The sequence below is a fragment of the Rousettus aegyptiacus genome, unplaced genomic scaffold (assembly GCF_014176215.1).
Source record: "Rousettus aegyptiacus isolate mRouAeg1 unplaced genomic scaffold, mRouAeg1.p scaffold_m13_p_15, whole genome shotgun sequence".
Classification (NCBI taxonomy): domain Eukaryota; kingdom Metazoa; phylum Chordata; class Mammalia; order Chiroptera; family Pteropodidae; genus Rousettus; species Rousettus aegyptiacus.
This window is the reverse complement of record NW_023416290.1, coordinates 28,083,198-28,144,145: the sequence shown is the minus strand read 5'-3', so window position 1 is coordinate 28,144,145 and position 60,948 is coordinate 28,083,198. Positions and strand designations below refer to the sequence as shown.

At 34.8% G+C, this 60,948-nt stretch overlaps 2 protein-coding genes and 1 pseudogene across 11 annotated transcripts; 1 reads left to right on the top strand and 2 right to left on the bottom strand.

The window, feature by feature from the left end:
* The first annotated feature begins 1,287 nt into the window (after nt 1-1,287).
* RBM12B (RNA binding motif protein 12B) lies at nt 1,288-30,677 on the top strand. Of its 10 annotated transcripts, none has more exons than XM_036232871.1 (4): nt 1,288-1,439; nt 3,454-3,570; nt 4,729-4,776; nt 5,326-10,203. In XM_036232871.1, exon 4 carries the CDS (start codon nt 5,354-5,356, stop codon nt 8,057-8,059), a length of 2,706 nt encoding a protein of 901 aa, XP_036088764.1. In that variant the 5' UTR covers nt 1,288-1,439; nt 3,454-3,570; nt 4,729-4,776; nt 5,326-5,353; the 3' UTR covers nt 8,060-10,203. The 10 variants fall into 10 exon arrangements, 9 of the variants coding, with proteins under 9 accessions (XP_036088764.1, XP_016008719.1, XP_036088765.1 ...); XM_036232872.1 differs by having other exon boundaries at nt 1,289-1,439; nt 3,459-3,570; XM_016153237.2 differs by lacking the exon at nt 3,454-3,570 and having other exon boundaries at nt 1,289-1,439.
* Nucleotides 11,301-35,908, bottom strand: CIBAR1 (CBY1 interacting BAR domain containing 1). The gene is made up of 9 exons (XM_016153239.2): nt 35,762-35,908; nt 35,034-35,268; nt 32,767-32,835; nt 31,783-31,884; nt 29,178-29,183; nt 27,901-28,005; nt 19,002-19,115; nt 14,081-14,200; nt 11,301-12,515 (listed from the first exon to the last, which is right to left on the bottom strand). Exons 1-9 carry the CDS (start codon nt 35,785-35,787, stop codon nt 12,426-12,428), a joined length of 867 nt encoding a protein of 288 aa, XP_016008725.1. The 5' UTR covers nt 35,788-35,908; the 3' UTR covers nt 11,301-12,425.
* A 15,421-nt stretch (nt 35,909-51,329) lies between these two features.
* Nucleotides 51,330-51,448, bottom strand: LOC118612252 (annotated as a pseudogene).
* Nucleotides 51,449-60,948: the final 9,500 nt, after the last annotated feature.

The window sequence follows — 60,948 nt, the reverse complement described above, 5'->3', positions numbered from 1 at the left end:
ATTTCTCTTATTCGTAAAATAGGAAAAATAATAGTACCTACCTCCAAATGTAGTAAGAATGAGACACTGCGTAGGGCCTGGCACATAATAAACCCTCAATAAATGTTAGCTTTTAAGTTTAGGTTCCTAAACTTCCAAGGCTAGGGCCAAACCCTGTACTGCGGGGTATAATCAAGGTAAATGGTACTTAGTCAATGAGCCTAGCTCCACAAGGTGACATCCTCTGCTTGACTATGGATCACTTTGACATTTGAAACAAGTCACTAATACTTAAAAAGGCTCAGATACTTACACGTAGAGTCATTCAACATTTCCAGCACCCCTAAGAGGTAGGTATTGTTATCATCTCCATTTTACAGATGAGGAACAGGCATAGAGAGGCTAAGTTATTTGCCCGAGTGGGTAAATGGTGGCTCTCACTCCAGGAACTACCTGTTATCCAGTCGTTAAACTGCCTCTTCGTTCTCACAATCATATCATTAAATTAAAGAATCGGTATTCTGCAGCGAGTGAGGGTTTGGAAATTCATTTTTCTTATCTGTAACTGTTTTAAAGGTGTGGTTTCTTCTTAGTGAGTTTGAATCCACCTATGCATATGTAGTTATAAACGTGATAGGCTGCTTTGTTATTTGCGAATAATAAAGTAAAATTAAACACAGGGTTGTTCACCAGCTATTACAGAGCAGGCATTACAAAACATGCCTGTAATTATGCTTTCCACTTCCCAATTTTCATGATTGGCCTATCTGGTCTCCCGTTTCAAAACACCAGAAAGTAGGAATAACAAATATATATAGGCACTTCTGCATAAAATTATTAATGTCTATGAAAATGAATAAGTATGCATTCACTAAGCGCTCTGGGGATTGGCATTTTATCCGTGGCCTTTTAGAGTTTACAAAGATCCTTTCATAAGATGCTTACACTACATAGTAACTGTAGCGCTGTAAAGACAAAGAAAACGCCAACTTTTCCCTTTTACATCTCTTCTCTCAACTCCTGGAAATGATGAACGTCTGTCCAGCATTCTAAGGCAGTTACTTATTGAAGCTTCTCAATACAGAAACCGGCACACGCCAAATTTTGTGCAGGAATCACTCCTTTAACAGCGGAGGCGACTGGGTTGGCTGGAACCTGAGCATGCGCAGAAGCTGAGCTAAGCCGGGGCGGGCTGGCACCTCCCTTTCCCGCTGACTACGGGAAGTGGGTGAGCGTCAGGGCGCGTGCGCAAACGTTGCCGCGGCGCCTGGGTGGGGGTGGAGGGTTACGTCTGGAGAGCGCATGGGCAAACTGTACGTCCGTTTGTCCGGAGCGGAGGGGAGAGTGGGCGCCATCTTCTTCTAGGCTCACTGAGGGGTCTCTCTATTTGTTCTGGGGAGGCTGCTGCGACGAGGATTGCCCCCTGCCCCTGGTCTTGTGTGTCCGACTCTGCAGCAGTGGTGTGTGTTTATTGCCAAGTGCGAAGCAGTTACCCTTGGGGCGTCGGAGGTGGGAAGGGGTTGGTGACGGGGACGGAAGAACAGGGAAAGGCGGGGCTGGCGGTCGCGCCGGGAGCTAGCATAGCTTCTGCCGTTAGGGCACCCTCTTTCCTTGCGAAACACCGACACTCCCGTCAGCCTCCATGTGCTGTTGTGTGCGCGCTTCCCAGTTTTCTTGAGAGAAGATCTCGAAGGATTTCATAGGTATTTTTTTCTCTTTGCTATGTCATCGTAGTCAGTGGTGGCAAGAAGGCGCTGAAGGCCCGGCTTTTTAGGCTTGAGAGGGACCAAAGTGTTAAAGTTAGATTTGGGAGCAGTTCACCCTGTGGCGAGGTAGGGTGGAATGTTTGCCCTTGGGACGGCGTAACGGAAAGGCACGGATGTTGGGCGGTCCAGGTTAATTTGAAAGCTGATTTTGGCTGAAGGTGTGGCGACAGCATCGGATCGCACGTAGCAACTTTGGCTTGGCGTGAAAAAAGCAATCTCTGACCCCTGGGAGTCTGGACAAAGGCTTTGGGGTATTGAAGCGAAGCCTTCGGATGATCCCCGTTTGAGAATGATGGATGTTATGGGAAATCCTGTGCCGTGTGGAATCGTCTTCATTTACAGTTCCTCTTGGGGACTATGCCTCTATGTCGTCATACCTTTGGTTTTCATTTTAACCATCTACATTATAAGGATGAAACGCAGGTCGTCATAAAGAATAATTGTGGACTGGGGTAGATTATTTTCTGCAGGGGAAACTCACATTTAGAATTTGAATGTGCTTCATCATAACTAGGTTTTCAGAAATAGTCGCAGTTTTCGCTCTCTCACCTTGTCTGGAAATGACCTGTTATTCGCTAGTTAAAATCAGATGGATCTGAAAAAATATGTATTTAAATTTAGCCTCCTCCCAATTTCCATCTCAGGCTTGATTAGAATATGGACATTTCAGTATTGATTGGTGATAATGGTGATGAAGTGGTATGAACTGGTTAAAATTGCAGCAAAATTATTTAAAACGCGTTTATTTCAGTGACTTACCCTTGAGTGCTTTTAAGGACCTATTTTCATAGGTCAGAGGTTATAATTTATCACTGTCTTTAAACCAAGTCATAATAAATTCATAAGTAGAAAATTTTAAAGTGCAGAGTACTTTAGAGTATTTTGTATGTTTAGCTTTTTGTGTAATGTTCTAAGAATATAACTTCTGGGGGATTTGCTTAAGGAAATAACAGGGCAACCACAGGAAAGTGCTCATTTTTGAGAGCTGGGCTTTTATAGGTGGTCTCCTACGTGTGTTATTGTATAGAGGTAAATGGCACGTTACCCTACTATCTCAAGAGCAAACAAGTTTGTTATATTTAACTTTGGCAAATTAGAACAGAACTTTAATTTAGTCTTTTTGAATTGGCATTCATGAGATTTGTACTCATGGAACTTAATTACAATGTTTTTAACTTAGGATAAGTTACTATAATTTGACATAAAATTATTCCTTGAAACATCCCTAACTTTTTTTGTAGATACATTTATGTTCTCAGGGTAAATTTCTTTTAAATTAAAAAAAAAAAAAAAACTAGAAAGGAAAAATGAGGTATATCTTAAATGCTGCTTTCGAAAAAATTTTAAAAGTAAAAAAAGAGCTAAGTTAATTTGCATAGGAAGGAGTCTTGGAACTTTACTGTGGACAACTATTCCCGAAGTCATTTATAGTTTTTGTTAAAGTGTTGGTGTGACTATTTGTTGAAGAAACTAGGTGTGTACTTGATTTTTTTGGTACTGTGCAGATTTTTTTTAATAGACTTTTTTAGAGCAGTTTTTTAGGTTCGCAGCATATATTGAGCAGGTGATAGAGATTTCCCATATCCCCCCTGCCCTTACATACACTGTGCAAATATTTTAAGAGTAAACCTAATTAATATTTTTAATATTAATTTGGCATTGATAATTTAGTAAAGAATGTGCCAAGTAATTTCTTGATATCTCTTAGTTTAGCTTGTAGTTCAAAAAGTTTAATCCATGGACCACTTTTCAAAGGAAAATAAACCTTGCAGACCTCAAAGAATATGTCTTCAGACCCCACCTTGTGGAAGAGTGGTACCTAAGTGTAAGTACTAAATTAAAGCAACATTTACAAACTAAAAACATAATTTATTATTAATTTGGCAAGTCTTAATTTGGTAAGACTATTAAATATTGTTAGTTCAGGTATCTTTGAAAGTGTTAGATGTGAATTTCCTTAAAGAGATTTTTCAGTAGTTAATACTGATAGTCCTTGAACTTCCAAATTAATATATTTCTATTATATCTACTATATCTTTACTTTTCTACGTCGTAATTTGGGTTTCCTCAGTAGAACCCAGAACAGTTGTTTGAAATGGAATAAACTTATTAGCATAAGAAGAGTCTCTTTTTAGCTAAACAGTTCTGTTTGGCTTGAGATGAATTTTAATAGTAATTGTCTTTTAATAAAGGGTTTACTGAGTAGTAGTTGAGTTTACGAAAGGAGTAATAGTTGAGATTAGGGATATATTAGTGTTTGCCTGCCTTATATTGGAGTCAGGAGATTTGGTTCCATGTTTGGAAGTATGAACTGTATATTTAGAACTTAAAATTGCTTCCAAATGGTAGCCATTGTTTGGATTTTGCTTTAAAAAATGGTTTTTGAATTTGAAACATTAGTGTTCCTTTATTTTATCATTTGAATGGTTGCCTTTATAATTTAATTTGGTCTTATATTTTGAAAGGGAGGAGACTTGTAAGAGTTGAACATGAGTTAGGTGCTTGGTCTTTTCATGGGTGGAAGTTGTAGAAAGTTTTTGGGAATTGTTTGGTGTTTTTAAATGTCATTTTACTTGTAGAAGAGTTTTTTTTTTTTTTTTTAAGTGGGTGTTAAGTTTATATACATTTAAATGCACAGATCTTAAATGTAGAATTCATTTAGCTTTGATAAATTTATACATCCATGTAACCAACACTTTAATCAAAATATATCACATTTCTGTCACCCCTTTCTTTGTACCATTTCCAATTAAGTTTAGTTTATAGAAAGTTTTTTGTTTTTAAATAATTTGCAGATGTCTGCACAGAAGGATGATTCATTTCCCCTAGGAACAAAGAAGACCATTTTGTAATGCCCATAGTTGTGTTTCCTTATATTGCTTCACTTTTAATAGGTAATTCTGAGGTGAATATCCTAATCTGGCGTTGTTTAAGATCAATTACAGGGTCTGAGGATTAATTATATTTCATTTTCTTTCCACAGTTAAGTTGCTTTTACAGAATTAACAGGTCTCCAAGAAATAAAAAAAAGGTAAGATATCCAGAGCTTAAGGCTTTTCACAGAGGCTTGACAAAAAAAAAATGTGAAGTAGAATAGTACATCTTAGGTACACATGGCTTCTGTACTTTACGACTGGCCAGTGATGCACTAGTGGTAAGCAATTTATTATGAGCAAAAATTATAGAGATGGCTTTTATAACTATGCAAAAGTCATTGTGGTAAAATCCACAAAGTTCTCTCTTGTGTTTCAGTAGAAGATATGTTTCTTAGTGAGTCTGAAAATAGTTTGGTCTTGTTGTGAAGCAGTACTTGGTAGACTTACAAAGAAGATTTGATATTTCTGTTGTCCATACTGTATAGGATAGGTGATATGAAAATGTATCTTCATAGTGGTTGGTTTATTTGTATATTTAGATGGGAGAAAGTTTATTGTTTTTTTTTGAGAATTAGATACAGTCATTATTTTTTGAACTTGTATTTTGTTTTCGTTTATAAATGCTGAAGAAGGTAGGAACCAAGTAATTATTAAGCTTACTTCAAATATAAGACTTGCTATTATGTGTACCTTTTTGTCTGCAGGTCATTATTGCTGTGGTTTGAGCTCAGCATGGCTGTAGTCATCCGTTTACTGGGGCTTCCTTTTATTGCGGGGCCTGTGGATATTCGTCACTTCTTCACGGGATTGACTATTCCTGATGGAGGAGTGCATATAATTGGAGGGGATGTTGGGGAGGCTTTTATTATTTTTGCAACAGATGAAGATGCAAGACGTGCCATAAGTCGTTCAGGAGGGTTTATCAAGGATTCATCTGTAGAGCTCTTTCTTAGCAGTAAGGCAGAAATGCAGAAGACTATAGAAATGAAAAGAACTGATCGCATAGGAAGAGAGCGACCAGGATCTGGGGCATCTGAGGTTGGCTGCTTATCTGATTTCGTTGAGGGTATTAAAGAAGCAGCAAGTAATTCTGGATATGGCTCTCTGATTAATCAAGATTCTGGGTTTCATACTAATGGTACAGGACATGGTGATTTGAGGCCAAGAAAGACACGGCCATTGAAGGCAGAGAATCCTTACTTGTTTCTACGCGGTTTACCTTACTTAGTAAATGAAAATGATGTACGTGTCTTTTTCTCTGGTTTGTGTGTGGATGGAGTAATTTTCTTAAAACATCATGATGGCCGAAATAATGGTGATGCCATAGTAAAATTTGCTTCATGTCTTGATGCTTCGGGAGGTCTTAAATGTCATAGAAGTTTTATGGGTTCAAGATTTATAGAAGTAATGCAAGGCTCAGAACAACAGTGGATTGAGTTTGGTGGTAGTGCAATTAAGGAGGGTGAAATTCCTTTGAGAAATGAAGAACATTCTCCACTAAGAGGAATAAGTGATAGACATTTTCGGAAACGATCTCATTCAAAATCTCCCAGAAGAACACGTTCTCGTTCCCCTCTTGGATTTTATGTTCACTTAAAAAATCTGTCCCTAAGTATTAACAAGAGAGACTTAAAAAATTTCTTTAAAGATACTGATCTGACTAATGAACAGATTAGGTTTTTATATAAGGATGAAAGAAGAACAAGATATGCATTTGTGATGTTTAAGACTCTGAAAGACTACAACACTGCTCTGGGTTTACATAAGACTGTTTTACAATATCGTCCAGTTCTTGTTGATCCAGTTTCTAGAAAACAAATGCTGAAGTTCATTGAATGTTATGAAAAGAAAAGACCAGCATCAATAGAGAAAGAGAGGCTCAGACATGTTTCACAAAAATACTCTCAAGGCTACTCTGGCCAAAAACTGTGCATATATATAAGAAATTTTCCATTTGATGTTACAAAAGTTGAAGTTCAGAAGTTCTTTGCAGACTTTCCTCTTGCGGAGGATGACATTTACTTGCTTTATGATGACAAAGGAGTTGGTTTGGGTGAAGCACTGGTGAAATTCAAATCAGAAGAACAGGCCATGAAAGCAGAACGTTTAAACCGACGAAGATTCTTGGGGACAGAAGTATTGTTAAGACTTATATCTGAGGCACAGATGCAGGAGTTTGGTGTAAACTTACTGCCCACCAAGAGAATGCAAGACTATTCACAGTCGTGTAATAGAGATGACCGTTCCCATTCATTTGACTCAAATGATCTACCAGTATACACAGTGGGCCTTTCTGAAAACTTTAAACATCAGCAAGAGGACTTGAGGCAACTGGACAACTTCAGGCATACCCAGGGGGATTTCCGTCAGCCTGATAGGCGCCCTCCAGAAAACTTTAGACATTCCCCAGAGGACTTCAGGCACCCTTGGGAGGAACATTTCCGGAGGCCTACTGAAGAGGACTTCAGATGCCCCTGGGAGGAGGACTGGAGGCGGCCTCCCAAGGAGGACTTTAGGCGACCCTCTGAAGAGGACTGGCGGTGGCCCCCGGAGGAGGACTGGAGGCGGCCATCTGAGGAAGATTGGAGACGGCCCCATGAGGATGACTTCAGGCGGCTTCCCCAGGCAGAATGGAGGCGACCACCAAAGGAGGACTTCAGGCGACTTTCACAGGAAGACTTCAGGAGACCTCCCGAGGACTTCAGGCATTCTCCTGAGGATTTCAGGTGCTCTCCTGAGGAGGACTTCAGGCGGCTGCCTCCCGAGCACTTCCGGAGGCCACCCCAGGAACATTTCCGGAGGCTGCCTCAGGAGCATTTCAGGCGCCCCCTAGAGGAAGATTTCAGGCACCCACCGGATGAAGATTTCAGGGGTCCTCCAGATGAAGACTTTAGGCACCCTCCTGATAAGGACTTCAGGAGACCTCAGGAGGAAGATTTTAGATCACCTTCTGATGAGGACTTTAGGCAGCTCCCGGAGGAAGACGTCAGAGAAACTCTGGAGGAGGACCCTAGACTTCCTGAGGATTTTAGACCTCCTGGTGAGGAATTTAGGAGCCCACCTGATTTTAGAAGTCATCGCCCTTTTGTGAATTTTTGTCGCCCAGAGGGTGGCAAGTTTGATTTTGGAAAGCGTAATATGGGAAGTTTTCCTGAGGGGAGATTTATGCCTGATCCAAAATTAAATTGTAGTTCAGGTAGAGTAACACCTATTAAGATAATGAATCTTCCATTTAAAGCTAATGTTAATGAAATTCTAGACTTTTTCCATGGTTATAGAATCATACCCGATTCAGTTTCGATACAGTATAATGAGCAAGGATTACCTACAGGAGAAGCCATTGTTGCTATGATAAGCTATAATGAAGCTATGGCTGCTATTAAAGATCTAAATGATAGACCAGTTGGCCCGCGCAAAGTGAAGTTAATTTTGCTCTAGAGGGCTTCTAAATTCAGAGTTACTTACCCACAGTATTGGTGCAGTAAAATGCATTTATGTTTTTATAAAAGTGTTTATTTTTAATTATCCATGAAAAGAAACATTTAAAATTTGACCTGTGAATAGAACAAATGTAAATAGTAGAATGTGAATCTAGTTTTCTTTTGCTTGCAAATTGCCATTTACTTTTTCTAATTTAAAATCATATGTGCTTTTTGACCGTGGGGGAGAGGACTAATTCCCTGAGTGCATTAATTTTTGTTGATGTCATGGGTAAACCTCAAGACCTGTATAAAGTAGAGCTGTATTTGGGAAAGATGAATTTTATATTCACTTTTGTTTGCATTCTGTAGTCTACATCTTTTACTCAAAAATGTATATGGAAATGGTCAGCAACTGATTGTTCAGGTTTAGCATTTTCATTGCTAACTGCCTGCAGAATTAATGCCCTCTTCCTTGTCTGAGATATTACTGTGTTAAGCCTCTCATTAATAATAGTTCAAAATGAACTGACTGTGAAGTTGAAATTTACTTATGTAAAAGGCTTAGGAGATTCTTAGTTTCTATGTTCATAATTTGCTAAGTTTTATAAAAATAAAAAAAATTGCAACTGAATAGACCAACTAATTAACTTGTATTTGTATAAAAAGAAAAAATAATTACAGCTTTTGTGAAGTTTTTCAACAGCTACGTTAACCAATACTTTTTACATACAGGAGGGACCAAACATTCTATAATACTAGTGTAGAGTGCTATGTATAGTTCAATGATTTCTCTTCACTATCTCATCAACCAAAGTGATAAGATTAACTCAAAATACTTAAAAGACCAAAAATAATTTAGGTGCAGGGAGACTTTCATGCTTATGCTGGGAACACCTGATAAATGGATGAATATAGTTTGTATTTCTAGGAAGAATTTATGGCGATTTTTTATTAGGTTCTCATTTTTTTAATTTCAAAAACTTATCAAAAGACTCGGCATCTAAATATGGAATTTTTGTGAGACTGAATTTGATTTGATATTCAACATTTAGTGTAGACATTTTGCAAATAATTGGATTTGATTTTCTGTACTCATAATGACTAACAGATATTGGGCCCTTACTATGTGCTAGGAAGTACAAGCGCCTTACATGCATGATCTCAATATTTTCTAAGAACCATAGAGTCATGGAGCCACTTTCAACCCCCAGCTAACCACTGACTTTATTTAGTTCATGCTCTTAACACTTTGCCTACTTTGTTAAATGGTATTTTAATTTTAGTAAGACCATGCTAAAAATATTTTAAAGAATGAGTTCTATTGTTTTCCATTGTTTTAAAAATAGCATTAAGAATAAAATTAATATTTTCAATCATTGTTAAAAGTAAATTAAAAATCTTTATATCCAAGGTTTGTCTTGGATACTAACATTTATATATTGGGTTCTAATTTAAAGTTGTTCATTTTATCAAACATGATTTGACTTTGGTTTTTTATGGTTATATAAAACAAAGTTAATTTTTTTCAATTCTGTGATCCAGAGATTTCCCATATTGAGCAAATAACTATAAAATTTGAATTTATATACAGTAGTTGTCAGCTAATAGAATATTGCAGAACTAGAATACTTTGTAAGCCAATTAGTACTATAAGTATTTTGGATTAATCTTTAGTGATTAAAAGAAATCTAAGAAGCCAAGTTTACGTGCTTGTTTTTAACAATAGCGAATATCCAGCTTGCTAGTAGAATGAGTAAACTGGTAAATTTGGTTCAAAAACACATCAGTAAGGCTCTTTATAAAGTTATAAATAGAATGATAAATATCCAAACCAAGCATAATGAACAAAATAGGAAGAAATGATATTTTTAAATGCTCAAAGGTTATATAGATGATTCATTTTGATCAGCGTTCTTGAGGAATGTATGGAAGAGAACACTTCTTAAATATAAATAAACGCTAAGATGAAGCTTAAAAAGAAATAGTAATGTAGAACTAGGCTGGGGTGGTGTAGATAAGAGGCTAACAATAGTAAAAACAAACTTTGTCTTTTAATTGTAAATGTATAATTACTGAATTGATATGAATAGCTAATTTTATTCTGTAATCAGTTTCATATATTTTTAAAAACTTTTTTAAATAAAAAGTTTATTATACAAAGCTGGCTTCTACTGGTTGGGAGCCATTTTTTCATATCTCTTCCCAACTCTGCCTTGAGTGATATCTTGTTGATAACCGAAATTGACCATGGTGGAGTATTACACCATGGAAATTGGCAAATGCAACAAATCAGGGTGTTTTCTACCCCAGCCAGTTTACGAGCACACCACCAATTTCAAACACATTAAAGAGAATAGAGTACTAAATCCTCCTATACCTATGATCCAGCTTCAATAATTATAGCCAGTTGTTTCCTTTCTCCTACTACCAGATGTATCGGGTACACTAGGGACATACTGGTTCAATTTAATACCCAGTGCCATTTTAATTAAACATTTTTGTCTATATGGTATGTGAAAAACGCAGATCATGACTTAATCTCATAAACAAAAATAGGTAAGAATCATTAAGAGTGCATTTTTATCGCTAAGAAAACTGTCAAGAGTAGTGTTTCTTGGTCCATGTATCACCAATAGGTAGTGACCCTGTCACCTCTATTTTTGTATTCAGTATTAGCTGTCATTTATGAACTGTGTTACTATGTATGATCTGTAGTTATATATGAGTTAAATATATTATTTAATCCCAGTAACTAAAATAACTTTAAACCTATTTTAGAGATAAGAAATGGAGGCCTTATAGGCTAAGTGACTGGTCATAGGTTTTTTTTTTTTTTAAATCTGTTTTTACATTTTTAAAGTAGTTACATTTTAAATGGTTATTTAAATACTTATGTAATACCTTGATTTTGTCTCTGCACACTTATTGTAAAAATATTTACTGTCTAGCCTTTTAAAAAGTTTGCCAACCTACGTTTGGTCTGAAAAACAACTTTGATGAAAGTATTATCATGTATAGTATTCCTTTTGTCCTCAGAATATTTCTTGGAGGAAGGGAGAGCATACATTTTATATCAGAATTATTTGCTGATTGCTTTACATCAGATATGCTTTGATTGAACACATAACGGCAACAGATGACAGATGCACAAGAGAACTGAGTTGTTATAAACAGCAAAAGAAATATTTTAACTTTTTTTCTCCAAACTTTAATGCCAAATTTAAATACCAAGAAAATAAATATGCAATGATATCCTGTTTCTTAAGAATATCAATTTATTTAGGATTTTAAAATGTTTTGAATATTTTACTTAAAAAGTACTGAAGTAATTTCATCAGTTAGGACTGTTCTCAGGAAACAGTGCTTTGTTAAGAACAGAACCATAAGTAACAAAGTCAAAAAGCTTTCTAGAAAGTTTTTATTTTTCTGTTATGAATAATTGCTTTTTGTTATTTTCCCAGATGATTTTATAAATTTCCTAATTTTTACATGCCTGACTGGGATCCATGAACTAAAGTACAGTTCCGCATCCAAAGAAACAAAAGCATCAGACATACTGAAAAGCTCTGATTAAATTCTTTTACATTTTCAGGCATAAGTGACTACACATTTATTAGGTGGTAATTTGGTAAATCTTTTACAGATTTTTATATATGGCTTCCATGATGTTTTCTTAGCTATAATTCCACCAAATTATAGCTTTCCAAAAGTTGTATTGTGTATAGCTTTAGCATGATAGCAGTTTTGTTTTAAAACCAGAAACAGGCTGAATGTAGCTTTCTTTTTAAAGGTAAAATTTACACTTATAGTTGTAAAACACTGATGACCTAGGTTCCCATTACTTTTAATCAAGAGATTATATTCTTGTCGAAAAGTAAATTGAGGTATTAAATGATGAAATTTCAGGTTGTAGTAAAAGTGAAAAAAGGAAAAAAAGACTTGTCTTTTTGATTAAGGCTTATGGAATAGAATTTATATTTAATCAGAATGACTATTCCAGGACTCTTTTCTGGTAATGAAAGCATGGTGTCTTAACCTAAAATAAGCAAGTGAAATTATTAAATGTTTTTTTTTGTCATCTACATTTGCAACCTCAACTAGGTATGGCACGCTAATATGAAATACTTTTGAAATACATAATTTTTTTTAAAAAAATGGAACCTATACAAACATCACATACTGTTAGGACGTTTAAATGAATGATGTGTAATATTTTTTAAAGACTTCATTTTTGTCAACATAAATTTCCTTTAATTCCCATTTCCAATAGGATTCCATTTTGAGGTTTAATATATCAACCAGTATAAAGTCTCACAATTCAGTAATTCTGTATTTCAAGTAATTTAAAATAAAAATGGAAATGCGAAGATTACTTAAGAAAACTAATTTTCTTCTTCTGTTACATCTAAGTCTTCATCCTCTTCATCATCATCTTCTGGTTGTTGATCCTTTCTTAATCGACAGGTGGATACCTGTTAAACATATTTTAAAATATCCTAACTTAAAAAATATTTTTAAATGTTTGGTATCTTTTTAGTATGCCCTTACAGAGAAGGGCACATAGAACAGCTATTCCAGAAAAATATCCATCAGTATTCATTTTTAGTAATGAAAATTCCCTATGAATTACTGTATTTTAAGGTAGAAAAGAGTTAAAAGGTTTTCCACTCATTTATCATGTTATTTTTGAGTAAAAATGTGAAATTAACCATTTGATTCCAGTTGGATACCAGTACTTCTATAACATACTTTCAGAGAAAAGTATAGTCTCAATATATTATAAATGCCAAAATATTTTAATTCTTGGGTCACAAAAACATGTTTGAATGAGTGATCAAAAGGATGGCAAAAACAAGCATATTTCAACTAGGCTTTGAGAATAGTGTGATTTAAATGGAATGAGTTCAGAATCTGACTGAATTCACCACTGACTTACTAGTGGGTCACCTTGTTTCAAACCTTTCTGAGGGTGATATACCTCCCAGGGGACATGTGGCAATGTCTGGAGACAGAATTTCTAATTGTCACGATGGGGGTTGGGGGCGTGGATGTGTTTGTGTTACTGGCATCTTGTCAGTAGTGAGGAGTGAAGCTGCTCAACATCTTTACAATGCACAAAACAGTATTCTTTCCCACCAAATGATATGGCCCAATGTCAATAGTGCTGAGGTGGAGAAACCCTGGGATAATGTATTCTAAAGTGCTATACAGACGTTAGCTAACTTAGGTAATATCATTAGCTCTAAATAGTCAAACAAAACTTTGTGGGGATGCATAAAGCAGTAAATACATGCTTAGAGGAGAGTCAAATGAAAATAGAAGGTGTTGGGCCAAATTTAAAATATTTTGAAAATATTTTGCTCGATTTTAAATTTCTGAAGGCAAGATATGTAAAATGACATAAGCTCTCTAGTTCAGGAGTTGGCAAGTTATGGCCCAGTTTTTTTTTTTTTAAAGTTTTATTATAACACATCCATAATGATTTTTTAATGTATTTATGGCTGCTTTTTTGGGACTGACCATATAGCCTGTAAAATCTGGTACTTTTCTCTGTCGTTCCTTAGAGAAAAAGGTTGTTGATCCTTCTCTGTTCTAGGTACTAGGTAACTGAGACTTTCTGAATATAGAAGAAATGAGAAAATTGGCTTTTTACCTAAAGATCTGTGCTTTTGGATCTATGATAATGTTCAGGAAAAGCCCTTTTTAGGTATAATTTCCAACAAGTTGTGACAGTGGGACTTTAAGCAGTTTTGACTTCAGAATCTATGCTCTTTATCTTATACCAAAGAACAAATATAGAATATAGAATAGCATTTGCCTGTCCTTTCCACCTTTGTTCTTAAGTGTTCTGCTACAGAGAGTAATGTTGTAAGAAATATATTAACAGAGCCACACCTAGTGCAGTCTAATATTTTACCTAAGATCGTAAGAGAGGGTAAGTTATATGAAGTCATATGACTCAAGGGAAACATTTTTAGTACTAAACAATTCCAAAAGCACCAGCACAAAATTCTTTAAATTATGGTTTCTAGCTCACCTGTCCTGTTCCAGATACACACTTAGCTGGCAGTGATCTCTGGAGAGGCGACTTTGAATTTGCTCTTACAATATCTAAACGAGATGAATAATCTGGTGGATACAGAGAATTTCGGAAAACCTATTGCAATGACAAAACAACATTATAGATACTAAACAATGGAAATCTAGAAAGCCATGTTAAATTCCTTAGTTAAGAGCTTTTAAAGCACTTCCTATCCCCAGACAAAATTTCAATTTTTTATTGTAAATTTAAAACAACAATTAAAAAATACAAAAATATTTTAAGTTGTAAAGAGAAAAGCTAAAAAATTTGAACCATGTAAAACATTGATGGGTCCTGAAACAATCACTTGCGAGTATGTCCTGGGGAAATGTGAAAGTTCCTACCCTTGAATAGGCAAGTTAGTAGTGGGCTGCAGGTCACATCTTTGATTCTGTTCTGCCTATCCACAACTTCACTGCAGTACTTTTTATAGTACATCACATAAGAGTAAACAGGAGCCACTATGTAGATTCCAAGCTCACTAGGATCTGGAATGTCATTACTTTTCAGTTCTTTTTCCTTAAAGCAAGCAGTAGTTCCAGACCTTACCACTTTAACCTCCCTGGCTTCTCTGTCCATTTCTCTTACATAGAGACTAATAGGTAAGGTTATCAGATGTGAATTTCCTCAGCTTCCTTCCCTTTTTTCCCTCAACTATTAATGCCATCTTTTTCATTTTTTTTTAAGTTAATATCATTTTGACTCTTTCCAAGGTGCATTTTTCCTTTTTCCAAAACTTAAACTAACAAAAGCTTGCTTTCTCTACAGGTTCCCTCCCCCAGCAAACAAACTCAGGATACTTATTTTTTATTTCAAGGTATAAATTTACTTAGAAAACTTCTCAAATATTCTACTTCATCTCCATTTATTTGTCAATAAACTACAGTTAGGTTTTCACGTTCCACTGAAATTGCTCTTGCCAAAAATCACCAGTCTTTTTGTCTTCATCTTGTCCTGAAACAGTTCATGCATGCTATCACTAATACTTTTCATGTGCTAGCTGCCCTATTTCTTCGCATCTCCGTTTTTTACTGCTTACAGTGTAAATATTTTTAAAAGGTTTCCCTTAGGCACTTTTCCTTTTTTGACACCCTCTATGAAAGATCTTATCTACACAGTTTAATGGCTACCTTTCAATCAATTCTCTGTAGACTCTCTTCTAATAGCCGCATTTATGCACCCAACTAATTTCTGTTCTAGGTCAGCGCTGTCCAACAGAACTTTTCTGAGATGACAAAAATTCTTGCTGTTCTGTGCTATCCAAAAAGGCCACATAAGGCTTCTGAGCCCTTGAAATGTGGTTCCTTTAACTGAGGAACTAAACTTCATTTCAGTTTAACCTTAAATACTCACATATGCCTAATGGTTACCATACTGGACAGTATAGCTCTAGATTTCACCTTTGTAATCAAAGACATTACCATATATTTAGTAGACTGAGCTAGAAGCCTGGGCATTCTCCCTAAATTTCTCACCTGGGTTACTTCTATTTTAATTTTTGACTCTACATTTTTCTTTATAGCTTACATGGAATTATCTTACTAAAGACCAAAATATAATTCCTATACCAAAAAACTTTGTGGTTCCTAATTACCCAGAAGCCTTAGGTGACGACACCTAAGAGGCTTAAGATAACCAAACCTACCCATCACTCTTAACTTTTAGTCTATAGACCTATATGAACATGTTATACTCTAGAGCTAGGTGCCCTGTTTTATCTTTGCAACTTTTCCTAGCTTAAGATAAATCAATGATAAATCAATGATGTTAACATGAACTTAATCCCTATGTTTTTTGGGAAAAAAGGAGACCTAGACTTAAGGATGCCTCTACACATTTCTTTAAATCTCAGAAAACTATGGGACACAAAGTAGTCAAGGGATGAAATTTAACAAGAGGCAAGACTTATGTTTTAGGGCAATTCAGGCACGAGGGTTAGGTTATTTAGCAAGTTACTAAGGACCCAACTATGTTCTGGTGCCAGATGAGAAACACTGGCATGCTGGTATGATAAAAAACTTGCATGACTTATTAACCAACTGGTATTTGGAAGGGATATGTTTTTGTTAGAACAGCATTCCTTTTTTAACTTTTCTAGCAAAACAAAAGTAGGAAGTAGAAGACAACATACAGCCCTTGAGATAAAAGTTTAAACAAGTTAAATATTAAAATTAGTCTTACCAAAAAAACAGATTTACAGGAATATTAATTTATTGGCAATAATACATTTTCCAGTATGGTCCAAGATCTCTTCTAGGAGTGTCTCAAGATCTGAATATGCTCCGAAGTTACTACTGCAGAGAAAATGGGCCTGACTATACTGGACAGTATATTGTAATTTTTTGTGTGTGAAGAACAAATAAGGTAAGATGGATTGTGATATAGCTAGATGCCTAACTGCAGAAAATTAGGTGCTGCCACAATGTCTCAGCAGTTCTCATAAAGCATGGACTACTTAAGAAGAAAAGCAAGTTATTTCTTTGTTCCTCTCTGCACACTTTAGTTGTTTCCAAGAAACCTTATATTTAAAGGATCCTTTCTCTTCTTGGTACCTGTTTGATATAATTTTACTTCCCCTGGTCCTACAAGTCTCCCCAGATTATTCTCTCTTCTCCACAATTTCTGTATGGTTTATGCCTATAATTCATTATGCTTCAGACCTCTGTATATCTGTATGCTCTAACTGAAAGTTGTTGCCAGGTATCCCTCAAGCTTCTAATTAAGAAATCATTCTTTGATTCTTTAGACTATTTAGAATCCTCCATTCACATTACACTTACAGTATACTGTATTTTTTCTCTGTGTGACTGGTCACATTATAAAACTTTAATAGTTATACATTTTTTTTTTTTTTAATTGTCTGAGCTCCCGGTAGACTTCAGTTTCTGCTTTGACAAGTTGGACTATTTCCAACTTATAATGCTAAACCCTCAGCACTTAGAATGGTGCCTGGCACATGATAGGTACTCAATAAATAATTGTTGAATGAACATTTTATAAGGTAAGTACTATAAGTATCTCCATGTTAGAGGCGATGATGCTAAAGTGTGAGGAAGTTAACTTGCTCAATATTTTCCACCTAGAAAGTGGGGAAATTGATACTCAAAAACACATCTACCATATAGCACTGAGATCTTTAGTTTTTTCTATGATTCTCCTTCCACAAGCTACCTATCTAGCTGATTAAGAATAGTGGTAAAAAAAAAGTTGGAAGTAGTGTGACAAAAAAGATATCTAGGACCTCTGGAATAAGAAAATTTTGGGGTTCAAAGGGTTTGCAGGAGCTTTAGTGTCAGTTAAATGGCATGTCATGGGTATTAGAAAAAGAAGAATGAAAATACTTGTAAAGGGGACTCTAGTCTTATAGGAAAAGTGGGAGATGAATTTTTAACATGGTAATCAATGCACTTATTGTTTCTGCAGGAAATGGTTCAGGTCACTTATCAAGAACCACACTTCCAGCAGTAGAGTGTAGAGAGGATAAAAACAGTGTCTTTAGTCAGTCTTCTGGGTTTGGCTCCCAGCTATGTTACTTACTAGCTAAGGGAACCTCTGGGAAGTTTCATAACTTTACTGTGCCTGTTTTCTCACCCACAGAAACAAAGACAATAAGTATTTTTTACCGAAGTTGATGGGAGGATTTAAATAACAGTCAAAGTGAATAGATCAGTGGCTGGTCTAAAGCAAATGCTATATAAACATTTGCTATTTTATTTTACAAATGACAGATAATAGCTAAATCTATTTTTTAAACAATAGGACATGAAAAGGAGTGAAAATTAAACAGTTTTATTTGGAAGGGATGGACACTTAGGAAGCTATCTATTGAGAAACAGTAAATAGAAATATGATCATGTAGGCATAACTGATATAAAACTGAGACAGATTTTGGCACTGGACTAAAACATGTACTTTCATTTTACTCAAGATGGTTTTACTATATTAAGTTTCCAAGAACCAGTGGAGTAGTGGGGAGAGAATACCCAAGGGATCTCTTTGTGGCTAGTTAGTGGGAAAAAAAATAATTGGGGAGATCTTTGAAATTGCCAAATGGAAGGCACTCTCAAATTCTATCACTTGTTAATACAGAATCATGGTTATATCTTGAGAATACATGGCCTTTTTCACTTTATGTATGACGTATCTCTTGAATTTTTATCTATTTCAGCAAAAATATACTTTTGTTGCCCCCCCCACCTGCTTTTGAAGTAAGAGGGTAGGATATTTACCCTTCAGATATGTTTACTGGAGCCAAGCTTTAATATTTAATTGCTCTAATGTTAGCTGGCCAATCAGATTTATTTGCATTTAACTACCAGTACAAAGCAAGCCTTATATATAAAACTACATTTATTTCATATTTTATTGATTAAGTCACACAAAACTGGTTAGATTCTAATTGTGCTATTTACTAGCTAAGTGACCATGGGCAAGTTATTTAAAGATTTTACACCTGTTTCTGTAGTTGCCAAAATGAAAAGAATAACAGCACCCACCTCATAGGATTGTGCGGAGTTGAGAAATTGCACATAAAGCTTTGGGTATGGTGCATGGCATAAACACTCAAATGTTAGCTCAAATTGATGAATGTTATTTTTAGCACACTTAAGTGACATGTCAAAATGATACATTTCATGTAAAGGCTTTATTCTTATTGTATTTTACTGGCTATTAATAAATTAACTCTTGGAACTTTAATGTGGTTAATTTGAAAAGTTAAAAAATAAATAGAAAATCATGAAGTTCAGTTATTTGGGACTGCACACAATAACAACCATTGTAGTGTTCCAGTTTAAGATATTTTTAACCAAACAAATGCTCTGTTTTAAGTATTTACATATTAATAGAAGAACTGAGTTTAGATAGACAGTCCTACCTCTAAATCTTCTTCTTCATCAATCTTTTGTATATTTTGGTAGGCAGCAGTGTAGACCTCTAAAGCTTTGCCGTGAAATAACATTTCAATAGTGATAAATTCTGAAAATATAGTCTAAAAAACAAATATTGGAATTTAAATAATCATAAAAATTGTCTGGTGAATGTTATAAAGATATTCTTTACTTTAGTCTTGCCATTTTATGAAACGCAAAGGTATCTGTTTTTCTGCAAGGCAAATGAAGTATAGAAGATAGAATAAAAATAATTGCAAAGACCTTCTGCAGCTAAACCTTCAAATTATACAAAATATTTCCTATCTCTCCATTTACTTCCTATTATTTTAGTCAGTTTTACTTATACCTTACAATTGACATCTGTGATAAAAAAAAAAAGATCTGAATAAAATATATGACATTATGTACTCTGTTTAACCTGTGCCTGTAAGTATTAGATAAAACAGTTCATTTCTGAAGCTGGTATTTTAGCAATTCCAACTGATATTTAAACAATAGAATGTTTTTTAGACAGGAATTATATCCAATCATATTTCTGGCTATATGTTACTTATATTCTCAAACCACAAAGGAATTACTTGATGATAATTATATTCCTATCACTAATAACAGCAGCATACATTTGCATAGAACTTTCTAGCTTATAAATATATGATGTGATTATTGTTCCTCAGCCAGAATGTTCAAGCTTGGATCTGATTCTTCATAAGTTATAACTCTTGCTCATACTATGTTTTTCTTACTGGAAAGAATAATTTTCTTCACAAATAAACTGCAGGTAATCTCTAAGCATGATGACAACTTACGACAAGGAAGATCATGAACAAAGAGAATGAATGAAGGTGTGCATGTTGATCTAGCAGAAGATAATCAGTAGTTAGGGAAAGGATACAAACCGGACAAGTTTTTAATTAAATAGGATCTTACCCTTTTGTTATTTTGTCCCTTTATCAAATGAAAAATGAGAGCATTAATGTAGAAGTGGGCAGATATGAACAAGGTAGAAAACAATCAACCATTGTACTTAAGCAAGATAGAAGAGATGGGTTAGGCTAGAAGGCAAGAGTTAAATACATATTTCTGTCATTCCCACTCTTCTGTTAACCAGCCAGACACAGTAGTGTTCCTTCATTTTGGAAAAGAGCCATACAGATATCCCTCAGTGTCCTGTAACTTTTTTCTCCATCTCCATTCTACCTTAAAGGTTAGAAAAATATTTAAGGGAGTCTTAACAGGCTTCTGATCACTACTCAATGGAAACAGATCTGTAGTTGAAAGTAACCCTCCAGGGGTAAAAGCACATGTGTCAGTTTGACTGCAAAGATTGGGCTCTAGATTAAGAGATTATAACATTATGACTAACAATTACCCTTTCTGTTACTTCATACAGGTTACAGAGGGCTCTGGTATCCTGGTCTAGTAACTTTACAATAAACAGCATTATGCCAAGATATAATTTTGGATTTCACACCAAGAATCTCCAAATACCCAGGAATATGTTAGAGGTGAAATGGCTTTTGACTAGGGTTGAGACTTAATCTCTTAGTTGTCAGTCTTCATAAGGTAGTTGGCTAGCTAGAAAGGGGTCAGGTGCCCTTTAGGAGCATGGAGAGAAGAAAACAGAGGAAAACAGAATTGGGAGTCAATGACAAGCTCAAACACTAAGGACCCCTACTTGGTTCTTGGTCTGCTGCTCATTTTAGGTAATAGGAGCAATCAAGCACAGGCTTACATCTTTCCTGTGAATCTTAAATTTAAGATTCTCTACCTTTAATAAACTATATAAATATAGTATAGACATAGTTTGACTTTATTTTTATTGAAGGCTGTAACAGAAATTTTTGTTTTTCAATTACTTAGGATTTAATTAGAATTGTAGAGTCTAAGGCCATGCTACCCTGTACAAGCCGGATCCTGTCTGATCTGGGAAGCTAAGCAGGGTAGGGCCTAGTTAGTACTTGGATGGGACACTACCTAGGAAGACCATGTACTGTAGGTGTAAAAAATAAGGGATTGTAAACTGACAAGGTCCTTGCAATCTGTGAGGTCAACCAAGGGTTGCCTCGCCTAAAAATCAATCAATTAAAATTGTAGTATAAGCCCTTAGACTTGTTTAAGGTAAGTACCCAGGGAACTGGTAAATATACATTTAAAATGTCAAACAATCAACTCTTAAAATTTTTCTTTCTTAGAGGATTTAGAGACCATCTGTTTACTTATGTGGATTTCTTTACAGGCATACCTCGTTTTATTGCACTTTGCTTTCTTGTGCCTCACAGACAGTGCATTTTTTTCTTTATATAAATTGAAGGTAAGACCCTCTACCAGCAAAAAGATTACAACTCACTGAAGGCTCAGATGATGGTTAGCATTTTTTAGCAATAAAGTATTTTTTAATTATGTTTTAGACATAATGCTATTGCACTTATTGGAATACAGCATAGTGTAAACATTAATATGCGCTGAGAAACCAAAAATTCATGTGACTTGCTTTATTGCAATAGTCACTTTATTGCAGTGGTCTGGAAACACACCACTGTACTTAGGTATGCCTGAGGTATGCCTGTACTTAGGGGGAGACAAAAGAGGTATTTGTCTTTATAAAATCACCTGAGAAATAAAAAAGCCTCAAGTAAGGTATTAAGTTTAAATGAAATAAATTGAGTATTATCTCCTATGTTTAAACATTTCTACAAATAGACATTCTAAATCTTTAATAGACCATCACACTATTTAATAACTAGTGAGATCCAAACAGTTACAATCTAATTACACCTAAATTTGTTGGTTTACACTTAATTCAAATCTGTTCCACTTCGATAACTTTGTGAATATGCAAAAATTACAAAACAAAAATTTTCAAATATTTGAATAATTATTAAATTCCTGATGGTCAAAATCTCTGATGAATATGATGTCATCTCTAACAATTTTTTAATACTAGCATCTTGTTGGTGTTATATTCCCCAGAGCTGATAAGCCCTGAAAAATATGTAGATGTGTCTGTCACTAAAAAATTAACATTGTGTATTTACATTCTCATTTTAAAAGACAGTGACCAACTTTGAGTTTGTTAGCACTTTCCAACCTCAAAATTTAATTTCAGTTAGTGATAAAAAAAAAAAAAAGTACTTTAAACAGTATCTTTAATCATTAAATGGCTATTATTTACTACTTGCAAGGTGGGGGTGATATCAAATTTTCTGATACTTTGGTTTAGTCCTTTATAGTTTGACCTTTTATTTCTTAACAAAACTTATATTATACACCTCTATAAGACTGTTTATTTTTCTGTGAAGAACAGTGATGGGGAATTTGTGGCACTACTAAACTAGAATCCTAGACTTAGAATTTTTGACCCAAGAGCCATGAAGCCTTAAGATTATCACAGAGAAGAATTATATCTCTGAGGATAGTGAGGAGGGAAAACTGCCAATTATACTCTTTTATTTCTAACCAGAATTTCATAAAACCAAAAACAGGTAAAAGGAGAATAATTTCAAGGAACAATAATGCTAGGTGATAACTGGTATAAGAAAAAACATGGAAAGCATTGTTTCTGTAATAAAATAGTTTCAGTGAGTCAGTCACTAGAAAGGTGGTAGAACTTCCTAGGGCCCTATCATATTTAGTAATAATTTTCTATAAATATAGCTAACTTTCAATGATCTCATGTAATCTGCTTATTTGGAATGGGTCAGTATGGTCAGGGACAGAGGCATTTTGAGTTACTTTTTCTCTCCCCTTTTCATTTTTATTTTGTGATAGTAGAAGGCATATACTTTTTATTGGTGGGGGTGGGGCAGAGCTAATCTGAAATTCTTTACCCATCTGCAAGTATTCTGCAAAGCAGGATGGTTAAGAATATAGGCTCTGGATTAAGATAAACCTTGGATCAAATTATGACTGAAACATACCAACTATGTAATATTAAACAGTTTATCTGCTCTTTCCCTCATTTTCCTCATCTATACAATGAGGGAACAAAAGTATCAACCTCATAGGTTTTGCCTTAAGAATTAAATGAGTTAATTCAAGCAAAAGTACTGTATGGTAACTGGCTTAGAGTAAGTGTCCAACACAAGTCAGATATTTTTATTGCTTAAGAAGTAAACCAGCTAAATTTGAAAAGGTTCATTATCCTAATATTAAAGCCTCATTATCCTAATATTAAAGCCTCTATCTGCTTTAATTAGCAAGCAAGATATTTAACAAAAAATTTCTAAATGGTCTTGTTTAAATTTTGGCAAACAAAGGGGAAATGACAGCTGTCCAGAGTAGAGGCTATTCAACAAATGTTGTCAGAAGAACTTTCTCTCTGTAATAAAGTTAGATATCTACCTCATATCATATGCAAAACACAACTACCAGATAAAATATTTAAAAAGTCATATAAATAGCAGAAGAAAATATAAGCAAGTATTTATATAATCTTGAGGATGAAAACAACCTTTCTAAACATGACACCAAGGCAGAAACCAAAAAGACCAATAGATCTAGCAACAAAACTAAAACTTTAAAGTTGGCAACAAAATAAGCAACAAAATGCAAAAATACATTTGCAATATATCTTCTCTTTAATATAAGGAGTTAGTTGTCTAAAGAATTTCTACAACTTAATAAGAAAAATGCCAACACTAAAAAATATAGGCTAAGGATAAGTGTGAGTACTTAAGGAAGAAATAAAATGTATCATTAAATATATGAAAAGGTGCTCTGCTTCAACATTAGTACCAATGCAAAAACAGACACTGATTTTTTTAATCTATCAGATTGGCCATTTAAACTACTAATCACTGTTATATTAGGGTGCTCATATAAGGTTTTGTAGGCATGTAAACTAGTTCAAACTTTGTGGACAGAAGCTTCAAAATAGGTATTAAAATTGAAAGTGTGTTCTTTGAATCAGAAGTACTACTTTTGGTAATTTATCTCCCCAAAATAAATGGACCAGCAAAAACCCAATGTTTAATGATGCAGTGAGATCTATAACTGCAAAAATAATCTAGATGTCCACCAGTGAGGACTGGTTAAATAAATTAATATGTTCATACAGCAAAATACTATGAGGATACCAAAAAGGATGATATGACCTATGTTTCTTAGCACAAATATATCCATGATACATTAAATTTTAAAAAGAAATGCTACATGTGGTTTGGTCCCATTTAAATATAACTGCATAGGAATAATAATATTACCTCCCTCAAGGATGTTGTGAGGGATAAATGAGGTTCATCTTCATAAAATGCTTAAAATGTGTGACATAACAATGCCTAAGAAATGTGTGTTGTTGTTATTACCAACCATATTTCTTATGTATATGTGTATAGATAAAAAGTCTGAAAGGATATAAGTCAAAACGCTATTTCTGATTAGTGGGATTATTATGTTTTTCTCAATTTCAAAAAATGTATGGTGATTTTATATTTATAAGAAAAATAAAGCTATTAAAAATTAAATTTAGAAGATGTTTCTTGCTCCTGTTAGCTACTTTACCACATACTGAATTTCTACTCTTATCTGTTCAAGAGTGACCCCCGGTCAAGATCCTTTTTGTAGGTCTGAGATTCTCTACATACTCATCATATAGCTGATGATTTTTCCTATTACATGGGAAACAAATGGGACTGATTTTTCTTCCACATTCTGTATACTAAGTTCCATACCCACTTTTCTCAGAAAGACAAATTCTTTGTAAGATTCCTATGAAAAGTCTTGGTCTAAAAACTGTGCTACCTCTCTGATTATTGCTGCTACCAAAATTCTGATGGACTTGTTGATTAAACTCACATCAAACATGGTAATACAGTTATAAACAGTGAAGGACCTATAGAACAGTTTCAGAATCCTAATAGACTCTGATACTGATTTCTGGAAGTTTGCTAAGAGTTGTGTGGGGGTCAGCATTAAAAGCGTAGGTTGCAGATGACATGCTCTGGTATATAGTAAATCCTAAGGAATCTACTAAAAAACTATTAGAGCTAATAGATGTGTTCTGCAGGGTTGCAGGATATAAGATCAGTGTACAAAAGTCAATTGTATTTCTGTGCGTTTACAATGAACAATTTAAAAATGAAATTAAGGAAAGAATTTCATTTATAGTAGCAATAAGAATCATAAGATACTTAGGAAATAGGAAAAAGTTTAAGAAAAGCACAAAACTTTATATTCTGACAAATATAAACATTATTAAATTAAATGGATAGAAAACATCCCATGTTCAAGGACTGGAAGAATTCATCTTAAAATGGCAGTACTCCCCAAACTAATCTACAGCTTTAATGCAATCCCTATCAAAGCCCAGCTGACTTTATATAGAAATGGACAGGCTGATGGTAAAATTCATACTAAATTGCAATAGATTCAGAGGAGCCAAAACAATTTTAAAAAGAACAAAGAGGAAAAACACTCCCTGATTTTAAAATTCACTACAAAGCACTGCTAATTAATCAAGATAGTGTGGAACTGGCATAAGGATAGACATAGATAAATGAAAGAGGATGAAAATCCAGAGACAAAACCATGTCAACTTTTTAAAATATTTTAAATATTTAAAAATCAACAAGGGTGCCAAAACTATTCAATGGAAAAGAACAGTCTCCATTCAACAAACGGTGGTGGGACAACTGGATAGTCACATGCAAAAAATGAAGTTTAACTTTTAGCTCACACCATATACAAATATTAAACGGGTCAAAGACCTATAAGAAACAACAAAAACTATAAAACTGTTAGAAAAAAACAGAGATAAATCTTTATACTCTCAAATTTGGCAATGGACACCAAAAGCATGAACAACAACAATGAAAAAATAGGTACACTGGACTTCATCAAAATTAAAACTCGTGCTTCAAGGAACACTGGAGTAAACAGAAGCCACAGAATGGGAGAAAATAATGCAAATCATACATCTGATAAAGGACTTATAAAGAACACTTACAACTCAATAATAAAAAGAAAACCAAACTAAAATATAGGCAAAGAATTTGAATAGCCATTTCTTCAAGGAAGATATACAAATGGCCAAGAAGCATAGGAGGGAAATGTAAACCAAACCCACAATGAGATAGCTACTTCACACTCACTAGGATGACTAAAATGAAAAAGTCTGATTAATAGCAAATACTGGTGAAGACGCAAATAAACTGGTACCCTCATATACTACTGGTGCAACCATTTTGTAAAAACAGTGTGGCAGTTTCTCAAATGATTCAGCAATTAACTAGGTATATACCCAAGAAAAATGAAAATATATGTTCATATAAATACTTGCATATGAATGCTTATATCATTAATCACAATAGCCTAAAGGTCAAAACAATTAAAATGTCTGTCAGTTGATGAATGGATAAATGAAATGTGGCAATTAGCCACACAATGGAATATTATGAAGCTATAAAAAAGAAGTAACTGATACATGTTACAATATGTGAACCTTGATAATATTACGCAAAGTGAAGGACACTAGTTACAAAAACCATGTATTTTAGGATTCCATTCATATGAAATGTCCAGGACAGCCAAATTCACAGAGACTGAAATCAGAGGTAGTTGCTTAGGGCTGAGGTGAGAGTGTGGGGGTAGCAGGGAGGTAAAAGCTAAAATGTATTATATCTCACTTTGAGGTGATTTGAAAGTGTTCTAAAATTAAGTGGTGACAGTTGCACATATCTGAACACTAAAAACCACTGAATTATACATTTTAAGTGGGTGAACTGTATCAATTTCTTAAAAAGTGGGTTTCTTCCTATCTTCCTTTTTTGTGTGTGTGACCACGGGGAGACTTTCCTCTTCCAGGGGCATGATACAGCAGGCAGAGAGAAAAACTTGGAAGACTTTCTCTTTGTGCACCCTCCACTGTGCAGTCCCTCACTCCGTGTTCTACTGTTTCAGGAAATCCCAGGTAGTAGTAATTATAGCGGGGAATTCTGCACTTACTCACTCTGCCCCAGTTTTGTAATTTATGGTGCTCAGAGAATTAAAAACACCTGTAGAGGTAGCAAGCATGGAGGCTGAATAAAGAGAGAAGCCTTTAGGTGGTAGTAGAATCAGGCATACCTCACAAGTCTCCATTCTCATTTTTCAGGTTAAAGCTAAATATTTTAATAAACTTTCTTCCTTTCTCTCTCAATTTAAGAGGCTGTCAGCGATTTTAAAACATTAATCCAGCTTACACTCTCCCACGTCAGTAAAGAGGTTTGTCTCAGGGCAACTTTCTGAGATGCTCATAGTGAGTAGCAATCTACTATTACACAGCAGAGTGCAGACTGAATTGAGAGGTTTAAACTTTTTTTGGTCTTCAGGACCAAACTGGAGACACTTCTGAAATCCTTTGAAATTGTGATAGAGAACTAAAAAAAAAAATACAAATCAGTGTTTCATGGATTGTAGAGAGGAATGATATAATTAAATGGCAGATAATACTTATTGATAAGAACATAACTTTTGAAAACACAATGTTTTTTTTTGTTGGTTACAGTTGTAAAATGACAAAAATATTTTTCTTTAAAGCTTGTTCCAGGAAAATTTTCAGTGAGCCAAAAGGCATCTTTAGATGACTTGTTTTAAAAGACATGCTATAGTTAAAAATGATCCTCGAAATCTTTGAGATGCTTATGAAAAAGTCACTGAAGACCTGAACGTCATGATCCTGAAGGTTTCATATCTCCTGATGTGTTACAATAAGGCAATTCTTGTGACACCATATCATGGTGGATGCACGTTTACATGGTTGGCTACTCTTACCCAATTTATTTGCTAATATGTAGTTGTTAGAAAACTTAATGCTAGAAAAATAAGTATATTACATAGAATATGGATAATACCACCTCACAAAAAGGTTAGAAAACATGTTTTGAATCTTAACTGTTACTTTATTACCTTTATATCCTTTATTTTCTGCTTTTCAAAATTGTCAATGGTTTCCTCCAGATGACGAGTTGTTCGGGTAGCATCCATTGTAGCTCTCTGTAATTCGGTTTCTGCCTACAAAAGATGAAAAAAATTAATTTCAGAGTGCATAATTGCAATATTAGCTTTTTGGCATTACAGTGTAAATGTTCAATAATATATTTTGCCACATAAAATAAAATGATCTATATAATAAGCACATGCAAAATAAAAAACTTTATTAGGTGATGTGCTTCATGATCTAAAACAAAAACAAAACAACTCCCTTTCTTTTTACAAACTCATTTTTTCCATATATTACCCTTGGATAATTTACTGTAAAACAATTTGCATTTTCTCCTGCTTTCATCTTTTTCACTGGGCTATCTATCATAGTTTTTTTCTCCTCACTCTCTCTCTATCCTTTTGTCTCCCTCCTCCCCAAAAAGAAAGGTCTTGTGATTTAAGTATTTTCCATTTTCTAGTTCTCCAGATGTATTAAATGTTTCTAATTCTGTAATGTTCTAAGCAGGTAGAGTAGAATATTCACTACAAATATTTATTTCAACATGGAATTTCTATTTGTACATTCTTATTAGCTACTAGTATTATACTGTTACTAGTTAATTCTTATATAAAACACACACATATACACACACACACCAGCAGCTAATAAATTAGATGATAGGTCTAATGTTTTACTTAATATATTCTAAGCAATATACAAGTACTCATACTATGTAGATCTGTGTTGTACGATCTTGTTGTACCATACTTGGTGGCACTAGCCACATGTGGCTATTTACACTTTCAATGAAAATTTAAAATCTGGTTTCTCAGTTCTCTAGTCACATTTCAAGAGCTCAACAGCCATATACAGCTAGTGGCTACAATAAAGTACAGAACATTTCCAATCTAACCATGTATTTCTCTTTAAAAAGCATCTCTTCCTTTAGGACAATAGTCGCCCAAAAATATTTGAGATTTTTTTGTTAAATAGTAATACAGAGATTTTAAAAGAGAGCCCAATTTTCTGGTTAAATTCTTTCTAATAAAGTTTTGTTTCCTATGCTACTATTATATTTGCTCAAAAGTATTACATATCATCATTTAATAGTTAATTCATGGGAAAATTTGCATTTCTCATCAATGTTTTCTGACACATATTCTGACATTTAGCCCTTGCTTTTTCAAGAAAATGTATAAATTGAAATAAGTAAAAGAGTTTACTATAAGGATCCATCTTGACACACCACTTTATTACCCACCTGTGACTGAAATTTTTCATAAAGGAAAAAATACATTTCAAATAGAACAATTTTTTCAACAAATTAAAATCATGTACTCTTATAAAATTATATACTTTTGCAATTATACAGTATAACTTTATATTGGTTATATATACTTACAATAAGGTTAATTCAAACATAATTTCAAGACACTATGCATTTAACAATATATTCATTTATACCTCTGTGCGTGTATGCTTGCCGCATAAAGTGTAAAGTTTTTTAAAACCACACAAATGTTAATCATAACCAGTAATCAAAAACAATTTTCTATATTACTGGACTTGGGATTTTAAAAAATATAACTTCAACACAGAATATTCAAAAGTAAATGAGCTCCTTTGAAGATTTATCAGTTTGAGAAAATTTTTAAGTTAGAAACCTTTTACTTTTTACTAATGAGAATATTCAGGAAGACTAATTTCTTAATGTTACTTATTACATGTGACTCATGCAATTCTTTACTTGTACTTCCTTTTTATTTATGTCTTTTTCCTCCCAATTTATTGATAGTTTCGCTTAAAAATTTGGAAAGGTAGATAAATTTGGCTAAACTAGGAAAGAGTGGGGAAGCAGAAGCCATAGCTGGGACATCTGAATCTTAATCTACCATCTTCCAGCAGTTACTACTCATTTCCTAAAGTTTCAAGTCCCTTTACTACAGCATAGTAATGTTCCCAAAATTACACAGGTGTTTTTAACAAAGAGGATAAGGATTTCTATTTCTACCTTGTTGAAAATTCTTCAAAATTCTATAATGTACCAATTTGAGTAGGAAATGGTTTTGATTAAAATATGACTCTATGAATGTCAGTAGATTTAATAAAAGTACTAACGAGTGCAAAATGGCTTATAAAAGGATGAGCCAGATTGGTGTTTTTCAAATGGTGTTATATACATCTTGTTCAGAAACCAATGAGGACCTTGGAGGTGAGCAGGCAGAACCGTGGGATCCTTCACCCCATCCTCTTATACAACAGCTACTCCATTGTATTTTACATATTGAACTTTAACATGCTCCTTTTGAACAATCCAATGAATTTCAAGGGTCTCTCCTGGCATTTTATGATGGTATGACTGAATATTTTTATATTTATACCAAACACATTTATATGTAGTTTATCCTTTATTTTCTTATTTCCAGCTGTCAAAATCCACTGGATTCATAGATCTTTCTCAGTGAGCATAGCAATTCACTTGTAGTAATAATAATCTATTCAGTTGTTGCATGTTTTCCCCCAGGTGAACCTGCAGACCTGCTTCATCTATGGTATAAGACGACTCCCTCCACAGCAGTGTTTACAGAAGAGCATCTATGTTGGAAACATTTTTGTTTTAAGAAGAGATTCATTTCTGTGTTGACTGTCCATACTAAAACCCTCAATTCAAATTGGCCAGCCGCACAGAATTCCAGATGTAACATTTTTTCTGCCTTTATGTACTCTCCTTCAAACAAAACAATAAAATTTTGACCTCTGGCTAAATTCTTAAAAGCTAATGACATCCCCTGACTTCTGCCTCAGTCCCTATTTGTCAGTCATAAATTTTCTAGCATTCTCTGGTTTGTCTGACTTGCTTAAAACCCAGATTCTATGCTCTCCAGTTTGTAGATCTTAAGCCTCAACTACCGTCTAGATGTTCCTGTCTCAGCCTCCAATGGGTAGTCCCAGCCCTGTGGCTGCCCATTTTTGTTTATTACAAGGTTGGGCATATGTACCTTTGGTCCAAAGGAAGGAGGACCAGGCAACTGGCGTAGCCCCAAATCACTGCTCAAGGGATTCCCCTCAGGAATGGAGGTGTTCTGGAACCTCAAATGCCCCCAAGGAGCCACTCCTCATGTGGTTTCTGGCTGAGCTGGGCAGTAAAAACCTTAAGGAAGTAGGAAGGAAACATAAAAAGGAATGGGAAAAAGAGGCAGTGGGATAAATTAGTACTTCTATACAATTGCACCTATCCCAGTTGCTGGCAGTTAGCTAGGCACTATTTTCTATTTTGTTCAGTCACAAACAAGGCACATTCTAGTTTAAGCAACAGTCATTCTTAACAGAAGAACCTTGTTACAGAAGACACTCCTATCTAGATCCCTCGGTGCCCAGCCATGGATATCAACTATACTCTTGAACTCCTGAAGGTCTTGGTAGAAGTCATAATTGTTATTTTAAAGATGAAGGGAATTACACTGGGAAAAAAGATTTTCCTTCCTTTTCTCAAACGCTGGGCAGATAATATTGATATGATTAATGACAGATTTTTAAGTTACTTTTATAATTAATATTTAGTCTTCATGTGAAAAAAATCTCAAGTTTGAATTTACTCTTTATAAACCCATCTACCTTTAGGAGTGTTTTATTTTTTGAATATCTAATGTGGAAATTAATATAAAAGGGACTGAATTAGGTGGTATATTATCTTTAAAATTATTGATTTTTATAGTGAGAATTCATACGTGCATTTGTTTCTTTTTAACCTTTATATTCAAATTCTTTGCATATTTAAAAGTAGAAATTAATCATTTCCACATATATTTACTTCTGTACTGCATACCTCACAAAACGTTTTTTTACAACCAAAATTCAAAGGATACAATAACATGTCGATCAGATGGGTTTCGCTGACGTGTTCTTTCTAACTGAGTTAACTGTTTAGCTTCTCGATTCCTTGCTGTTAATGTTGCCTTGAGGTCATCCTGTAAATAGGCATTTGTTTGTTAATAAAAATCTGTAATTTAAGAAATAAAATATACTCTGATTTAAGAATGGGAGAAATGGTCCTTGTTTGATCCAGGCATCATTACCAAAGGAATTATTACTACTGCATAATTAGTTTGTATCAATTTCAATGTAAAACTATAACCATGTAAATATAAATATGTATGTAAAATTTTGATTGTGGTGGTAGTTACATATATATACACATTTGTCAAAACTCAATGAATACTTAAAATGAGAGAATTTATTACATGTAAATTACACCTCAGTAAAGCTGATTTAAAAACCAGACCTTTGGGGATGTAATGTATAGCATGGTGACTGATGAATAGTGCTATATTGCATATTTGAAAGTTGCTAAGAGAGTAGATCTTAAAATCTCTCATCACAAAAAATATTTTTGTAATTATAGATGGTGAAGGATATTAGACTTATTTTGGAGATTATTTCACAATATATACAAATATTGAATCATTATGTTGTATACTTGAAACTAATTTGTCAATTATACCTTAATAAGAAAATAAAACTTCGTAACATTCATTTTTAGTCCACGTTATTGGCTGCTTTGAAACAATAGTATAAACTTATATTTAGTAAAATAATTTCTATTCGTATATTCTTAAAGCCTATAAATATTAAATATTTTAAAGTTTCCATAAAAAATGCTACATGTTGCTACAGTAGCATATTTAGTAAGCTCACTAAAAATATTTCATTATTCTCGAAGTTCTAAGAAATGACACTTGCGAGTGCGTAGAAAGTAACTAAATACTACCTTTTACTTTTTATTAAAAGAACAATTATTGGAAGCCTTATCCTCTTTGCCAGAATAGTAAAAAAACAATGAATTTACTTACCCGTTTCATTTTTACAATGGTTCCATAAGCTTTCAATGGTTCAACTACTTTGGCTTCAAGTCTTTCAACCTATTGAAAATTATTATAAAATATAACTGAAAACAGACATATCAAAATTTTAATTCTGAACTAAAACCTGTGCTGTTTATAACCTGAACATAATTACTACACAGATTAATTTAAAAATTTTTAAAGTGTTACAGTTCAACTTATCTTCATAAATTAAAGAATAACCCGAAATTGATAAGACTCAGAATCCAACCTCAAACACGTTAAAAACCATTAAGCTGTACATTAAATATAAAAGCAGAAAAGCACCTGCTGTGCAATATGACAAGAAAATGTCTCAGATTTCCAAGGAGCTCATCCTTGTCACACCATCATCTTTCTACCTCTAAGTAGTAGCTTTTGGGTAAGCTTTAAGACATCTCAAATTTCAATACAGCTACCACTTTCAGTGTGTTTAGCACGCTGTTGGATACTTTACATACATCACCTCCAAAATGTAATAGCCCAGCTTTCCAGATAGGAACATCAAAGCTGAAAGATACAGCATATTAGAAACATTTAAAGTAACACAATCCTGGAAAGCAGGAAAGCTTAATACCACTGATTAGCTACAATTTTTTTTTTCTGAGAAGCCATTCATTAATTATCAAATTTTAGAGATGATAAAGGGTTTCAAGTGTTGCTGAGCTGTCAAGCTGTATGATTGATCTCTATTGAGATTTAAACAGATTTTAAAAAACATTTTATCACATTTTAGGCAATTTTTTTACTAATAGTACTAGTGAAAGGCACTGAAGAAATGAATTTTTTTTAAAGGCAAGTATATAGCATAAGAAATAATTCTTGGACATTAAAATTTTCGTTTTCAAGATAGGTAATACAAGATGACATATTTAACTGTTTAAAATGAACATATATTATTTTTGTAGCAGGAAAAGGCTTGATGACATGTTTGTGAGAACATTTGATGATACTATCAGTTAATACATTTCATTGAAATTTCTTTAGCTTTTATAAGTAAAATGCATATGTTTCATTTTAAAAGATTTTAGAAAAAAAAAATCAACTTCTCATTGAGCATTTAAATATTAGGAACCCTAAAATCAAAACCATGAATATTCAGGATAGGTTAGCTGATATCATGTCAAATAATTCATGCACTGATTCTTCAGTGTATGGATTATCCAAGTCTTATTTCTGTTCTCCTTTTTGTTGCCTACCTTTTGTTCATTGTTCATTAGCATCTCCACCATTTGGTAAGCAAGGGAAATAAAAAGGAGAATAAATCTAAATCAACTCATTTTGCTATTTGATAAATAGCATAAAGTTTTCTAGAAAGAGGCATTGAAATTATTAGCTAACATGGGATTTTAGGGTTATCTGTGAGTATAGATTATTTTTGAAATAGTAAGTACCCAGTTATGTATAACAGTTATTACAGAAAAAATGTCAACATTTTCCCCAAAACTAACCCCTAAATGTAAATTAATAACAATTACAGGTTCAAAGATCATTATGCCCATTTTTCTTTTTTTTTGGATAATTGAAATTTTTGTTTTTGGCTTTAAAAAACCACTGAAAGCACTGATAAGTGCCAAAGAAGTGATGCAGCTCTAATTGGGAAACTTCTGACACATTAACCTGTATCTTAAAAACTAAAATTAACATAACTGAAAGCACTTATGAGGTACTAAAGGAAAAAGTAGGCTTTTAGAAAAAAAAACAATTACAACCCCAGCTTTTCACCTTCCCTTCACCCAGCAGAAATCTACCCAAGTCTCACTACTGGTTTGCATCTGTGATATAAATCAGTGCATTTTTGCCCCAGTGAAACTTTCCAGAGCATGGAGGCAGCGAAGATCTCTTGTCCATTCATTATTTATTCACTCACATTACCATTCCCAACATCTTCCATCTCCAGACATACTTTAAAATATACTTATGTGCACACAAAACACATGCTCCTTTTCTTCCCCATGGACACTTGGTTTACACCCACTGTAAAAAGCCACTCCTTGGCCCAAAAGCGGCAAATAAAATGGGGAAATTTAGGATTTCAAGATACCTAAAAATTTAGTTTGAAAACGGTAAAATCACAGGAAGATTCCCTTTACGTCTCACACAATGTTACAGACATAAGGGAGGCTTATCATCAAGCGTGTGTTTACCACTGCAGATTAAAAGTGAGTCTTCAGGGTTTCTCCATCCACTACTTCAGGAGTCATTCATAACAATGACGCTGTGACCTCATTCCGTACCTCTGCTTGTCGATAGTCCTGAAGTTTGGCAAACTCATCAGCAAAGTTTTTCAGGCCCCGCTTTAAATTTGGAGTCTCCGTAGAGGCATACACGTTGATTTCATTCACCAGGAGGTCTGCTTTGTCTCGCAGTCTGGCAGTTTTCCGCACGTAAGCAGCAAAGATTTGGCACAGCTCTCCAAAATGCTTCTCCACATTTGTGACAGCATCTTGCAGTTGTCTGGTTTGAGCGTCCCTAGAGAAAAAGGTGACACAGAAAACTCATTCTCATTAGGGACGAGATGGCTTCATCTTCACGTTAATTTGACATGCAAACACTCTCGGGGCACTTTGCGGAGGCAGAGCCCCTCCTCTAGTTTCCCATTCCGGGCCAGGCCTTAATATCCCAACAGTGAGGCGCTGGAAGAGGCCCGGCTCCCGCCGCCACATAGTGGCGGGGTGGCGGCTACTAGGGCTGCTCAGCCGGGGCACCCTGCTGCTTCCCAGGCGTCTGCACCGCCCGGGACAGTGCGGGGACCGAGTACAGCTGGTCCGGCTCCGGGCTCCCGCGGCTTCCGGGGCTCGGGGCAGCACGGCGAGGTAGGCCCCAGAACGCTGCGGGGAGAGCCGGGCCGCCGGCCAGGGATCGGAACTGGGCGCGGAGGCCTCACGGAGAGAGGGCCCGCTTCCCCCACACCGTGCCCTCGCGTGTGCGGCATCTTGGGAAGCTGGGCCCCCGGGGCTGTTACCGATTTTCCAAGCTTCGCCTCAACATCTTAGTTCGCGCACCGCTGGGACCCTCAACTGGGGCCCAACGACGGGGCTCCGATTCGCCCGCGCTTGCGCTAGGGCGCGCGCAAACGCCGCCGGAGCCCGAGAGCCCGCGCCGCGCGCCCGCGCCTTCTTGTCGTTTCTACGGCAAAGCGGCGCGCGCCCCCGCGGCCAATACCGGAGTCGGCGACCGCGGGGCTACAAGAAGGACCAGCGGCTAGGCCCAGCCGGGCGCCTCGGCGCCCTACCCCGCGCGCTCCAGCACGCGTTGTGTATCTGCACTTCGCGGACGCGGTATGCCTGCTTCTGGGCCTTTCATCCCCTGCAGAGTCGCGCCGACCCAGCGCTGGTCTCCAGTACGTCGGGCTGGACTGTGAACAAAGGAGGAAAATTCCAAGCCAATCCACCAGTCATTAGGAGGGAAACGCAAAACTAAAGGCCAACAGGGTCCGTCTCTGCTTATGCGACGTTTGGTCTTAGAATTTATGCTCAACTTGTCTAATTTACCCGTGTTGAATCTGAAAATATGGGTTCTTGAAAGCTTTCTTTGGAAGGAGCAGTGCTTACCGCCTCGTCTTTAACTTTTCATTTATTTGACAAATGTTGATTAAGTTCCTATTTTGTGAAAAAGATTGTGTTGGACACTGGAAATAATTCAAAGATAAGAAGAAGGCACCACCACCCAGAAGGGTCTTAGGGTTTGACGAGGAGACGGACATTTAAGCCTTAACAGTACCCTGAGATAAACAGGAGACTTTTCTTTACCTTTGAATATTCATGTCCTTTCTGCCCTCTTGGCCTTCATTTATGCTGCTCTTCCAAGTAAACACCTTTAAGACTAAATTCAAACTTTATCTCTCTCAAGAAACCTCCGTTGACAACTCTCACACTTCCGTTTTCCAGAGAGTGATAGGGCCCTTTTCTCTGCTGTACGTTCTGTTCATTTTATATTGTTTCCTGTAGTAGTTTAGACTTTGAACTCTTGGAGGCAGAGGAAATTTAATTTCGGTTTTGTATTCCTCAACACCTTGTACTGATAGAATTTTGTTTTGGACAAACGTGTATGTCTCTTTAAGAGAGTTACCTCTTTTATAGAAGGCCTCCTATTCTCTTATGTTACAAGGTATACCTCTCCTCTCCCCCTTCAGTCATTTAGCAAGTTATATATTGAAGGCCTGTTGTAGTCTAGATATTATGCCTGGCTCCGAGCATGGAGTGGTAATTTAACATGAGAAGAGTCTTTGCTCTTATAGAGCTCACAGTCTCTTAGAGGAATAGACACTAATCAAACAACCACATGCAAAATTGCAACTTAGGAATGTGCTACTGCATCAGCTTTCGCTGTGTAGCAGACTACAACAAAACCTTGTGGTTTACAACAACTTCCTAATTCAGGATTCTATGTGTGGGTTTAGGCGGTTCTACTTTGGGTCAGCTAAGCAGGGTTCTTTTCTCACCTTTCTGGTCAGCTAGCTGGGTGGTCTGCTGGTCACTGGATGAGCTGGGATGGCCTCACTCACCAAGGCTACAGAGGCAACATGGTTTACAACATATCAGGTACTGAAGAAAAGGTACATGTCACCATGAGAAGGCATATGTGCTTAATACAGAAGTTTGGTTTGAACTATGTAATTGGAGAAATGTCACTGAGATACAAAGATTGGGAAGAAGTTAACCAGGTGAAGAGAGAGGGAAAAACAGTCCAGAGAGGGAGACAATGTAGGCAAATTGCCTTCCCCCACAGCCCCATTCTTAGTTCTACCCAACTTCCATGCCTCAGAAAATGGCATCACTCTCCAGCTGATTGTTCAAAAACCTAGGAGTTATTTTTTCTTTTCTGCAGATACACTGGCAATTCCTGTTTGTTGTGCGTCCAAAACATATCCTGAATCATTCTTTCTTTATTACTTCTACATCACCGTAATCCGAGCTACTATCATCACTCACCTTTATTACAAACCTTAATAATTTCTCTAAGTCCATAATTACATACTGCAATGCCAAATCATAAATGTAGATCAGATCATGCCACTTATCAAAACCTCTGCTGATTGGTCTTTGAAGTGGAATCCTAACCATTAAGATATTTGGAGATAGGGCCTTTGGGAGGTACTTAGGTCACGAGAATGGAGCCATCATGGATGGAATTAATGTTCTTACAGAAAGAGACCCTAGAGAGTTCCCTTGCCATGTTACAATAAGAAGATAACCATCAATGAGGAAGAGGTTCTTACCAAACACCAAATTTGCCAGCACCATAATCTTGGACTTCACAGCCTCCAGAACTTTGAGAAATAAATTTCTGTTTTCCATTAGCCACCCAGTTTATGGTGTTTTTGTTAATAGCAACACAAATGAATTAAGACAGAACCCTAGTATGCTTAAATACAAATTTAAATGCTTACTCTGGCTGTGAAGCCTCTGTCTCATTCTTTCCTACCCATCTACTTCTCTCATTGCACATTGTGCTATAGCTACAATATCTTCCTGTTACTAGCGTATGTCAATCTCATTTTGGAGTTAGTTTTGTGTTTATTATTTTTTTTGCCTAGAACATGTCTTCCTCAGATTGTCACATGGCTAAGTCTTTCTTATTACATAGAGTTCTGCTTAAAAAGCTGTAAGTCAGAGTGAGACTTTCTCCAATTACCTACTTATTACCACATCATACTGTTTCGTTTCCTCTGAAGCACATGTCACACTCTGAAATTAAACTGTTTAAAAGCTATTTCTATCTCCCATGACTAGAATATATTCTCCATGAAACCTGACACTTTGCTATCTTATTCCCTTTGTATTCCTCATACCACTATTGTCCTTGACTCACAATAGGAACTCAGTAAGTAGTTGAGTTTATCAGTGAATAAATGGGAGTGAGTGAGTGAAAATCCCGTGACAGAGGAAGCATGGTGTATGTGAGGAAATAGAAAAAAACAATGAGGCATGAGTGGAGGAGGTGGGCATCATGATATGTGATTGTGTGATATAGTTTGAGGGGCGGGTAGGGGCCCCTGAAACTATATATATGTAGTTTTATTATAAAAATTGGTTCATGCGATTATGGAAGCTAAGTCTCAATATATGCAGTCAGCAAGCTAGAGGCCCAGGAAAGCTGATGGAATGAATTCCAATTCAAGAGCTGACAGGTTTAAGACTCAAGAAGAACTGATATTTCTGGCTGAGTCTGAAGTCTGGGGAAAAAAAGAACCCAAAGCTTACATAGTAGGACAGGAGGAGTTCCCACCTCCTCAGCCTTTTTGTTCTGGTCAGCTCTTCAGCTGACTGTATGAAGCCCAACCTCTTTAGGGTGGGCAATCTGTTTAACTCAGTCTACCAATTCAAATAATAATCTCATCCAGAAACACCTCAGAATAATGTTTGAACAAATTTCTGAGCATCCATTGGCCAGTAAAGTGACACAAATTAAAGATCATAGCCCTTATCTTAGTATCAATGTGAAAGTATTGATGTATTACAGCCAGAACTACATTATTCATCATGTAACTTAAATCTTTAGCTAATGTCTCAAGTATAGACTAGTAATTGTTAAACAAATATTAATTGAATTGAACTCTTTCAGCCTCAACCCAATATATGGAATGGATGTGTTCTAGGAACCCTTCTCCTGAGATCTGGGCTCTTTGATCTTACAACAGATATTTCATAACATGCATGAGCACAACTGTTCTTGCCTTTACTGCTTGGAGGCACTTTCTTTTTTACAGGGTATGCTTTCTCCTGGGACACATCATCTCAAAGAAGAGGAGCTGGGCATGGGAAGGCCAAGTTCCTTGGCCAAGGTCACATGATGAGATAGTAGGGAGGCTGGAACTAAATCCTTTGTCTTCCCTCTCCATGCTCTTCCTATTGCATAAAGATCGACCCTTTCTCTCTCTCTCTCTCTCTCTCTCTCTCTCTCTCTCTCTCTCTCTCTCTCTCTCTCTCTCTCCCCTCTCTCTCTCTCTCTCTCACACACACACACACACAGACACACACACTCACTCTCATGATTTTTTTCAAAGTTCTTAAACAAAAAATATAAACATGAATAAATTACTTTAAGTAGTCAATGAGTGCCATTCCTTATTTGGAATATGGAGAGTTATGTGTCCATGATCAGTTAATCATTGGGTGTAGTATTCCAAAATCTCTGGGAATTATTGTTCCGGGTTATAAGATGTATAACCTGATTTTCAGTGACTTTTCTTAAATACTACTTTTTTAGTTGACTTTTCTTAAACTATATGATATATGTATATTTATTATAAAACAGTTCAAACTTATTTTTGCATCACATTAAATGAATTCCAATTTATTTAGGGTGGTTTAAGAGAGGTCCAGTAGAAGCAAACAGTTACATTAACTTCACTCACTCATTTATTCAGCACTACTTACTGAGAACTTGTCATGTACTAGGTGTTGGATTCACCATCCTTTAACCCAAGTGCTTTGAGTAGTGTGGAAACAAATATATAAGTGAATCATTTTCTGAAAAAATTTTCCAGTCTTATTTGGAACTTTAGAGGTAATGATGTAATTTAAGTCAGATTATTTTATTTAAATTATGTTATTATTTTGTCAGTTGTAGCTTCCTCTTCCCTTCCCCCTTTGTCCCATTTTGGAAATGAAAGATGTTACATGAACAACCATGATGTATTTATTTACTATTGATTGTGCCTAAACAATGTAACTTCAAATATAGCTGTTCCAGGTTAAGAAGCTTAAGGAAATTGTTTTAATGCTGATAATAGAAATAAAACCTCCCTCCAGCTAAAGATTTTGTTTTTTGTTTGGTTTTGTTTAGATTTTTTTCTTTAAAGATTCAGGATTTGAAGTAATGTAGGGACTCCCTCTAGTGGTGAATTAAGTAAGTAAAATTATTTGGTTAAGCACTAGAAGCCAAGAGAATGAAACTGCTCCAAACTTCTACATTTGTGATCAGTTTTTAAGTAGAAATCATGTATAAACTAGTTTTCTTCTTATTGTTTTAAGGAGGCAGTATCATTGGGTGATAAAGCACATGGCTTGAGTGGGCTCCGAGATCTCATACTTGGATTTAAAATCTGGTTCCATCATTCTCACAAAGGTTAGCATGCATCAGAATCACCTGAAGGGCATGCTAAAACATAGCTCTCTAGGCCCCAACCTCAGGCTTTCTGATTCAGGAAGTCTAGAGTGAGAACTGAGAACACACATTTATAACAAATTGTCAGGTGGTCCAGGGACCACACTTTGAGAAACACTATCCTTGACACCTAGAGTGATGAAACTAAGCCTTATAGCCCTCAGTTTAGCCACAAGGTTGTTGTGAGGATTAAATGAAACAGTAGATGTTACATGCTTAGCATGGTATCTAACATAGTAAGTGCTCCACAAAAGTTAGCTCCTATTAATATCATATATCTTACACAGAAGCATAGTCAGTGTTTTCAAATTTGAAAAATTCAAAAAATAAAGTAGAACTTTTTACTAATATTGTTGTTAATATTGTTAGCTAAGTTATATCAGATATTTTATTTATGATTAGATCTTTGTGCTTGACACTGTACTAAGCACTATTAATAATTCTATTAGCATCTCATTATTAATACATTAATCTTTTTGCATATTGCTTTGAAAAATTGATACAACCCAAACCAAAACAAACACCCATACACGCTGAGGCAGGAATGTCAAAGGGAGACAGGGGCCAATTAAAAGAGCTCCAAGTGTCCAAAGTTGGGACAATATGAGCAACAAAACAAAGCAGTAATGAATTATAACCCAAAGTAAAAATAAATATCTCTGAGTTCCTGCTGAGATAAATAAATGAATGAGTAAATAAATAAATAAATAAGAAAAATCTCATATGCAGAAAATTCCAAATAATTTATGTACATACTCTGCCCTAAAGAGGTGGAACATAGCTACTTACTCCTTAAGTGTGGGCAGCACATAGGGACTTCTTTCCAAAGAAAAGGAAAAAAAGTAACTTTACAGTGGAGAAACATGACAAACACCACCTCAGCCAGGTGATTAAGGTCAGTATTAACATTGATGTCATGTTACTACTATGTACCCTTTATGTGATGTAATTAAAATAGTACCTTACATTTGTGGTCGTCTTCTTCGGAATCCATAACCCCAGTGTAATAATGAGAAACACATCAGATAAATCCTAGTACAGGGACGTTTTACAAAATACCTCACCAGTACTCCTTAGAACTATCAAGGTCATCAAAAATAAGGAAAATCTGAGAACCTGTTACATCCAAGGAGAACTTAAGGAAACATGACAACTAAGTGGCATGGTATCCTGAATGGAGTCCTGGAACATGAAATGGACATTAGGTAAAAACCAAAGAAATCTGAATTAAAGAGGAAAAAGGTAAAACAAAGTTCTTTGACTTTTAGGAAAAATATTGATACATATTCATTATTAAAAATTTCATCAAAACTTGAAAGACATGATGAAAAAAATGCCAATATATTATACATACATTTATATTTGTATATAAGAACACATATTTATAGTAGTCATAGTAAGCACAAAGACAATTTTATAAAAATATGATTTTTGTGTGTTTTAAAATTAAAATTTTATATTGGGCATTATTTAATTGTTTTACATTATGAAATATATTGAACATACAGAAACTAATGCACCAACCCCCACGTATTCACTGAGAAGATTTTCCCACATCTGTTTCAGATTTTTTTTTGATAAGCAAATATTCCATATAAGTTAAAGCTCTATCCCTTCATCTTGTTCCTCTCTTTTTTTTTTTTCTCGTGATGATCACTGTCCTCAAGGTGGTGTGTATACTTTCCATGGTTGTTTGTATACTACTTTATATGTATGTAATCATTAATGATATAGTATTTTTTTTATGTTTTAACTTTATAACTGGTATAATATTTTACGTTCCTTTTTAAAATTTACTCTTTAACACAATATGTTATATTTAGTGCTGTATAAATTTCCATTGTATGAATAAATCATAGTGTTTGCATTCTTTTGGCAAATATTGGTTGTTTTCCAATTTTTCCTATTACAACATATGCTGCAATGATTATGTACTTAATTTTCTCAAGAATATCTATATAGCAATGGCTTGTCTTTTCATGTTGTTCGTAATAACTTTTGCAGAACAGAAGTTATTAATATTAGGTCTTTAATCTAGTTGGAATTTATTGGTATTGATATTATATTAATTCATGAAGTTAGGATCTAATTTTATCTTCTTTCATATGGATAACCACTTGTGCAAAATTAATTTTTTAAAATTATTTATTATCCTCTCCATTCCAACTGATTTTTATTACTACTTCTATCATACACAAAGTTCCCATACTTTGGTCGGCCTATTTCTAGGTATTCTATTTCATTGACCTATTTGTTTATAGCTGGACCAATCCTAAAGCCTTTAATTACAGATATTCTGAATGGATTAAATTACTAGAAACCAAGAGAAACTTATTCGTAGATTTATCAGATAAATTAAGTTGGCCTTAACATGAAAAAATTTTTAAAGGATGTAACTGTAGTTTTCTTAATCCATTTTTTTGATAGCTTTATTAAGATATAATTTATACACCATAAAACTCACCTTTTTAAATTCAATGCAATTTCAATCATTTATAGTATATTCACGGAGTTGTGGAACCATCACTACAATTAATTTTAGATCATTCATCACCCCCAAAGAAACTTCATACATATTAGCAGTCATTTTCCATTTCTCTATCAGTACATTATTCTTTTCATTGCTCAGTAATATTTCATTGTATGAATATACCAATTCGATTTATCTATTCATTAGTCAGTAGATGTTTGGGTTATTTCCATTTATTGGCTATTATGAATAATGCATCTATGAACAATTATGCACAAGTTTTTTTGTAGACATATGTTTGCATGTCTCTTGGGTATATATCTATGAATGGAATTACTTGATCATACAGTAACACTATGTTTAATGTTTTCAGGAACTTTCAGACTGTTTTAAAAAGCAGCTACACCATTTTACATTCCCACTAGTAGTGTTAGCAGGCTCCAATTTCTCTACATCCTTGCCAACACTTGGTATTTTCTGACTTTGTTGATTCTAGTCATCCTAGTGGAGGTGAAGTGGTATCTCGTAGTGATTTTGATTTCCATTTTCCTGATAGCTAATAATGTTGAGCATCTTTTCCTGTTATTGTCCACTATATATCTTCTTTGGAGAAATATCCATTTAGATCCTTCACCCATTTTTAAATGGGCTATTTGTCTTTTCATTACTGAGCTATTAGAGTTTTTTTTTTTTTGTATGTTCTATATACAAATCACTTATCAGATGTATTACTAACAAATTGTATTTCACATTTTATCAGAATAGTTCTTTTCATATGTATTTTTCTTATTGATTTTCAGTATTGGTATGAGTTTTTCTGAGTCTTCATATATGTTTTGATTGAGCAGTTGGATTTTTACTAGTCAATGTATTACAAGTGATTGCAGCCATTTTTTTTTTTTTTGACGTTCAATTATGCAAGAGCTGGACAGTGAGAGCCCTTCCAGCTGGCTCCTGTGTTGGCATATTCCCATTTTTCTTAACATGTCCTGGGTCTGACACAAGATGTACCAGGTTCACCTTGTACGTTTTCTTTTCAAGACTTGGAATTAGCCATTTCTCCAAGTAACAGCTAGAATCACTAAACTGAGAACTCCAAACTCCTTATTGAAATATTCTCTTGAGATCGTTTTGGAAATTAAACAATACAATATCACAGTCAAAAAGCTAGGTTAGGTCATGCTTGTTGTGCTCTTATACTTTTCAATCTAAAGAAGTGAAAATTCTATAATAGTCTGTTTGAGATAATGTGTTATATTTGTACCAGAGACACTTTAATGCAGTTTAACATACTCACAGGCTTAGCCTAATGAAAAGGAGGAGTAATATTTCTTTAGATCACCAGTTTTTGAAAATACTTTTTATTCTGATAGTTAGCAGAATCTAATAAATACAGTGTTCATATAACAAATACCATGGAGTGAAAAATTCAGTCATTTATCAGAATGTGTCCAGATCTATATTCTGGATATAACTGAAGCATTTAAATAATTCTCAGAGACATTTACATTTTATCAAATGTTATAATATAAAAAAATGTATATCTTCATTATTAAAAAGTGTACCTCAAACTTACTTTCTTTAAAAATTTTCACATATATATTTCTTTGTTATTACTATAAAAATTATAACAATTTTTTTTAGTTAGCCCGGAAGATACAGACTCACTGTCAATCACTCTCTATCTGATACTTCCTACTTCTCTTCTGTAGCATTAATCACATTGTAAGTAAATACTTGATTGGGTGATGAGTACTGTTGTGTGTCTGTCCTGCTAGCAGGTAGACTGCATGCGTGCAGATAGCATGCTGCATCATTTACCATTGTACACCCAGGAACTAGAACAACGTCTTATATGTAATACGTGGCCAACATATTTTTGCTGAACAAATCATATTTGCTAACATTCTTATTTCAAATTTGTAATTTGCCTCTTGAGTTTATGCTTTCAAAATAAAAGATAATGACATTTATGTGGTCTATTTTAAATTATTACATATTATGGTCAAAATTACCATAATTTGCTTTTATATTTTGAAAGCCCTTTTCAGCTTGAGATCAATTAAATAATCACCTTTTCTTCCCCATATCTTGTATAAGGTTTCATTCTATGTTATTAACTTTTTAATTCTTCCAAAATGTATTTCACTTTAAGTTGTGGGTAAATTGTTATATGGCCAGGATGGCTGATATGGCTAATTAGTCATTTTCTCCAGAACCATTGATTTTATAATACATGCCTTTCTTGACAATTTGGGGCCCCGTGTATTTCTTTTCTCTTATTTGTCTCAAAGAAAGTTCTCTAAAATATATACCTAGAAATGGAACCAGAATCCTAAATCACAAAAGTGTTCTTGACCATATCTTCACCTTTACGTATCGTGCTCCAAAAACGTTGAATTTGCCCTGAACAGTGGGAAGAATCACTGAGCTTTTGGCCAAGTTCAATCACCCAGCTAGCTCTGTGTTGCCAAGTCTGCCCTAAGAAAATAGTTTCAATTCTTTTTTTAAAAATAATATTTTTATTTTTCAGTTACAGTCAACATACAATATTGTATTAGCTTCAGATGTATAGCACACCGATGAGACATTTATACAACTTAAGAAGTGATCACCCTGATAAATCTACTACCCGTCTGACCCCATACATAGTTATTATAATGCTATTGACTATATTACCTCTGCTATACTTTACATCCCCACAAATATTCTGTAACTATCAATTTGTACCTCTTAACCCCTTTTCTATCTTCACCCATCGCCCCAATCCTCCTCCCATCTGGCAACCATCAAAATGCTCTCTGCATCTATGAATTTGTTTCTGTTTCATTTGTTTGTTTACTTTGTTCTTTAGATTCCACATATAAGTGTCTGACTTATTTCACTCAGTATAATACCCTCTAGGTCCATTCATGTTGTTGCAGGTGAGAAGATTTCATTTTTTTTTTTTTTATGGCTGAGTAATGATTCATTGTTTATATGTACCATATCTTCTTTATTTATCTATTGATGGACAGTTAGGTTGTTTCTATATCTAGGCTATTGTAAATAATGCAGCAATGAACATAGAGAAGCATTTGTCTTTTTGAATTAGTGTTTTGGGTTTCTTCAAATAAATACCCCAGAAGTGGAATTATTGGGTCCTTCTTTCTCTCTTGTTTTAAAATCTATTTTGTCTTGTATAAGTATTGCTACCACACCTTATTTTTGTTTCAATTTTTTCTTTTTCTTTTTTTAAATTTTAGAACTGCCATTTTTAATGAATATTAGATATACACATTTAACCAATATATGGCTGCAGAGGACAAATGACAAATCGTGTAAATATAATATTTTTAAAGGATATTTTCTATTCATTATAAAGCTTCATATTGAACACTATGACAATTTTTAAAAAATATGTGGTGACAGAAAGAAATCTAACTATGGGAGGTGAACATACAATGTAAATATATATACATATGCCTTACTCTTTAAGTGTACAGCTGAAACGTATTAGATTTTGTTAACAAATGTCACCATAAAAAAAATAAATGAATTTAAAAAATTTTTAGAAACATGAAACAAATGCGCTGTCTTATTCTTAAAATTAATAACTGACTGGTTATTTCTGAAGCTAGATTTGGGGGGAGATGGTGAGGGCGTCTCCATTTCTTCTTTGAACTTTATCTACACTTTTATAATATTTGTATATTTATAATGAGAAACTATTGCTTTTCTAACTTAAAAAATAATAACAATAAGTAGCCAAAAAACATGGATTGCTTGGACTGTCTGAACCTTTTATCTTTTTTAAGTGGGTATGTTTGTGAACTTACTCATATGAAGGTACCACTGTGGCAACTTCAGAGTCATAACAAACTTCAGAATGAAAGTTTTGAGATTCTGGTTTATGTCAGATTGGCTATACGAATTAATACATCAAGTCAAATAAAAGCATAGATGCTCAAACCTCATCTCATTTACCTGTTTCCCCTTTCTATTCCTGAGGGGAATCATAGGTGAATATCACCACACCTAAGAATTACATGTGATTTTTACTACCTGAAAAATACATTGAGAAAAGTATTGGCCTTAGAGCCAAAAGTTTCAGGCTGCATCTTAACCTGTAAAATGGAGATAAAAATATCTACTCTTGCCACCTCACTGACCTTTACTAAGTAAATTATTATTATTCAAATAAAATTGTAAAGATAGCAATGACAGTAAACACTACAGAAATATATTGGTCTGGGTTCAATGTCTGAAATTCAAAGTTGCACATTAATTTCCTTTTATTAATTTTTAAAAATTTATTTACTTTTTATGCTAACATTGGTTAATGAAATCCAATATTTCAGCTGTACATTTAACAGTAAGACCTATCTATCTATCTATCTATCTATCTATCTATCTATCTATCTATCTATCATCTATTGTGTTCACCTCCAATAATTAGATTTCTTTCTGCTGCCATATATTTGACCTTTATTACCCCATCTATCTCCCTCCTGCCCTCTGGTAACCACTAGTCTATTTTTCATGTCCATGAGTCTCTGTTTGTTTGTCCTGTTCATTTGTTGCATTTAGGTTTATATCCCACATATAAGTAATATATTGTGATTTTCAACTTTTTCTGTCTGGTTTATTTCACTTAGCATGATTATCTCAAGGCCCATCCATGTTGTTGCAAGTGACAGTATTTCACCTCTTCTTATGGCCGAATAATATTCCATTGCATATATGTGCCACAACTTCTTTAGCCAATCATTTATTGTAGGACACTTTGGTTTCTTCTATTTCCTGGCCACTGTGAATAATGCTGCTATGAACATCAGAGTGCAAATATCTTTTTGGATATGGGTTTTCAAGTTTTTGGGGTAAATATCTAGTAGAGAGATTGCTGGATCATATGGTAGATCAATTCTTAGTTTGTTGAGGAATCTCCATATTGTTTTCCATAGTGGCTGTACCAATTTGCAGTCCCACCAGCAGTGTAGGAGGGTTCCTTTTTCTCCGCATCCTCTTCAGCATTTGTTATTACTTGTCCTGTTGATTATAGACATTCTAACAGGTATGAGATGGTATCTCATTTTGGTTTTGATTTGCATTTTCCTAATAGCTAGTGACATTGAGTACCTTTTCATGTATTTGTTGGCCATTTATATGTCCTCCAGGGAGAAGTGTCTGTTCAGGTCCTCTGCCCATTTTTTGATTGGATTGTTTTTTTGTTGTTGTTGTTATTGTTGTTGCTGTTATTGAGTTGTACAAGTTTTTTGTATATTTTATATGTTAGGCCCTGATCAGAGACATTGCTCACAAATATATTTTCCAATTCAGATGGTTGTCTCTTTACCTTGTTGACGGTTCCTTTTGCTGAGCAGAAGCTTTTTAGTTTGATGTAGTTCCACTCATTTATTTTTGCTTTCACTTTCCTTGCTTTCGAGGTCAAATTTATAAAATCCTCTTTAAGTCCAAGGTCCTTAAGTTTAGTTACTATGTTTTCTTCTATGCATTTTATTATTTCAGGTCTTATATTCAGGTTCTGAATTCATTTTGAGTTAATTTTGGTGTGTGGTGATAGACAACAGTCTAGTTTATTTTTTTTGCAGGTGACTTTCTAATTTTCCCAGCACAATTTATTGAAGAGGCTTTTCTTTCTCCACTGTATGCTTTTGGCTTTTTTTGTGAAAAATCATTTGCTCGTATAAATATGGGTTTACTTCTGGACTCTCGATTGTGTTGCACTAGTCCATGTGTTTGTTTTTCTGCCAATACCATGCCATTTTGGTTACTGTCTCTTTGTAGTACAATTTGAAGTCAGGCAGAGTGATGCCTCCAGCCTCGTTCTTTTTTCTCAGGATAGCTTTGGCACTTCGGGGTCTTTTTGCTTCCATATAAATCTGATGATTTTTTGTTCAATTTCTTTAAAAAATGCCCATGGGATTTTTATGGGGATTGCATTAAATTTGTATAATGCTTTAGGTAATATGGTCATTTTGACTACATTGCTTCTTCCAATCCAAGAATATGGAAAATCTTTATTTTTTTTGTATCTTCTTCAATTTCTTTTAATAGGATCTTGTAGTTTTTATTATATAGATCCTTTCATGTTTTGTTAGATTTATTCCTAGGTATTTTATTCTTTCTGTTGCAATTGCAAAAGATATTATTTCTTTCCACTTCTTTTTCCGACACTTTGTTATTGGAGTATAGGAACGCTATGGAATTTTGAATGTTGATTTCGTATCCAGAGACTTTACTGTATTTGCTGATTGTTTCTAGACATGTTCTTGTGGAATCTGTCGGGTTTTCTATGTAGAGAATCATGTCATCCATGATTAGTTTGACCTTTTTGTTTCCTATTTGGATGCCTTTTATCTTTCCCTTACCTGATTGCATTAGCTAGGACCTCCAATGTTATGTTGAATAATAGCGATGATAGTGGACAGCCTTGCCTTATTCCTGATCTTAGAGGGAAGGAAGGTTTTTAGTTTTTCACCATTAGGTATAATGTTGCTTGTGAGTTTGTCATACATGGCCTTTATTATGTTAAGGTATTTTCCTACTATTCTAATTTTCTTAAGTGTTTTGATCAAAAGTGGGTGTTGTATCTTGTCAAAGAATTTTACTGCATCTATTGATATAATCATATGATTCTTATTTTTTAATTAGTTTACATGGTGTGTCACATTAATTGATTTGCATATATTGAACCATTCCCATGCCCTTGGGATGAAGCCCATGTGATTGTGACATATAATCTCTTTAATATGTTACTGTGTTCAGTTTGCTAGTATCTTATTTAGAATTTTTGCATCTGTATTCATAAGAGATATTGGTCTGTAGATTTGTGTGTGTGCATGTGTGTGCATGCGTGTGTGTGTGTGTGTGTGTGTGTGTGTGTGTGTGTGTTATCTTTACCAGGTTTTGGTATCAGGGTTATATTGGCCTCATAAAATGAGTTGGGAAGCATTGCCTTCCCTTCTATTTTTTTGAAGAGTTTGAGGAGAATAGGTGTTAAATCTTCTTTGAATTTTTGGTAGAATTCACTGGTGAAACCATCTGGTCCTGGATTTTTACTTTTTGGTAGGTTTTTGACGATCGTTTCAATTTTCATACTGCTGATTGGTCTATTTAGATTTTCCAGTTCTTCTTGATTCAGACTAGAAAGCTTGTATTTTTCTAAGCACTGGTCCATTTCTTCTAGGTTATTAAATTTGTTATTATATACTTTTTTATAGTATTCTTATATGATCCTTTGTATTTCTGCAGTGTCTGTCATAATTTCCCTTCTTTCATTCCTGATTTTGTTTTTAGTGTCCTTTCTTTTTTCTTTAGTGAGTCTAGCCAGGGGTTTGTCAATTTTATTAACTTTCTCAAAGAACCAGCTTTTTGTTACATTTATAATGATATGAACTTTCCTCTTATGACTGCTTTTGCTGTGTGCCAAAAGTTTTGATATGTTGTACTATCATTATCATTTGTTTTTATGTGTCTTTTGATCTCTCTTTTTATTTCTTCTCTGACCCAGTTATTCTTCAGTAGCATGTTTAATCTCCATGTATTTTCCACCCTTTCCCTTTGAGTCTATACGTATCTTTGGAACTGAGATGTGTCTCCTGGAAGCAGCATATGATTGAGTTTTGTTTTTTGATTCATTTTGCAACTCTGTGCCTTTTTATTGGTGAGTTCAGTCCATTTACATTTAAGGTGGTTATTGAAATATGAGGTCTTCTTATAGCCATTTTATCTTTTTCTTTCTGGTAGCTCAGTGTTTTCATTACTTCCTTGTCCTTGTGTATCTGTTTTCTTTATTTTGGTTGGCTTTTGTGGGTTTTCCATCTGGACCACATAGGAATACCAGCACCTAGTTGAGACCTCAGATGTGAGACCTGCGGATAAGGAGGGCTAACTAAGCATAAGCAAATGGCTCAGCAATCACCTTTCTAGGCATCTGGTATTCCTATGTGGTCTCCAGCACCTGGTATTCCTATGTGGTCTCCCATCCAAGTACTAACTAAGCTCGATTCTGCTTAGCTTCCGAGATCAGATGAGATTGGGCATGTTCAGGGTGGTGTGGCCATAGACTCCAACCTAATTTTTAACTGCCACATATGAGCATGTGTCCAGCCCATTTTGTATCTCCACTTTTTCTTTTTTTTTCTTTTTTTACCAGTTTTGAGGTGGCTTCTCCTGTATGTTCTTAGTTTTAGCTAGACTGCAGGTGATTCTCAATGACGGTGGTGCTGTAGTTCAGTTATAATTTTGAGGTTATCATGGGGAGAGCTGAACATAGTGTTTACTAATACCACCATCTTGACTAGAAACTCTTCATTCTATTTAATAGATAATATTCTGGTGTTCTGCTTTGAGAATTGCATCAAGCAGCAGGGAAAGTGGCTTAGACAAGATAGAAATTTATTTATTTTTCACATAAAAGATGTACCAAGTTAAGCTGTCCATGGCTTGTACAGAGGCTCCACAAAGTTCTCTGGAATGTAGACTTCTTTGCAACAATATAGTAGTCTAACCATTGCATACAGATTTTTGGCTTCCAACAGTTTTGGAAAGGCTCAAGGTCAAAAAAGGCTTTCCTAAAGGTCCATCTCCCTTTAAGGGGCTTTTTGAAAAGTCTCAAACAAAAACTTTGGTTTATATATCATTGGCCAAAGGTCAGCACCAGAACTACACTTACCTGAAGGGAAGCTCAGAAATGTGGTTGTTTAGCAGGGAACATGGCTTACTTGAATAACGTTGGGATTCTGTTCAAAAAGAAGAAGCAAATGAGTCTGTCATGGGCCATAGCAGTTTCTGCCATGCCTACTCAGTGGACAGGCTCCTTCTTCATGGACTGCTCTAATGTGCAGAGGTTTTGCATTTACATAGAATTCTTTCTCAAAAGTATCAGAAAGGCATTCCTACAGATCATTTTCAATGGCTTCTATGACTTTGATCTCTCTCTTCCATCCCATGAGGTAAGGTAAGCTCATGGGAACATTATTGGCTAGGTTCAGGCCATTGAACTGTTGGTACAGAATTAAGTCCCTGGCTTAACCCCGAACAGGTCAATTGGGGCAGTTTTACCCAGGCATGGGTAGTTAACTCTTCTAAACTGATATATCTCTTGACTCACTTCCTAGTCTTCTTGTTGCTGTCTTCAAAGAGGTGACCCAATGTCAAGCATGTTTCTGTCAATAATTGGTGTTTAGTCTGTATTTGCAGAATGAATGATGTTTTTTCTTCCTAGTCCATTGTGTTTTCTATAATTCACATTGAAGTTTTAGGAATCCCTATGATCACAATTTTTATTTTTATCTGTGGTCTCCAAGAGTTACAGCTTATTCTTCAAGTCCTATCCTGAAATGTTAAGTTTTACCAGCATGAACTAACACTACATATAATAATAGATATATAACCCATGTTTGTAATTACAAATATTGTAGTAGCTACATAAAAAAGTAAAAAGAGTGAAGTTGATTTTCAAAATATATATTATTTAATGAATATATCCAAAGTTTTAGCATTTCAATGTATAAACATTGTAAAAATTATTGAAATATTTTACTTTTTTCATAATTTCTTAGAAATCCACTGTGTACTTTATAGCCTATCTCATTTTGACTATTTATATTTCAAAGTGCTCAAAAGTCACATGGCTTGTGGCTGCCATATAGTACAATACTCACAATATGGTGTGTGTGTTGGACAGTGCAGATCTAGAATAACTCTTGGTAATCTATCTATATGCTTTGCACTGCTCAGTGCCAGCTGTCAAAGGACAAATGTCCCAATGAAGGGTTTCTTCTCCCACCAGATCTTACTTTGACATAACCTCAAGGTTGTGAGTGCAGCTCATTATATAGTTCTTTTATAAAACTGAAGAATTTTTAAGAGAGATTAGAAGTATAGTAGTACTTGAAAAAAAATACACACACAACCACTTGCTTTTCATATTTATGTATCAACAGCTAGTCGTGATGTTTTCATAATTAGATCATGAATAATGTCTTTATCTAATTGATCTCCATGTTCCTTTTTATAGATTTATACATCACAGCATTAGGATAAAATTATTTACTCCTAGCTTTGAGAGCAGGAAGAGAAGGTAGCTTTGATGAAAATGATTCAGATTTAAAATTTTTTATTTCATATCTTGATAGCGAACATGTTTCTTGGCTGCTATAAAAGGCAGACCTTTATTAAGATAGCACTTTAAATTAGTGGGTGAAGGTAATGTACTTAATAAATCATCTTGGGACAACACAACACACATCTTTAGAACTGTAAAATGATGAAATTGAATTCCAACTTTACTTCAATACCAATATAATGTCATGGGAACTAGTATATTTTGTCTCATATGTTGTTGGTGGAGTATAAAATTGGAGGACAATTTGGGAATCTCAATTTAAAGGATATGTTTACATGTCTAGAAACTTATCCAACATATATATCCATACATGTGCACAAAGAAATACATAAAATGTAATTTCCTGTAGAAATTATTTTTAATAGCAAAAAATTAGAAAACAGCAAAATGGCTTAATAAGTTATGATACATCCATACATTAGCCTATTACATATTCCTTCAAAAAGGAGATCTCTCTAATGTCCTGATATAAAATTCGCTCTAAGATATATGGAAAAGAGAGAAAAGCAAGACCCAACAGTATATAGATCAGGGGTCAGCAAACAATCCAACTTGCTGTCTGTTTTCGTAAATAAAATTTTTTTGGAATACAGCCTCCTCCATCTGTTTACATATCACCTGTGGTTGCTTTTGTACTATAATGGCAGAGTTGAGTAGGTGCTACAGAGACCATATGGACAGAAAAGTAGAAAATATTTACTAATGACCTTTTAGAAAAAAAAATCTTGCTAGACCTACATGTTACTGTTTTATAACTTTTACTAGTTAAAAAAGGATATAAAATAATTGGAAATTATCTGATCTCAAACATATATACCATTTCACAATTGTAAATCTGAAACTATTCTCAGTGGCATGTTTGTTGAAATTCCCTGCCTTTAAAGAGGGTACAATAAAAATCATCAAGGATGCATTTCTGCATAATTGTTAATATGACCAATCCATGGAAGGAAATTTTAGTTCCCTGTGATGGGATCTATAGTGTGCCCAGAAGAGCAATTGAAAAGGTGGAAAAATTCATCGATCAACCAATTTATCATTTTGTATACAGAATAACTGGTTTGAAGGTTTTTCTTCTCTCACTGAACTCACTAGAACAACTGCTGTATCCAGGCAAGTTGGAAGAGTAGCGTAAGTTACCAGTTAGCCATGTAATTAATATCGCAAGGTCTCAGAATGGGGAAACTACACCTGTTGATTGTTAGAGTCCAATGTCTGAATAATATTCTATCGCTCAGTAGTTTCTGGCCTTCTTGTACACCATGTCAACTTGCTTACCTGCTGAATGCATTGTCTGACGTTCGAAGGGGGTGGGACACCCAGGTGGGGATACTCTGTTCGGACAGCATTCTGTGACTGGCTTGCCCTCTCTGGACATTACGGTGGTCACTTGGTTCAGATTTCCCATGTTAATACCAGGAGAGACTGTGTAACTTGAGATTTCAGAGACATGAAAAGACTTCGTTGAAAAGAATGGCACCTACATTTTGGAATGCATTATACTTAGATAATGAGGGAACTCAAATATATTAAAATAACAAATTTGTAATAATATCCAGGAATAGCAATGGCATGATTGTGGATTAATATTAAATCCTCCTCATTCAGGTTGTGCTTGAGAGGCCACTTAGCTAGCTTCTATTTTGACCCAAGACTGAAGACTTTTCTTCTTTTGCTATGACAGTTCTGGCAGCATCCCTCTGGTTGTTTCTCTCTGGCTATTCCTCTCTCTGGTTGTTCTGACACACTGATCCATAGAACTTTTTTTTTTTTAATTTAACAAAATACCTTTGTAATACTTTGGATCCCCGCCATTGTTATCACCTTTATATTTTCTCCATGACTTCCTCTGACTCTCATTTCTTTGTATTTCTTGGTTCTTTGCTTGCTCTGATCTTGGATTATCCACTTGTAACAACCTGGATTATCTACCTATAACAACACAGCTCTGCTAGCCTGTTACCAGTCCTTAGGGGTACCCTCCATCTCAGCTTGTAGCCTGGCCTGGATTAAACCAAATCAGCCCCAAAACTGTTAACACTCATCATCACAAACATGGCCCACATGCACCTGAGAGTATCCCAGCCAATATTTCTAGCAATAAATCTCCTCTGCCCATCATAAACACCCTATGCTCCTGTCTCCTCCAGAAACACTGTGCTCTTTCATGGTTCTGCTTCAAGTTGTTCCTGTGCTGGAAAGCACTCTGTCTTCCGTACTCAGAGAGCACCTCCCATCCCAGCTCAATTGTCTCACCTGCAGAGATTTACACTCTCTTATTTTCAATCCTCAAGATGTTATTCTTAACTCTATTAGTGTATTGAAATGATTTATTTTTGTGCTTGCTTGTTCCTTGATCTCAGATTGTGTAATGGTCATTTTGTATACCATGCCCCTTGAATAACACCAATCAGAGTATGTCTACAAAAGGGTTGATGAATGAATGTGCTGTTCTTGGAAACTCCTTCCAACTTTAAGAGTCTAAGATTCTATGAATATCAATTAAATTATGGCAGCAAACTCATTCAATAACAAATATTTATTGAGTACCTACTATGTGCCAGCCCCTGACATGGTGCTTGGGATGCATCAGAGAACAAAACAAAGATCTTGTGCATCTTGGAGTTCACTTAGTGATGAAATGCAGGCAAAGAATATTAGATGTCATAAACAATCCAATTCCATAGTATGTTAGAAGGTGATAAGGTGATAACAAAAAGCAAAAAATAGAGCAGAGTCTGAGAGATTATCGGTGCTGGTGTCACAGTGGACAATTTCCAGTTCCTCTCTGTTGCTTTTAAGTATGGCATCTACTAATATGCAACATTTGAGCCAAACAGTTGAAGTAGTGTATGAGCTCATTTAATTCTCATACTAGCCATATAAAGTAGGAATTATTATTCATATTATCTTCATTAATACAGATTAAGAAATGGAAAGAGAAGTTCAGTAACTTGACTTAGGTCACATAGCTAATACACGCAAAGCTAGAATTTGAACCCAGGTAGTCTGATCTAACATTTTAGATTCTTAAATAGTATTTGTACTGTGATATGCATAGAAGGTGATACATTTCCTAAATGCTCCACTTCACTTTTTCAATATACAGTAATTTTTTTAAGGCAGTAGTTTTATTGAAAGATAAGGAATCTCTTTACAGCCTATGTATAGGCAAAATGAAAAAAAATGCAGATCACTTTTTAAAGTGTTTAATTGTAGTTAATAAGCCACAAAATAAGAAAATGGAAGTCTTTTCTAGGCTTTTACTTTTTAGAGTAAAATAACTTTTATGCTAAAAGTAACATTTAAAAATATTACTTTAAAATAAATTTACAGAAAGAAAATCACCTTGATCTGAATTGATTTAAATATCAGACTTCTTAATATTTTTCCACTTTGATTTTATATTTTGATAGCTTCTTGACCTTTTGGCTAAGATAAAGTGATTTTATATTTTAAGATGTCAGAATGTATGTACTCTTTACAAATGTTGTAAGTGCTGTTTTCACAAGTAGAGAATGAAATAAAATGTGTACTTATGCTCATATATTCTTAATTAAAAATAGAATTTAAAATTCAAGTACATCAACTATTTTTTAAAGATTCAAAAGGGAAGAAAGTGGTGTGGAAAAATGACCACTAACTTAAATATTAATTTACATTTTCTGAGTTATAAAAGGGTATATCACCTAGATACTGTATATAAAGATTTGGGGGGATACTTTTAGAGCTATTAAAAAGTTTGATACATAGAATAGCAGAATTTTATCTTTAAAGAATGTTAATAAATAGCAACTCAGTAATTATTAAATAACATAATGGGGAAACTGAGACTTAGATCTCATTTTCCTAAATCAAATAGAGCTAGAATTGGAACACAGGTTCCTGACATTCTGACAGACATCTGTTTTAAAGCTGAGGGAATTCATAATTCTTTATTAACCATCAGGCAGACACCAATCCAAAGTAAGGAATGACTATAGGGTGAAAAGAAATGAAACAGGACAGCCTGTACAGGAGAGAGTGGAAGCAGAACATAAGGTGACTTTTATACCCTGGACTTCTGGGTGGGGGTAAAGTCCCAGCTCCCTGGTGAGCTCTTTGTGGGGCTGGGTCATCTTCCCCACTGGCCTAAACAAGCCAGGGTAATGACTAGAAGTGGGTTCCAAAGACTCTGCTCCAAAATGTCTCCCCTCAGGAGGCCCCCACCCAAGGTCGGTATAAATGCGCTTAAAGGAAAACACATTATAATACTTATATTACATTATTAACACTCAGATAATTGATTTTCTTGGCTAATTTTCTTCAGAATAGGAATAATTTTAGCCTATTCCCAGTGCTCACCCTCCAGGTCTTCCTTTATCATCCCCTTTCTCCTGGGGTCTCCCTGACTCCTCCTGTTTGCCCCAGTAGCATGGTGGGTATCACAGTGAATCATAATTACCTGTGTAGATGTAAAAGGGGCCACATACTAAACCAGACAAGCATGGCAGGCCTTACAAACCCAGAGACCAACTTAACCACACAGGGTGTGGTCTGACATATAAAAGTTCCTAACTAATAATGGGTCATGGTGAGTAGTCATGTTCTAGGCCTATAGCTTCATTGACAAAGGTCAGTCTTTAACTTTGAAATTGTCTATTGTCTTTGTGCATCCAAGATAACACACCTGTGACATATCACAGTAATCTTTTTTTCCAGACTCCTGGAAGGCACACCAGAGTACGAGACCACATTGTTATCTTGTTTCCCACATACCATTTCTATGTGCTGTAAATGTTAACTATCCTGTACCCACTAATGAAAAGAAGTACATGTCTCTACATTTTTCTTTTTATCCAATCTCAGAGATTTCTCTGCTTTGCTTTCTCCCATTTGCTTAATCTACCACCAATGGATTTCATATAACCCTCCTGTGTCTCTTCCTTTGATTCTAATGTATAAAATAAGCTGCAAAACTGCCATTCTCTGGAGCATTACTCAATCCATTGAGATTTTGCTTTCTGGCAATTTCATCAGTTTAGCTCAAATAAACTCTTATAAGACTTTTTCTTAGACTAGATGTTCTTTTGCTGACATTTGTTTACTTGTCTCCTCTCATACTGAGGCCAAGGACCTTGTCTTGTTCATTTGAATCTCTCCCGCCACTAGCACATGCCTAGCACAGACTGAGTGACTGAAAAAAAGGTGAAGGTGAGGGATAAGGAGGATGAGATGTTCACAGCAAGGGCCCCTGCTGAGAGAGGCAAGCCATAGATTCAGGAAGTAAGAAAGAGTAATCACAGTCAAGTCAGAGGCCTACGTTTGAAGGGAAGGGAGTCGTGAAAGAATAAATTTCATGATACTGCTAAATGATTATCTTTTGCCAAGGTGAGAAAAAATAATTACCCAGACTCTTTTGGGTTCTCAATTAACAGCTGGATGCCATTTCCTACCCTTCCTCTCACCTCCATTGATAGGGCTTTATATTCTACAAAGAACTTTCCACTTCTTTTTTTCAAATAACAAATATAAGAAGGTCCTTTTCCATATAAACCTTTGAGGAATTGAGGAAAGTCTTATGCACAGGGAAAAGTGGTATATTTAGTATATGTCTAGACATAATTTATACATAACAATTATATAATATTTATATTTACAAATTTACATAATATATATCTACATAAATTTAATACTTATATTTCTCTCTGTTTTTGTCCTAATTCTAGTTGGCCCTGTGGGTGTTGCTTCATTGGCTTACATGCTTTGTATAGACTCCTCTCAGATTTGAGCTCCTCTGCGACTGACCCCCAACCTCAACCCCACTTCACCCTGCCTATTTCACTTTTCCAACTATATTATTGCTATCGAATCATGTTGCACCTCTCATCTAATTCTTTAAAAAATCTACTTAATATCAGTTTTAGTACATTTGTATTCTAAGCTTTCTTGCTAGCTTTTAAAGTCTTAGAGCTTATTCATCTTTACATCCTCTGTCATGCTTAGCAGTTCATATAGAAGTGTTCTTCCAGGGGGGAGAAGATAGGGGGAAGGTAGACGGGGAGGGGGGGATTTAAATCATTTCTTTGCTTAAATGTTACTATCTGCACATCCCCCAGCCAAAAAAAAAAAAAAGTGCTCTTCCCTCTAGGCTTTTGCATTTGCTATTTCCTTTGCCAGTGTTTTTCCTCCAGATATCTGTATGTCTAACCCCTTCACTTCTTTGTGATCTTGATGTGCAAATTACCTTGTCAGCGCCTAAAATCTTCCTGCCCCATAGGAATTCCCTTTCCTGTTTTATATTTTCTCTTTAGCACATTCAACATTCTGCATATTTTACTCTTTTATCTGGGTCATTTTCTAAGTTACAAGTTCCATGAACAGAGATTTTTATCTATTTCATTCAGAACTATCCCTAGTGCTTAGCACACAGTAGGTGTTCAATAAATATTTAACAGATAAAGGTATAAATAAATAGCAGCATTAAATAAATACAGTAGAAATGAATCAGAGTATATAGGCATTGGATGTGAGCCCAGAACTATTATCAGGGGAAATGAATAATTGTTTCCAACGTATAAAAAAGCACTAGTAAATTAATTCACATTTACCTGGATCTATTAAGTTTATGAAAAGCTAATTGTTTCATTAATGTTTACTATATATATTTTTAATAAAGAGTAGGTATATAAAAATTTCTAGCTTATTTCCACAGACAAAAGGGAAACAATCTTGTAGATTGTCAGAGAAATGATTATGCTTCTAAGACATCTGTTCAGTTCATTATTTTAGTTTCTTCCTGTGGCTTATACAATTGAGCCCACAAGTACATATTTGTTTACACAGTATAGCATATGGTACTGGTCAGTTCTGACCATAGAAATGTCCTAAGATTTGCCGTAGCACTGGGCCTTATAATGTGTGGTTTTTGTCGTTAAAAAATTAGATTTCTATTTTGGCAAACAAGTGAGTACTGAGCATATTGACAAGAATTTTGAATAAAGATATTTAGATTTCTCACTCCACTATAAAATAGTGAGTTGCAAGATTTAGTGAGCTAATGCTAAATAAATAGTTGTTTTGTTCATTCAAGGTAAGCTTAAATCTGGGCAAATTTGGGGGAACTTGTTACATCAGGATTAATTTTGGAAAATACTGGGACTTTTAGAAGAATTTGTAAAAAAAAAAAAAAATCACTATTCATTTGAATGCAAATATTTTCCAGAAGTTGTGGCCCTCGAAAAATTTTAAAATTTTGTCTTGGAGTGAGAAAAAAAATATAAGAAATATGAATACTTTGATGAACATTATATGATTTTGCTTCTAGGGCAAGAAGAATTTATTTTATAATCCTAATTTAATTATTCAATTTTCCTTAGTTTTAATTAGGCTTCTTGGTTTTGTCAAATAAAAAACAAATCCATACTTGGTAAATGAGAGACTTTATTTGAAAAGATTA

Coding starts and splice junctions, on each gene's coding strand:
- RBM12B (XM_036232871.1), top strand. CDS start 5,354: ATGGCTGTAGTCATCCGTTTACTGGGGCTTCCTTTTATTGCGGGGCCT.
- CIBAR1 (XM_016153239.2), bottom strand. CDS start 35,787: ATGTTGAGGCGAAGCTTGGAAAATCG. Junction 35,269..35,761: donor AGGCGAAGCTTGGAAAATCG/GTAACAGCCCCG, acceptor CTTTTTCTCTAG/GGACGCTCAAACCAGACAAC. Junction 32,836..35,033: donor AGGACTATCGACAAGCAGAG/GTACGGAATGAG, acceptor AATTTTCAATAG/GTTGAAAGACTTGAAGCCAA.